Genomic DNA, 72,089 nt, shown 5'->3' with positions numbered 1-72,089 from the left:
ATGTTGGAAAGTGGCTGCTTGACAGCATGGCACAGAACCAGGCTGGAAAACGGCTGGATGTGAAACCACTGCCCACAAAACATCCTCCCCAAGGTCTAAAACTCCACCTAGTTCCCACAGCTTTACACTACATAAACACATCATTCACACGTACACTAAATTTTCCATTTTGGACTGAGCTGCAACATGTTTTAACTATGTCAGTAATCTGTGAACTGCACAGTTACCATGACTGCATATCATAAGAACCAAATTTATCACTGTTACCTGTTCTTTTATTTCACTTTCGTTCAGAAAGCGTTATGGCATTGTTTTAGATGAAACGTTTTACTGGATTTGACTATCGGGTGTTATTGTTTTGAAAGTAAAAACCTCCTGAATAATGCAAACACTGATGAAACGATGACATATTGATAATATGACATAGGGTCGTATGCAATGAAAATAGCAACTCCTATGAATGTACAAGGCTACAAACGTCACATAAAAGGTTTCAAAATGTTAATGGAATGCTTGTGCTGCCATATTTGTCTCATAACATTCATCTAGCACTAGAAGTCAAAAGAATACAGCCTAAAACTAGACTCCAGGTTTGGGTTACTGTGTGACCTTTATTTTCAATCCACGCAGAGGAGTCCATCTCTCTGCTGTCAGGAGGTCACCATCAATTTTTCTCCAGTGCATGTGTGGAATGTGTGCAAGTTCATGTTCCCTCTGATCTTAGTCAGCAGACTGATGTAAATGTGCCATTCTTGTGTCTTTTAACTAAAACACATCCACACTTAAAATCTCAATTTTTCTTGTCTTAATTCATTTGCTGCACGGACTGCAGCTTGGAGCAATTTTTAAATGCATCGCCTTCAGTGCAAGATTTTATCTAAAACAAGCATCACACCAGTATTAGCACCTTGACACTGGCTGTTGACTAATAGAATTACAGAACTGCAAAATTGAATCTTAACGTTAATTATTTACAAATGAAAAGAGAAACTTGCCCCACTTGACACATATCAGGTAATCTGCAGCCACTTCTACCACATTTTCTCCTTGTTTGTTTACTTACAGAAAGTGCTGCTAACAAGACAATGGTGAAAATCTAAAACTCTAAAGAGATTTTTGTGACTGATTAGGAAACTAAAACAGCAACAGGCAACAGCATTTTAAAATGTTGCTGTTTTAGTGGCGCTAAAATGCCAGGGTATTGTAGACGCCAGGCTTATCTAGTGCATTTTAAAATGAAAATGGATTTCTGTGGATGTACTTTCATTATCATTTTCTGGTTTTTGCACATTATGTAAATTTTAAATGCTGTACTTTTCTTTTTGTGTGTTTGCGTGTGTGCGCTAACGGCTTTCAGCCTGCCTCGTCTACGTGTTCTCAGTTTGGAAAATCTTTCAGCAGGAGGAAGCAAACAAGTCTGGACCTGTTTTGTTCATCTGGGTTTTCAACAGAGCACGGTAAGACAGTTTAAACTGACAGTGACATGGCGTTAATATACAGAAGAGGATTTTTCAAGAGGCAACTTAACAACTAACCATAGCTTGAACATCCAAAACACAGTGTGATGAAGTCTGACCGCTTCTAAAAGAACTCATTAATCGCTATTGCTATGAACATGAATGAACTGTGATGTACTTGGCATACATTATACTTCTTTTTAAGCTGGTTATACATGTCTTATATGAATATACATACTGTGTGTTTGAGAACTGCAATACATGTCTTTTAGTCCCAGTGTTTGACTGTTTTTATGTATGTGGGATACGTCAGAGAAAATGTTCTGCTACAACAGAGAATTATGATTTCTGATTGTTTGAACTGATGTGATGACATCAGGTTTACAGAAGCTTTGGACCTTGGGATTTTGTAGAACTATTCAAAAAAGACATTGATATTTAAAAGTTCAGCCTTTTTGTTTGATCTGCAAGTGTAGATTATAAAATAATTTAAGGAGCTAAAAACATAAAACCCTTATGTAATTTAATTCCTCATTGCATCGGTGATAGATTGAAATATGCTGACTGTGGAGACGATTAAAGTCCAGGATAGAAATAATTCATGCCTTCAATTCAAGTATCTCATGAGAGCCAAAAACCGTGGAACATGCATGTTTGGGTGCATTCAGCACTTCTTCCGCCCTCCTTCCGCCCTCGACGACCCCAGGTGGAGGTCTCATCTTCTCATTAACAAAGCCCTTCTCATTCATGTCACACTATCTCACTGTCCGGGCCTCTTTCTCTGAGGGCCCTCTACAAACGGCTGTTTGGCTCCACGGAAAGATGGCAAGTGATACAGCAGTGTGGGCATGCATGAATGCAGGTGCAGGGGAAACACTAAGAAAGAAGAGCAGCAGACAGTGTTGAATTAAAAGCGATAAATTGTGGAGGAGGGGAAGGAGGAAATTGCTTCAGAAAAACAGCATGTCTGCAGAAAGAGAGAAAGAAAAACAGATCTGATCATGACTAATCGCGAGGAGCTTCTGGTTCTTTACCCCCCACCCCATCTGCAAATTACCATTTCAAAGGTTTCCCTAAAGAGTAAAAGATTCTGACTTAATTATCACAACTTTTTCAGACTGGAATAAAGGATGGCTCTATATACGAGAATAAACACGAGTCTTAAGGACCTTAGAGACACAACAACACATTCATGGTCAAGGCCACAAGTTTAGCACTGCACATGGAAGCTGATGAGGTTGACACAGATTCATAAATATGATGATAAAATGGCATGTATCATTTCTGGTGATTTTTTGTAATTTTGCCTCCGTTTGGTCTTTGTGAACAAAAATAGCATAGCATTATTTTTCGTGCTGCGATTATTTTGGTGCTGACATCTCAAGTCAGCAGTGTCAAGATGGGGATTCACTAATTAGGGGGAATATATTTAGGATATTTTCCAATGATGTTGCTCTACTTCTGTGGGAATTTCCATGACTTAAAATGTGCTGATATCAACCATGTTAGGTTAGGCCTGATATATAATTATATCTAATGCTGAGCATGTTCCGCCTACAACTTTTTTATGCAGAAATTACAAATGCACTTAACTTTGTAGAACCTAGATTCACCTTTCCTGTTTCAGGGATTTAAACACTTTCCTACTATTTAGTAATACAAAATGTGGTGATTGTCACAAAGTAACTGTGGGATCTTTCAGAGACATTAATAAGAAGAGACAGACCACACACAATTTAAATCTGTGAAGCCAATTTTGCCGCAGTATGACACATATTCCGCCCCTTCCTCCCAAATGCCAATCATTTGGTTTATAACAGCAGGGAATACAGTATATGTGTAAAATGTGTTGTTGCAGGTACGCACATTTCCTGATGGATCTAACAGCCAGATTTCATACATACACAAAGAGGGGGATTATCAAGATAACAAACAGGATTACATAAATCTATTTGTTCAAGTGCTGTGGTGGGAGGAGCAAAAGCCAATCAATAGAGGAGATGGCAGAGTTGAAGGTGGCATGTCTCTGGATAGAGCCATAAATAAGGGTGGTGTTGAGAATCCTTGTGCATATGTAGTAGAGCAGTGACTCTCAAAGTGGGGTACACAAAGTGATGTAGGGGGCGGAAACTGGCAGTTAAATAGAAATACAGTCAAATTCAGCCAAACATTGCAGTAGATTTCTTTAAAAAAAAAAGGGAATTGGTGTTGCTCACTGAACATGCTGGTAATTTTTAGATATATTTGGTGAGAAACAATTGACTTTGAGATATTTTATTTGATGTGTGCTGTGTGTGTGTTACAGACAGACTTGTGCAGAGTAGGGGGTACATGGCTGGAGGTCAAATGTCTGCAGGGGTACGGGACTGTGAGAGGTTTGGGAACCACTATAGTAGAAGAATACTCTATGAAAATAAGTGGTTTTCAACCTTTTGTGGAAAAGTCACTCATTTTTGTAAGTGTTTAAATTATCATTCAGATTTGAATTACAATTCTATATATGCGGAGGGCTTTTCTACCCAGAAACAATTAAAAGTAACTTTGCTGTGGCTTTTTCCCGCATTCATTTTACTAAGTGCTAGGTTTTGCTATTCTGAAATAGCTAATAGGATACATTACCATGATGGCTGCAGAGTGGCAAGACTTTCCAAGAGGGACTTTGGACATTTGGTTGCAAAACATATATAGGCATGTTTTTGCACAATTTCATTACCAGTGACACATAGGGCACATACAACAGCAATCCATTCCGATTAACATTCAGTGTTAAATGTTCACACACTCACCCATGTGTATTATGGTATGTCAACAATGTGTAGGTGTTTCTCGGTGAGTGCAGTTCAGATTGAGGAGGCAGAATGTGCTTGGTAGATCATCACCGTCACATGTGCTTTCACTATAACACTGACCTTAGGCAAACACACCAGCTTCATTCATGAGGGAACAATAAAATAGCGCGCACACACACACACACACACACACAACGAGTGGCATGTCATGGAAGCATGCAGCCAGTGCACCATGATGAGTTAATAATTCACACTCTTAACAAATACTTCACCATAGCTTAAAGGAGGTTTCGACACAATCTATTTAACATTCTGCAGCGCTACATGTATCTTGGTCCTCATTTACATATCTGAATACTGAATAGGCTCCACAGTCTAATGAAATCCTCGGGGTATCCTGAAGTAGTTTTATAGCTGTTCTTGTTAGCCAGGAAAATGTTGTATGTAAAAATGTTTAAAATAACTGCACGGTCACAGAATATGTGATACCACGGAGCACAGATAAGAAAAATACCCACTGCACTGCAGTGTGGTGTCCAGGCACTTCAAGATTCACTGTAGTACCCAGAGATGAGGCTATATTTAATGTCTGCTATCTAGAGGTGTCCCAAAGTGTAGTGGTGGCAGTTTGTAGCAGGAGGGGTATCAGATTCCACAGATTCCATGCTCATCTATTATCCCCCTGCTTGGGGTTTGCACCAGCAGTACATCGTCACTTATCTTAGTGCATCTGCTGGCTCACAAAACCCCACATTAAACAGCTAAAGCACTTTGATGAGGTTACCGGCTTAATGCTTAGCGACTTAATTAAATTGAGTATTTAATCTAACCATGGAAGTGGAGTAGACCAAGGTCCCTACTGCGCAGGCTGAGCATTCACATGTCCAGCTTTGGCTGCCGTTACAAATAACGTTTAGGGGCAATCGCCTTCTTCAACAGAAAAGGTAAAGACAATGTCTACCACAGGGGCCCTTAAACTCAAAATGACCAGGGGGCTATAATGAATTTATAGTCTGGTCAGGAGGTGTCAGGTCAAGTGAAAAAAGTCCAACAATTCTGGGAAACATTAACGTTTTAGTGATTAGAAATTAAAATTATATATTGATAATCAATCATGATGTTGCAATTACAAATATTTATTTAATATGTTTTTGATATATACAGTAGTTCATTTATGACGCAAAATTAATCTGTAACAAAAACAGAATTTTCACCCGTTTCTGCTCCATTATAAAATACAAAAACATACTAGTAGTGCAGCATAATGAGCTAAGGGGAGGAGCTAATGTGATACATTCAACACATTCACGTAACGGCAGGACCTTCTTAGCACTGCTCCACTCTCAACTTACTATTGTGCAAGCTCCAGGTTCCAAACGACAGAAGATGACAGCTCCTGAGTCATTGGTCTTTGCCGACTCAGCAATGTTCAGATCATTTACCAACACCCTGGCTAATGATATAATACCACTACCAGCCAGTTGCAGTTTATCAAATGTGCAATCTGTCCTTGACATCTTCCCACCTGTTCATTTCCAGACTGACAGCATAAATCTACCAGCCAATGCTCAACAAGACAGATGACTGTACTGTTGCTTTATTTCACATCCTCTCTTTGGTGGATGACACCAGTTGAATTAGTTGGCATTAAAGACATTTGTTTGTCGCAGAGGTGGTGGATGATCACACGTTCTCTGAAGACCCTCCAGCTGCTCTGCACACAAAACAAGAGCAGCCTACAGACAAGCCTTCACCTTATGACCTTTGGCACCTTGACTACGACAGGGTTTGTGAGGTGAATCTTGTTTATTGGAGAAGAACTTAAGCACCTCGACAGACACAAATCCTCTTCATTTAATACTGCCTGCAAAGCTCTGGATACGCCCGTCATCCACATTACCCCAGTTTTTTAGAGCCCAAAATAACAGAGAATTTCAGAGACACTGTCGGCTCTGTTTTTCTGGCTCTTTGGTTGCAGAGAAATTAGCTGGTCCTAATAACCATCTTAATTTTACTTTTTTACTCATGCTAATCCATTCAAAGTTTTTTCAACTAAAATGACTTCAATTACTAAACGTCACTGACTGTGGAGTTTGTTTTCTTTTCCATTCCTGTCACGTCACAGCAGGTCAAGCCTTTAAAGGTCAAATGTGCACACCATAATGATGGCATTTATTTGCAGGGTTAAAGGTGAATTTAAAAGCCCAGACAACTCTGGGTTCTGGTGTCTGACTTTATCCAGGCACAAGTACAAGAACTTGCTGGCCGATTGTTGAGCTCATAAACAGTCATTCAATTCAGAGGCAATGACAACAGGCACTCCACATGACTGAGAATCAGTTGTGTTTACATGACATTCGAAAAAAATATAATTAAACGATTGTTTTATAATATTAAAATTAAAAATATGTACATACAACTCAAAATTCAAACTAATTTCTCAAAGTCGGATTGAGATGATGCTACGTTCAAGCAGGCCCAACTGGCTTAGGTGTACCACAGTTCACAGTGTGGAAGAAGAAAAAGAAGAAAGAATAATGTGGCAAATTCTGAGCAGTTTAATTTTTTCTGACTTATGTGGAGACTGAGTTTATGCACAACCAACTTAAAGAATTTAATATTTATAAGTTCAAGGAGCCATGAGCAAAAGCTGTTAAACCGGAAAACGCTTCACACTAACAAACTGAAACGGGGGCAAATTGCCATCTAACATAGCAGAGGCGGACACGCTACTAAAAAAAAAAAATAGATTTCCCGCTAATGCTTGGGACAGAAGCACAGACGAGCAATGACATGAATGAATAAATGACTAATTGAGCTGGAAAACAAACACTTAACTGTTGTTGTTGTTGTTCCAAAAGGACTTTTTACTTATGTTATGCTCAACTGGCTTTATTTACATACGTGTTGGTCATTCTTTACAAATGTGGGGATTAAAAGAAAAAATATGTGGGGAAAAAAGTGGAAATTAGTTTTCATTTAGATGGTGCAGACAATCAAGTGAGTGAATCCAAAATAAATTAGCAATCATCATCATCATCATCATGAGGAAGGAATATTCCATCTCATTTCCTGGCTTATACGAAGCCATCAATTATGTTTTGAGGCAATGGGAGCAGATGGCCATGGCTGGAGAAGGCACTACACTGTGAGAGGGGGCCATCACCTCTGGTCCACACCCTCTCAGCCATATGAAATATTTAACGAGCTGCTGTGTTAATAAAATAACAGGAGGACCCGTCGTTCACCTCTGACCTCAGACAGCATCATTGTCAGTCACAGTGTAAATATCTTTTCCAAAGATGCATCAATTTTGAAGCTCTTTGTAACTTTGTTTTGAATAGTGCGATGCAAACAAACATTGTTATAGTCGCTTTTAGTGCTGCAACTAACAATTATTTTCTTGATTAATCAAGTACTTTTTTTAAAATTAGTCCGTAAAATGTCGAACCGTGTTTCTCCAATCTGGAAATTATGATGTTTTGTCCACAAACCAAAATGATTACATTTTAATGATAATTTCTTTGTTACATGGAGCCAAGAAACGAGAAAATATTCACATTTAAGAAGATGGAAAATCAGAAAACCGGCTTTAATTATTCAAAAAAAAACACTCAAACTGTCAATTATCAAAATAGTTGACAATTAATTTAGTAATTGATTAACAATCGGTTAATTGGTTCATAAAATGTTGATCTGTGCTTCTCAAACCTGGACATACTGGTCAAATAAGCAAAATGATTAAATTTTTTGTGATTTCTTGTTACGTCGAGCAAAGACACCAGACAATATTCACACTTAAGAAGCTGTAAAATCACAAGACATGTTTTAACTACTCAAAAACACAAACGATTCATTTAGTAATCGATTGACAATCGGTTAATCACTGCAGCCCTAGTCGATTATAGTGTCCGTTTCTGTTTTGTTGTCATGGGCTCTGTTCCTGACCTTGATTTCATTTATGGACACTATAATTATATCTGGGCTAAAAGAGAAACACTTGACTATTTTTGAGGACTGGCATGATTTGTATTTTTCCTCATATTCATATGTTGATAAACAAAATACTGATTATTTAAAAACACACACACAAATACTGGTGGGTGATGGAGCTGTGTTCATGGAGATAGTTAGCCAACTCCAGTAAAGTAAACCCATGTCAGCGAGCTAACTTGGCGTTAGCTGCAGCGGCTAATTTTAACCTGCGCTTCAACTGTTGTTCAACAGCTTCTAATAAACCTAGCAGAGGTTTGAATGAAAGAAAAACAGGAGTGAAAGACACCAGTGTGTGAGAGGGCGAGGGTTAAAATAACACACACAGGCACACGGGAGCCTGCAGAGAAAAAGTTGAGACTTGTGCTGCTGAATTTAGAGGGAAACAAGTGGGCAGACGTGAACGCAGTCCACGTTTAAAGTGGGATAAAACAGACAGAAGCGGATTCAGTGGCACTCACCTTGCCTCGGTGTACAACTCTGCAGCCAGCCGCTCCTCTCAAACGCGTTCTCGCCTCCACGTTACAAACAAGTTCGCACTGGTCTCATTCAGCGCGTAACCATTTTAGTCCCCGTGTGTCCGAGGTAAGGATAAACGTTATTCCCGAGGTTAGAAGATCACACACTCCACTGTCCGAACTTGTGTATTCCCACTCAGGCAACACAATAATGTCACGAGTCCGCTCAACTAACGGCGTGAAAGTAAATGGATAAAAGTGTGAGAGGTTATTCCATGCAGTGAAATTAAAAAAAGGTACTGATTAAACGGTGCTTAACTCTACGGGAGTGTCTCCCTCACATGCAGCCGGTAAGTGAGAAGTGAGTACTGTTACTACTACGGCTGGTGCTGCTGCTGCTGGAAGTTGGTGCACTGGTGCGTTCAGCGTCCAGCTCTTCACGGGCGGAATATAATGAGGCGTTCAAGTGCTCCTCGTATTTTCCACCACCACGACTCACCACGGGCTGTTTATTTCTTCTTTTCGGGAGAACCATATTTGTTACAAAGTTGGAGAATTATGTCTTTGAAATGACTTAGCACAAACGTGTTATTAACAGCTTCATAGTTCATAAATGGTCTAAAATGACTGGTCTAAAATTCGGCATAAGATCAGTATTGGTAGATACACAAGTTTTTGATATCGGTATCAAAATGTCCCATCCCTAATTATAATAAGTTAATTCTAACTATAAAGCAAGGCATTTATATGGAGATAACTTGCTTTACTTTGGTTTCAATTAACTTAATTTTCATTAAGGTGTTAACAACTGAAATCATTTCTTAAGGTTGTCTACCATTTTCTTTTTTTCCCACCTTGCTTTATTGTGTTCCACCAAAATACAACATTTACATTTAGTTAACCTGAAAAAATTAGGATTTTTCAAAAGTGTCTTGGCCAAAACAGATAAATATATGAATCTAAAAAATTATAAAATAAATAATTAAAGAATATCAAATATGCATCTTACGTATACAGTCACCAGTATCAATTATTCTTTTTTTATTTTTTTTATTTTAAAGTGTTCAGTGAGACAAGCACTCTATGATTGGGCTGCTATTGCAATTGTTTTCAAGCAAATTCAGGACAGAATTTTTGAACTTTGAACACTAAAAGAAAAAACTTAAAGAAAGACCATAATTCTGACCATTTTAATGAAGACCGTGGAGTCCCTGTGTAAGGTGATAGCCAACCCAAGATGACCTTGTAGATAAAAATATACCAGTGGTTGCTGGTTGGCTCTACGGGAGGATATAAGAGACCATTAAAGCCTGGCATAAAGGCGGTGATGTTTATGATCAATGATCACGAATGATCAATAAATTGTGTAATCCCAACATTTGTCCTTTGGTTGTTGACTGCACATCACTGAGGTCTACAAGTAATTATCTCAAAACTTTGGATGCAATAATATGGTCAATATGAGCAAAGAGCACCATACAAACTTCACGCCAAACTGCAGCATGTGAATTATACATGTAGCTACAGCTATACTCACAGTTTTGCTTTGACGGTCTAGAAAAAGCACCTGTTAATACTGACTGTTACTACTGCTTCACAAAAGCAGCTACTGAAATCATATCACAGCAAGTCCAAAATTTCCCACAGTATTTAAAGCCAGCACCACTCCTGAGGAGAAGACTGGTGAATGGTGGACCCCTGGTGGCCAAGTAGGAACATAGACATGTGCTGAATTCACAGTTACAAGAGAAACAGGAAATATTTCAATGCCAAATAGTGTTTTGATGCATAACAAACAATGTAACAAGAAGGTAAAAATGGATTAAATTAAGTGAAAAAAGATTAACAGTTATGTCAAAAAGTAGATTGTTTCATTTACTTCATTTAACAAATCTAAACTCACTGGCCACTTTATGAGGTACACCTGTTCAAGTGCATGATAATGCAAATATTTCATAATTGAATTAAATGGCAGCATTTCAAAGCATTGAGGCACATAGACGTTGGCAGGGTGTCCTGTTTTAAGTTCAAACTGAGCATTGGAACAGGGGAAGAAAAGTGAATGAACGGATGAGTGAACAGATGACAATGTTCAGACTGTTTCAACGTGATAGAAAGGCAACAACAGTAAGTCAAATAACCACTTGGTACAAACAAGCTTTGCAGAAACAGAACACCAGCCCAGGTGCCACTCCTGCTAGTGTGCCCTGTGTACCTAATAAAGTGGCGGGAGAGACAACTACTTTGTAGTTCCAAAGCTCTACAGATTATACTATGTACAGCAGCACCCTCAACTCTAATGAATTGTGAAAGAAACATCCACTCATGAGATGAAGTACTTCATGTGCTCTTGGATTTCATGGACTCAGATGTCATGCTTTGAGACACTGGCTGCATTTCAACAGAGGCCACACACAGACAACAAAAAAGCCGCTGCCCACAATGAGGTAGCCTCTTCCATGGAAGTGTACAAGCATTCAATTGTGACACGAATGTTACTGGTTTGTTTTTCTGAATGAATGAGTTTATCATCAAATTAATCCAACAAACTAGCGCTCTCAAAAGAAAAAATGTGTCGGAATTCTGAGATAATGAACCTATTAATTCAGGGGGAAAAAAACTATTTTTTCCCGCAAGTGAATGCATCACGCTTTCTGTGCTCTTCCTCAACTTTGGCCCCCTACTGTTAGAAGAGGACAAAAGATACAGGAGGGGATAAGGCCTTTTAATTCTCCCCCTCTTTGCTCTTTCCTGTAGGACTGAAGCTAGATAAGATACTCACTTCAAAGTTGAGGTGTCTCCGACCTTTGACACCTCAACCCCCACCCAGTTCAAAGACACAGGGTTAGCACAATGATGCCTGTAATGATCAAAGTTCAAATGCGTTAATAAGATATCATTTCAGGAAACCTTGTGTATAATGATGTCATGCCCTCTGCCCATTTGTGAAATGTGAGGAAAGTGTGTACTGAAGATGCAAACTATTGTTTTCTTCTTCAGTACACATGTTCCCCAAATTTCCCAAGTGCCCCAATTGCAGTAATGTTTTCAAGAAGGCAGGATTTTTCTGGCATTCCATTCTCATAACTAAATCAATAGGTTCATAAAAGACTCAGATCATAGGGCAGGGATTGTTTTTGGCTGTTCCACAACACCAACTACTCTGCTTATAGGTCAAAAAAAGACGATTAACAAGTTGCTCTAAAATCCCTCATAGATGTTCACCTGATACCAAATCAATGAAGGCCATACGATTCATGCTTATACAAATATTCAGTGACATACTGTATGGAGCTATGTATCTACACTTGTTACATTTCTACTCACTCTGGCTGCTCTGTCCCCAGGCTTATTCTTTGAACGTTGAGATCAGAGATGGAGCCAATACCAGCTGACATTGGGTGAAAGGCAGCATATATATATATGTATATATATATATATATATATATATATATATATATATATATATACACACACTATAATATCACAGAGGGCACGTTTGCATCAGATAGTTCCAGGAAAATTAAAGTACCAGGAACATTCCTCCAGGAAGTAAAAGTTCGTGCAGACCCTGATTGTGTGCACTTGTACCGTTGTGAAAGACCATGGAAGATTGCTACAGCCAAATCAAGCTGCTCCACCCTGCCCCACCAGGTGGCAGTAATGTAAAAGGGGTGGAAAGAGTATTGAAATATTCTTCTCAAGAAAAAGTTCTACAGCTTTTAGGAAATTTTACATAAAGGATCCAGTCAGTGTGTAACATTTCCGAAGGTTTGTGAATATACTACCCACAAGTATGTTTGTAAAAGTGTAGAATCACTTTAAAAGTTATTCATTTTGGTAGCCTTAAGAAAAGCCTCATACACTGTCTGTGCTTTTAAGCACGGACCTTATTTTACACAGAAAAGGAACAAAATGCATTCGACAGCTCCAATTCAAATGATTTTTATTGCCAGTGACTATGCCATTAAATATGTAAAACAGTAAAACCAATCAAGGTGGCATACATAGTGGATTCTGTATAGCAGAACAGGTCCTCCGATTATCCAATCTTGGGATCCACATTGAGTTCATTTCAAAAATATGACAGTACAATACGACACATTGCCTTCATGCTGGGGCTGGAGAAAATGTGAAAGATGATATATGATACACGAGATATATTAAAGACACAAATCAAAATACTTTCAAATCACAACTGTGTTACTAAATAAACAACAGGTCTCTCCTGTCTGAAAACACACAGTGGCACATTACATCAACATGTAGTACATGAACATGTCTAGTTTCAGTTCCAGTGACGTTACACTGACATCTTAGCTGCAGTTACAGAAGTTGAATCCACAGAGTTCCGCTTCAAGAAGACCAGTACAACTTCAGAGGACAGTACCTAGAAATAAAACAGGAAGCAAATTTACAAATGCCAAAATATGCATGAAAAAGGTTGACAAGACAACATTTGCAATGTCTGCAAATATGAATGTGACCATGTTCAATCATAGAAAGAAAATAAGAAAAATGTTGGACCACATGGCAGCGCAGTGGCTGGCACTGTTGCCTCACAGCAAGAAAGTCACTTGTTTGAATCTCGGTTGAATCTTACTATTTGATACAGGTGCCCCCAGTTTTCTCCCACAGTATGTGCAGAGGTTGATTGAACACTCTAAACTGACTGTAAACGTGAGATTGAATAATGGGCTCGTTTCTGTATGTGGTCAATTCTGAACGTTCCTTTTTCGTGTTCTCACCTTCAGAATCGTCCTTCACAGTTATCTCCTCATTTGTGCCCATGACTACACAGTGTTTTCAGGATCTTCCTTTGCTCCTGACTTCATCCAGAAATTAGAAAATGTGATTAGCATTATTTTTTGAGAGACTGCTAGAGAAAAATAGTGGATACTCTAAAAATAACATGAAAACACACTATTATTACTCACCTCCAACTGGATCCATGACTTCAGTACAACGTTCATGCAATCATCCTGGTCAGAGAACAGAAGAGATATAATTAATGTATTATTACATGTAAATCTTCCTATCGCTGTACTACAAAATCTTAGTCACCTCTGCACTGTGCTGGCCTCGCCTCTTTCCAATCATCCACTTCCACTTACAGGGAAGAAGTTGAAATTTTTCAATTCTGAATTTCATGCTGCAGTAGCCGAAAATCATAACTGTGGTAATCGTGATAACGGTGATGATGACGACGATGAGGATGACGATGATGTTGATAGTAACTGCTGATGAGGATGCGGGGAGGAGAACGAGGTCACAGTATTCTTCACTCACACAGTTTGCAGCTGTGCAGCGGTAGGTTCCTGAGTCAGTTGCTTGGAGGTCGTTTATATACAGGTCACCTTGGATGCTGTCAAAATGGGTCCGGTTCTCAGGAAACAACCGATCTCCGGTGATTTTTTTCCAGTGGAACTGTATGGGGCGGTCACCTTGCAAGACGCTGCAATTCACCCTCAGTTTGTTGCCCAGCTTAACATCTCCACGGATCCCACATTCTGGCTTAGATATCTTCTCCATCACCATCACCTGCATTATCTTGCTTTTGTTTCCAGGAGCCTTTTTCACCTTACATTGATATGTTCCTGTGTCCGTTAACTTAACATCTTTTAAGGTTAATGATGCATCACCATCTTGGGGATCCAGAGAGGAAAAATGGCAGCCATAATAACGGTTATGTATTCTGTCATTAACATACCAGATGAGGGGCTTATCTTCTTCTCGGATGTCTGCAGACTTGAGGAACCATTCAATCTCCAAATGACACAGATCCTCAGGTGCAAGGTTGAACTCACATTTAAGGCTAACACTGTCTCCTCGAGCTACATAATAGCGAGACAATGAGCTGGTTATATTGAGTCCACAGGTGGATGTCAATATTGTTGACACGATGAAAATAGGCCAAAACCATGGGATCCTTCTATGGCTCTTTGGAGAAGCTTCCCTGAACATTCTGCACTCTGCAATAGCGGCTAATGGTAAAACTCTGTGAAAACTGAATATGTTTGGTTTTGTTATCTAGTTGGCTGCTTTTTCTTCTTTATATATGATTTTCTAAAGGCAGACCTCGTCTTTGATCTACCTTGGTAGATTAAAGGCAGGTGACACTTTGATCTGTTGGGTGGAGAACTTTGGACAGTGGAGGGCAGCATTACACCTCTGAGTGAGTGTACAGCCTGCTGGAAATTATTAATGGAGCTTCTTTCAAAGATATGGCAGGAAATAATGCAATTTGGGCATTGAGGGGCTGTGACAAAGAACTTCGACCTGTAATAGTTTTCAAATTGTAATTAAGAACTTAGTTTGAACTGTGAAGGGCAGCATAACATACATTACATCAGCTGTACATACTCTCAGTGTACAGTCTCCTGGAGGAGTGTGGACCTCCAGAGACAATGGGATGGGTGGAAGACAAGGGGTGAGACTGCGGAGGCAAGAGAGTGGTCAGATGGAGAACTTTGAACTGTGGACGGCAGTATTATATCTTTCAGTGTACAGACTGCTGTTAAATAAAACTGTATTCTCTATGAAGATTTCTTTATTTTCCTTGAAATCTAGTCATGCCATTTGACAATAAAAGAGAATTTTTACCTATTCTAAACCATGGATCTCTGGGAGTTAATATTACCATCACACTTTGGAAGCGGGCACCCTGTCTGTGGTCTGTGTTGCTGTTTGTGTCGATTTATGTGTGTCCCTGAGCATAGGCCTGTATTCATTTGCAGGGAGACATATAGATGTGAGTTGGGAAAGTGGAAAAGCCAAGTGTGAATGAGCATGCCTGTCTTTCAGCAGCAACATGCTGAATTCATGTCTCTGTGAGAAACACTGAGCCATTCATCCCCAGAGTTCGCACACACACACAAACACACACTGTTCTTGGTCACTCTGAGAACCAACTTGTCTTTAGAGAGGAGCTGGGCAGGCTGGCTGAGTGGGGGATGGAGGGGGGAAGGCAGTTGATAGGTGGGGGAGGTGCAGGTCTCAGTCTCTACTATTTACTATTATTTTAAGTAGATCAGTCAGAAATATTGGTAGAAAGCTGCCATGCTGGATTAACAGACACACACCAGTTAGCAGGTGACATCTGTCTATGTATCTATAATGAGAAGAAGAGAACCTTTGTAATAGCTCCCCCTAGTGGTCAAAACAATTTTTTTCAGATTTTTTTAGCTTCATAAATGTGCATATTTCCTGGTTTCTTTGCTCCAGGTAACAAAGAAATCAGTCAAACTGAACCATTTGTTTGTGGACAAAACATTACATTTAAGAACATCATCATTATAGGTTTGGGAAACCAATATTTTCCATCTATATTTTCATGGACATTTTATGGACGAAAAAATTACTGGATTAATCGAGAAAATAATCGATAGCTGCAGGCCTAGTTTAAAGTCATTTAATTGCACACTGTGGGAATGCGTGGGAATTTAGTTAATAAAGTATAATAACATATGACAATCAATATTTTTACACTCTTTGTCGCAATATTAGTTATTTTTTTTAAATGCAAACTGTGAGAAGGCGTGTGAAATGAGTTGTGTTTTGGTTTTAGTCAAAGTAGCCTTAGGCTACTGCTCACATTTGTCAGAAACTGAATTATCACTTTCATTTGTTCATGATTAATTGCAATGTTGAGGGAAATATATTATGATGTAATGAAGTTATATAACGCGTTACAAAAAAGGTTTTATAATATTATTACTTTTACGGTGTTATACCTTAGTTCATATCTCTTACTCAGTTCAGAGGAACAGCCTTTGTAAGTAAATCCGGTGAGGGGCCACCACATGACACAGAGATCTGCGCCATTCGTTCCAAATCCAACAGTGCCACCTTGCGGCTTTTTGTAAAATATATAATATATATTGAACTATTCAAGACGATATACAGACTTGTCTTTATTTTTTTATATTTTGGTCAATGCATTGCTATCAATTGAAGTTCACCAAATCACAATTCGTAATTCATACGAGTGTATATTGTCATAGTACATTTACATTTAATTGATGTTGATGGTGATTTATGGTGTCTACAGCGCACAATCAAATGTAGAAACATTACATAATACGAATGAAAATGGGGCAAAACACACTTTGATAAGTTGCGGGAAGTTCACAAGTTCAAAGTATTAAGGATGAATCATGGTTATATAATCATCTGATCATGTCTGACATTGTTTATTTATTTAAACAATATTAAATTATACAAACAATATAAGCCTTAGGTTGAACAAAAAGGAGCAGTTGCTAGAAAATAAAATAAAACAAATTAAAGGGTTAGTGGATTCAGTATTTTGCATATTTTTCGCTTTCATGTCGAACATTTAAACGGGTACAATTATGACGAACACTGTTACAGTAGGGGGCAGTAGCACACGTCATGTTGTTTTTTTAGACCGCCATTATTAAAACGAGGAAGGGAAAAATAAAAGAGGACGAAGAAGAGGCGCGCTTCCGTAAAGTAGTGACAAAGATGGCGGCCGCCGCCGGCTCAGGTAAGAAGAATTTACCGACACTTGTGCTAATATCTTCTGCTTTGTGTTTACGAGGAGTACGTTTTTACCAAAAAAGGTCTAGTTAGTGAAACGTTAGCTCAACTGCGAGTGGTCGTCCCGCTGCTCACTAGCTGTTACATGACGCAGCGAGAAAGGCAACGCTGCTGTTGTTAGTTTGCGGGTACTAGTTGTCAGTTTTCTCGTCAGGGAAAATACTGTATAGAGATTTTGCACGATTGTTCGATGTGGTTCGTGTGCTCCTCGGGTGGTAGTCGGGCGCGACGAGCTAAACGAGCGGTTAGGTTCCGCTGTTTGCGGAGGCCAGCGAAGTCGAGGCAAAATCGGGTTCCAAGTCGCTCGGCAGTCAGCTAAGCCCAGAGTTTGACACAATAGTGTTGTCGGTCTCCTCATTTTAATTTCTAAATTTGCCTTCGTGTATTAGCAAGACTTTTTTTAACATTTAATCGCCGAGTTTGACTATCTGTTATTCCTGTGACGTCATTTTGACTAGTCGTAATTTGTATCTAGTGTGTAGTTATAGCTAGCTGTGACGTCATTCTTACTAGCCCAATATACAGTTTCAGATATCTGCACTTCAATTTTACTCGTCAATTATGCACAACTGGACTGTAGATATCTCTAATATGTACAACTTCATTCTGAACTCATGTGAAACTTAATTCAAGATATCTAAAAAAAAAAACAATACAGATAAATTCCACTGAGTATAATTAAAGATATGTTGAACTGGAATTGTGACTAGTCTGAATGACATAATGTAACTGAATTGTCTATAATGACAAATGGCAAATATGACGTCATTCTAACTAGTGAAACTGGAATTACAGATAATCTGTGACATCATTTTGACTAGTGAAAATTTAATTACAGATATCTGTAACTGTAGTTTTGACTAGTAAGTATGACATTGCAGATATTGGTATTGTCCACTAACATAGTTTTTCACACTCTGTCAGTCAAAAGCCAAACATATCACCAGGTACAAAGCTAGTTTGGCTGTACATTCTGCACAATAAAGTTTTAATAATGTTTTACCCATTACGTTGTACAAGTCACAGTGTATTGTTCATGGTGTATCTTAATAACAATCATGTGACAAAGTCTGTAATTGTGTTACTATAGTTGTCACAAAAAGTATTGTAATTTTCAACCATGTCATTTTATCTTAGTTACAGGGTTGGTAGATTTGCATTATTCACTGGAAATAACTGGTCAGTGTTGAGCATTTAATTTTTTTTAAATAAGTGGTAACCTAAATTTAGTGAAGGGAGGACCCACAAAGGAAATGAGCATTAGGGCTCTATTATGTTATCTTCTTTATTTTTCAATCTCAACATGTGTTTTTAGAATGAATTGTGTCATAATAAAGTCTAGGTAAGCTTGACCAGGATCATAGAGACCAGTACGACTGATTGTGGAAGTTATTCAGTTGTGTGTGTGTGTGTGTTCATGAAGGCATTGCAGTTCCTCGCAACTTTCGGCTTCTGGAGGAACTGGAGGAAGGTCAGAAAGGAGTTGGAGATGGAAATGTGAGCTGGGGCCTAGCAAGAGATGATGACATCTTGTTAACTCACTGGAATGGCACGATCATTGGCCCCTCCAAGGTGAGACACCACAGGGTGTACTATTATGAGATTAAGTTTTGTTGTGGTTATTGTTGTCCTAATACATATTGTTGTGAACAGTAGGCATCTGTTTTTTTGTAATGGATTAAAAAATTCTATTAATAGGATTTGTATTTTTATCAATGTAACATGGACCAAAAATTGGGTTTAGGACTAGACATTTAAGTGTTCACTCATCACAGCAAATATTATTTTTTTAATTTTACCAGTATCAGTGTAACTTCAAAGTATTATTTCTATTGTCTAAAATTTGCAATAACAAGTCTATGTTGAGTCTTTCAGACTAAATTGGCCAGAAATGTGTTTGGTTAATCAAGTTTAAACCCTATCAACCATGCATGTGTGAATTTCTATATGCTATTGATCTAACCCCAGCACATAAGAGCAAATGTTGCTGCCTGTAGAGGGTGAGCCACACGAAACTACACATGGATAAATATCTGGTTGGGCAACATTTTTGAAGGGTGTTTGCCGTACATGTGTAGAGTAGGTCCAAGGGTTTCTTGAACTTACTGAACAGATCTTTAGTGACTCAGAACCTTCAAAAATGCACGTTTCCTGCCACAGTTAAGTTGCTGGGTGAAGAGGAGCAGTAGAAATATGCTATTAGCACCTTGTGTTTTGTTGTCATTATGATGCAGTACTTTGTGCATGTGACAGATTATAATCTACTGCACTCTCATAATATCATTTTGTGGACTGTCTATGGTAATTTTGCTCCTTTATCACTGGACCCCTGTGAAAACGGGATTATTCATCTGAAGAGGTTTACTTTAATACATACATTTGTATGTTAGAACATATTAGATGTTCAAGGAAGTTAGCTCTTGTAATAACAACGTGGAAGGGAGGAGTCAAAAGTGGGTGCAGCAACATGTCTGCTGAGTTTCAAATACGACTCACCAAGACAAGTTATGGACAACCACAGAAAAAAATTAACATGTCATCAAGTACACTCCCTGCACTTAACAGAGGTTATGACATAAGTGCTCATATCTCTGGTAGGCTTCCAACATTTCTGTCTAAGCTGATAAAGTATAATAACCTATGACAATGAATATTTACATTCTTTCTCGCAGTATTAGTCAGTTTAATGTCATTTGTTTAATTGCAAATTGGGAAGGGGTATGAAATGAGTTGTTTTGTTGTAGTTAAAATAGCTTTAAGCTATAAAGTAAAGTCAAATTTGTCAGAAACTGACCTATCACTTTAACTTGATGATAATTTGCAATGTCGGGGATAATGTATTACTTTTTAAAGTAACTAAGTAATATGATGTGTTACAAATAAAGGTTTTTGTAATAATGCTTATGGATTCGATCACAGGTGGAGGCAGAATGTGTCTATGTGAAATGATGCCGGTGACTATTTTCTAACATCTAACCAAGTAGTTATTTTTGCCTAAACTCAACCAAAGTACCTCTTCAGTTTTACAAAAGAGACTTTTGTAAAACATCACCATAGTAATTTAGGCTCTGAACATAACCTTGTTCTGACCAGATTATGTTAAGAGTTTGGGATTAAAATGCCCCAAAAGAGCACTGTCACATTACTGTTTCTCTTCTAGGCAATATTCTTTGTGAGAGATTTATAATCTCAGCTAAAAAAATATTGTCTATGTTATTTAATCAATAATGATGACACTAAACAATCAATGCCATATGCTATATATATTATATCACCTAACAATGAAAGAATAATGAATGATAGGAAGTATAAAACACTGCAACTGTCGGTTTCATAACTTAGTCTATTCTCTGTCGTACAGATGGTCAAATGTTTATTTAAATTCTTTTAACCTTGACATGTCTCCCAATTTTGAATTTCCCGGTTTTCCTTCAGCGATGATTGTCATGTAATATCTGTTTAAAAATGTCTACAGTTGTCACATTACTAATCACATAATTTAGTGATAAAAAGAAATCAATTTCACATGCACATGATTTACACCATCAACGTTTTCTTCCAGCAAGTTTTCTTTAGCCACATTACTGACAAGCCTGGCTGTGCTGCACTGGATTCATAGTTCAACCTCTGATTTAGACGAGGGTGGCGTTAAAAAGTAACCACGTTACTTTGCAGAGAAAGTAATTTTGCGACTTATTACTTAAACACAAGTAATGAGTAATATGCAATAAATTACATTTTTAAAATAACTTACCCAACACTGATAAGTAGTGAAGAGGTAAGGAGCAGCACACACTGTCAAACTTGACTGAACTTCCACTAACCTGGCCACATTCATGTTTTAACTCATATTTGCAGACTGCCTATGACGGCAGGATATACAGTCTGAGAATTGAATGTGGACCCAAGTACCCAGAGCACCCTCCTCATGTTCGATTTGTGACCAAGATCAACATGAATGGTGTACACAGTTCTAGCGGTAAGGTGAGTATCAGAATTCTATCAAACAGTCACTTTTCCCTTTTGTGTCAACTGAAACATATTAGTCCGACCTCGTTTGTACAAAATAAAATATCCCAAAGTTGGAATAACACACTTGGATCATGTGATTGGGAGGTGGACTACTACTGCTCGCATATGTTCGGTCAGACCAGAGTCGGACCTGAGTTGGGCTGGCCACTCTGTGCATGTGCCACATTTTCCTCCCTCGGCTTAAAGCAAGAAGAACAAGACAACTGTGACAAAACCATCTTCAGCTTTAAAAATCTTGATATTTTAAGTTAATGGATGGTAGGAAGACTGAATGGTGCAAGCTGAAAGATGTTGTTTTGCCCCCTTGTGGAGTCGGTGTATAATGAGCCATGGGAATGACATAGTCAAACCTATCCTAGACTGTACAGAAAGCCATAGCTTGATCTTTGTGTGTATGTTTGTTGTAGTTGCCACAATACAGAGCACCTCTTTTTTTTTTTTCCTTCCTTCCTTCCTTCCCTCCCCTCATTTCTTCCCTTCAGGTGGACTTAAGATCGGCAGCGTCGCTGTCCAGGTGGAAGAGCTCCTACACTATTCAGATGGTGCTGCAGGGGCTCAGACAGAACATGATGTTGAAAGAGAACAGCAAGCTCACCCAGCCACCAGAAGGCCAGGTGTACAGTAACTGACAAACACACACACACACACAGACACGCACTCACACACACACTCTCACATACTCCTAAACACTGACCTTCATGTTGCCCAAGACTCTCAACTCCCACTTTCTCTGTGGGAGCATCTCATTGGTCACTGGACATGTGCATACGATGCAGATGGCCTCACCCAGTCATCCATTTAATTCCACGATGCAGACCAAAACATAAGAAACAAAATACTGTACGTCTTACTACTGTTGTTTTTTTTTTAAAATTCTCTCTGTGTTCTTCCTACAGATTGTTAAAGTAAAATAATCTGATTGTGTATGTGTGCATGTGTGGGTGTGCGCTGGATTCTTCCATGTCATGAAGTGACAGTTAGTTCTGGTTTCATGATATGGGTTTTGTGGTCAGGGGTTTTGAATCACAGACGGTATTCTTTAATCCCCAGGGTTACAGATGTGAAATGTCGGGAATAATGTGGAATGTTTTTTTTCACACAGCTAACACCAACACATTGTGCAATGTGCACTTTGCTAAAATAAGATTTCCCTCACAGTGGAAAAAAAAGTGCTTGGTAATTCAAGCGGCACAATTGTCAAAGCAAATACCCCAGCTTCTGCACTTCTGACAATGTGTATTTCACAGGCTTTTCCTTTCATGTGTGCACGTCTGGTACATTGGAATAAACAGCTACAAGACATTTAACAGCGTATTTATCAACAGGCCACTGCCAGCTCATCACTCATGCTCTGGGACTTGTCTTCAGTGTGCCATATGGTTCATAGCTCTTTGTGATGGTGATTGATTATTAGCAGCCACTGTGGGGGAGGGACGTGTTTCTGGTGCTGGTTTTGTTCTATCTTTTTTTTCTCTGTTTAAATCATGTCTTCTCATACAGTGAACACAATGTTTAGCTTTGGATGTTTATTTTATAACAGGTTCAACCTAATCTGGGTGTTTGTGACCTGTGGCATGGTTTTATTTGAATTAAACTTTATTACTTTTTGCACGTGTTTGAGTCACAATTATTCTCATTTCGGGTTCACTGTGCTCCATGTTGAGGTGGCTGACATTGTTAATTATTCTTGATTATTCTGATTGCAACATCATTATGGGTTATCAAGATATGATTTTAATTTCTAATCATTAAGCAGTTCATTTTACCTGTACTTGACTGGCCCCCTCCTGACCAGACCAGAAGTTCACTGGCCCCCAGGTCATTTTGAGTTTGAGGCCCCTGCCTTAAGGAAATATAAAAAGCCTTATGTTAAGGCAACAAACCCCCATATTTAACCATAAAACCATATTTAAATGTAGTATATATTCAATGTCTGCCCCTCTAAATGTTACACACTGGATCTTTAAAACCATGAGCTGTGAAAACAGTGCTCTCTGGTGGCTGAGCAGGGAAACTACAGAGGTAACAGTAACTCACTTAATTAAAACCTGTGTTGGAACGTCCTTGTTTCAGGTTGGCAAACAAACAGGACAAAATGAACGCGTTGCTGGGAAGTGAGCTGATTGAGACTCTGTCTCTTGAAAAGCTGGTCAATCAGAGCCGCTCTCTGTGCCATATTGTAAGTACTGCTCTCAAAAAACACACAGATTGCAGTACATTTGGCGGGTAGACTTCCTTCACAGCAAACCCCCAGACATCTATACCTTCAGACAAACTGACCGCACCCCTGTCCCTCTCAGGAGCCTTGTTCAGCCTTAATGGACTTGCGGCGCTGGTCGGACAGAAAGACCCTGCGAGGACTTCGCTGGCTGCTGCGTGCTGTGTATCTGGATTATGCTGAGCTGTGTATCCGCGTAGCCCACGACAGCAAGAGGCCTCTGGAGACGAGAGAGAGGGAGAAGAATGGAAAAACAAAGAAAACACGCAGGAAAACCAGGGCAGAGCAGTAAGAAAAGCCTTTGAATTCAAACCAAAAGGTCAACGGAGACTTTTACACATAAAAATACTGGTGAACGCTGACCTTAATGTTGAATATCTTTTCACCTCAGAATGCAGTCCAGCAAGTCAGATCTTCGTCAGGTTCATCGGCCAAAAGACAAGGAGAAAACGAGCAAGGGCGAAGGAAAGCTGCAACCCATTCGGAACATGCTGCAAAAGGTCAGGAAAGCATGACCATAACGGTGACATCCTTTGTAGCCTAATGATATATTATAAGATGGATATCACTATAAATATATATATTTTTTCTTCCAGGAGTCGACAATTAAAAAGAAGCTGAAGTCAAAGAGGAAGAACAAGCCAGTTAAGGACAAAGGAGGTGAAAAAGATCAAGATGAAGCAAATGAACAGAGGGAGGAAGAGGAGGGTGACAGTAATGAAGGAGACCAGGACAACTCTGGTCAGCAAGCCAGCAGTGCCCTGATCCCCCCCAAAAAGGGCAAAATGAACCGCAAACCAAAAGTGAAAAAAGAGACCGTGGACACGCCAGAGTCTCTGGACAACGACGAGAAGCCACTCAAAGGTTGTATATGAGTTATCAACTTCCTCTAATCTCTGTTTGTTAACTTCTCAAGACTGGAAATCTAACCTTTCTGCTGTCATGTGTCTAGCCAAAGGGGAAAAGAGGAAGAAGAGGAAAGTTGTGAAAGTGAAAAGGAAGAATAAGATCAACACAGAGGAGATGCCGAGAGCTTACTCTCAACCCGTGGACCTCTCTGCAACCTTTGGTGAGCCTCATCCACTTCTTCTGTCCATCAGTCCCGCACAATAACACTTAAAGTGATGAGATCCATTCTGCTGTTTTCAAAAACATGACCCTGTCTCCTGATAGATCTTTACCGGAAAGCCATACTTGCCCTGAAGGAACGTCAGGAACAGAGGCAGTGAGACCTGGTTGTGTGTCCTGGCACCTGAGAGTGAGGATGTGGTCCACAGTCTCCACCAGACACCATCACATCAGACCTGATCCCTGAACCTTTGTGAATCTTCAGGTTCCAGTGTGTAGTAAAGGACAGGCCTGTAATGATAATTTTTTTTTTATATATTATTACTACAAAATGTCTAAAATCATAAAAATGTATGTGAGTGCTTGGCCAAAATGTTAAAGGAGGTCTTGTTTATATAAATGTATGACAGTTTAATTGTAAGGGAAACATGATTTTTAAACAGAATCCTTTTTTTAATGAGTAATGAAGTAATGAACAATAGCAAGAGAGGATGTTGTCAAAATGATGAACAAATATTTAAAAATTGTATTAATAAAAAATGTTTCCACTATCCTTTCATGGCACATCTTTCACATTTACACTATACCCAAAGCAACAACCCGAAAGAAGTTGATCTGAATTTAAAGTGTCATTGGCTGATTTCTTTCTTTCATTCTTTTACTCCATATTACACAGTACTACCACAACTATGGGGTTTAGATTAAGGTAGGGTAAGAGTTAGGCACTTAGTTGTGATGGTTAGGGTGAGGTTAAGGGGATGGTGAATTTAATTTAATTATTATTATATATACTATTAATAGCAAAAACTAAAATAAAGTAAATAACAAAATGGACAATAAAGTAAATAACAAAATGGACAACTATGATCAAAACACAAAACAAGCTTGTATACATAACATGAGATATTGTATATGTATATTGCACTTATGTAAAGTTAATTATACTGTATATTATTGCAACGGGCTGATATTAAGTGGTGGGCCGCATGCAATCGATTGGCGGGCCACATGTGGTCCTCGGGCTGCCAGTTTGACACCTCTGCATTATGTCTATAAGGTGTCCTCACTGTGTTTTCTTGTATTTGCTGCTTTATGAGGACTAAAATCCACTCCATAAGAATGAACGGAGCCAAAGGGGGCGGTGCTCTATCCAGTTTTTATAATACGTCCATGGTTCAGCTCCAGTAAATCGCCGCCATCTTTGCGGTTCCTCCAGAAGCCCATCCCCCTGGCGCTGCGCGTCTTCATCGGGGGAAACTCCTCATTCATATTCAGTCACTTCTGTGGGAACCGTCCGACTGAGAGCAGAGCACGCTCCACAAACACAAACATGGCCTCGCCAAGGACAATAACTATTGTAGCTCTGTCTTTTGCACTCGGCTTGTTCTTCGTGTTCATGGGAACCATCAAGCTCACGCCGAGACTTAGCAAAGACGCGTACAGTGAGATGGTGAGTGAATCTGAGCCATAAAGGCCATTGTTCTCGTTGGCTGCAGACGATAAACGGTGGAATAACGTGGTGATGCTGACCCAAATAAACGGTCCTCGTGTTGATTTGCTCTTCTAATCTGCCCGTGAGAAGCTGTGTTTTCATGATGATGTGAACGAGCTGGTGTGTTTCATGTGTGAAACAACATAGTGGACGCAGCCCGGGCCTTTATTATATGAAATTACACAGAACACACGTATAAATCGGTATTGTTTCAACCGGAGTAACTCGTTGATGACGGAACAGGGGTGAATAATAATGAATGAATGAATTTATCAAATGTTCTCGTCGCATTTTGTCATGCAACCCAAATTGCCAGGATGTTAACTGGTAAATTACGCATATGTGAGCATAAAAAGCCCCGTTAAACATGTTGTAAATGTTAAGCTTCTCGTTTAAATATCGCAGACAACGGAACAGTTCCACAGCAATGGCGGCGCATTCGAGCAAATTCTGAGGGATGCACTTGCTGATGGTGAAAAATGCCCCAAGTGGTGGATAAGACACAACTGCTGTGACATTAAGTCCGTGCTGACAGGCTTTACATGACATAAAGTGCATAGTTAGATTACAGGTTAAAGGTTAATTTTGCAGAATTTGTGATTCAATTGGAGCGTTTTAATGTTTAAAGGTCTAGTGTGTAAGATTTAGTGGGTAGAAACTGTATATATGTAGTACCTAAAATAGAAATCGTCTGGTTTACGGAGCGTCTACTTAATGCAAAGGCCTTGCTTCGTGGAAGCTGACATCTTGTGTTGCCATGAAGAAGACGTGACATCCTTCCTGGTCTGTGAGACCACAATAGTTCCCTGGTGCACTTGGGAATGGGACTGTCACGATCTGCAGTCTCACCAATTCCTACACATGATGTAATGGTGACCTTACATTATTGTTCAGATTGCCAGGTTTAGATTTTGGCAAATTTGGTTCAAAACACATGTGCACTACGTTCAGATTACCAGGCTGAAGTGACTAATATCTGTTTTCTTTCCCTATCCACGTGTCTCTGATCAGATCAGCTGTGTCGACAGCGAAATCCTCTAGTCAATTCTGATTTCCAAATCAGTGGTGCAGCCCTACACCAGTATGTGGGTATATCTGTGGTGCTGTCACTGGCACAATGAAAGTGCTGCTTAAAAGGACATTGACATGTGAACCATCAAATCTGATGAATCTAATTGAATCTGGGTTGTAACAGTGTGGCTCAGCTGTGTCAGTTTGAGCACTCAAATCAGAAGTATTGCAACACGCAACAGTGATATCAAAACTGTTGCGGGACGTAGTCACTCATGTTGCAGAGTGTTGCGAAGCCCATCATGAGGTGGCATGTTACATTGCACCACAAATGTTGGTGGTACGCTCCCGTCTTTCCAAAGCAACACATGTAGATGTTGGTTGGTTAAATCCGGATATACAAATCCCACTTGATCACTTGCAATTAACAGTTTGGACAGTCTGAACACAGCCTAAAATAGCAATCCATGGGTGTTGGTGTGAACTCATTTTGCAAATGTATAAAAATAAATCTGTTATTTTTCTTGCAGAAAAGAGCATATAAGAGCTATGCCAAGGCATTGCCAGGCCTGAAAAAGATTGGGATCAGCTCAGTCCTACTGCGTAAGATCATTGGCTCTCTGGAGGTGGGCTGCGGCGTGGTGCTCACCCTTGTCCCGGGCAGACCAAAGGATGTGGCCAACTTTCTGCTGCTGCTGGTCATGCTGGCTGTCCTGTTCTTCCACCAGCTAGTAGGAGACCCCCTGAAGCGGTATGCCCACGCTCTAGTCTTTGGTATTCTGCTCACCTGCCGATTGCTTATTGCCCGTCAGGGTGATGAGCGGCCAGAGCGAGAGGACAGCAGAGAGGAACAGCACATTAATGATCAGGAAAAGAACAAGGTCAAGCAGTCTTAAGATCTTCTTCCACTTTGGTCTAAGACACAGCAACGGGAACCTGGTGCACCTCTATGGATTGTAGAAATTCAAATTTTGAAGGAAGCAGTCACTCCCAGTAATAAGAGCCCTCACACGTCCCTCTCCTCATCCAGCTGGTGGACTGAAAACTCTCACCTTCTCCTCTACACTCTTCATGTGAAACTGAGAACTCCTGATCCATAAATCCTCTACATAACTGTGGACAATCGTACCTGTGGAAACTCCAATGAGCTCAGCTCATTTTAATAATAGTCCTTCCATTTTCCCCTGTTCATTCCAGTCTTACACTGTTTAAAATGTTTTGTTTATATTGGTTGAATTTGTTTTATGTTGCATGTTGAGAATGCTGTTTTTCATGAAAGCGTCTCCGTCGCTTGTTTTTCTAATTTGTTTTTATACTGTGAGTAAGACAGACTGATGAGTTATGAATTTCAATATTTCAAGCATGCTTCATTTGGTCGAGACAATAACACATAAACCAAAAAGAGCATTGTTTAAATGTTTTGTACTAATCTTAATCTTACAATGACATGTATTACATATCCACAGTGTTAACAGAAGTCTATTGCTAAATATGTACTTTTCATCTCAGTAAAGTTTTTGAGTACACATGAAATAAGTTGAACCCCCCCCCCGGTTCTGTTTCCTCACTGAAGTTGTTTATCTGTCAAGGACACAAGTTGTTGCCTCATGTCTGCTGCTAGCTTGTGCAGCAGAAGCTATCCAAATAATAATTTTGCCTGTTAAAATGTGAAATTTGTCTTTTTTTTATTTGCATTTTACTATATGTATATTAATATACTGTCTCCCAACGGTCTGCTCATCTGTTTTGTTTTCTGGAGAAAAAAAGAAAATGAAAGTCATTCCTTTAAAAAAGTCTTGCTTTGGGAATAAAATGCTTTCATTTGAGATTCATAATATTTCTGTAAGTGATACACTTGAAATAAAGAATTGGAGGTAAGACTGGCTAAATCTTTTTATTTGTATCACTGCATTTCATTTGCTCATAGTTAAATGCTTTATTGCTGCTGTTGTGGGATGTTTGTGTTCAAACTTTGCTGTCATTGTCATCATTTCTCAGTATTAACTCTGAGTTATCGGATTAATTATAAAGTACAGCAATTAAACATAAGTGTAAAAGGGTGGTGGCAGCTGCAATGATATAATCACCTTATGTTCTCCGTAAAGTGAGTTGCTATGGGTGAGTCTACATCTTCATGGACAGAAAAGAAGCAGGCTTTATCACAGAGTTAGTGAAATTTGGGGCTGGCAGCACCTCATGTCTTTGAATTATCCTGAGTGCGGAAGAGTTATTAAATAAGTAAATAAGATATCAAAAGGCTGGATTATACAATTTGCAATGTAGCATTTGAGTGATGTCATTTTATGCACTAAACACTAAACAAGACTATGCCGTTGAATTCAACATATCTATGGCTTCAAAAATTATCGATTGATCGATTACTAAATTAATCAACTATTTTAATCTTTTTTATAATTAAAACAAGCTCTCTCGTTTTTTGGCTTCTTAGATTTGTATATTTTCTGGTTTCTGTGCTCCATATAACAAAGAAATAATTAAAACCGAATAATTTTGGTTTGTGGGCATTTGAGAACATTTTCATTTCCAGATTTGGTAAGAAGTTTTTCAGATTTTCTTACATTTTATGGACCAAACAAGTACTCGATTAAATCAACAGATGATAGAATTATAAAAATAATTGTTAGTTGCAGCCCTAAAAGTATCATATTTTAGAATCTGTCATTTATTTGATAATCAATATAATTAATTAACTATCTGGGTTAAGTGGTAGTGGAGTCACACCTCAGAGAAGTAAAGATACAGAAAAACAATAAACATGCCTTTGTCCTATTAAAAAAAAAAAAAATGTTCTTTTTTGCATATCCCAAACTCAGACAAACATTTAGCCTTGGTGGATTTTGATTAGGTTTGTAGTCTTCCTGGCTTCACGTCATTTGAATCGTTTTGACGGTTGATGACAGATGGACTACATCTCCCGGGAAGCCTTGAAGCGGAAAGACCGTACTGCGCAGGCGCAGAGCAAACGGTCGCGCAGAATTTGAGTTTTGTTTGAATGGCCACGGGCGGAGTGGACAGGGAGTCGCATTGTTTTTAAGTTTTAGCGATGTAGAAATGGCAGCTAACCAAAGCGCGTCGGGGTCGTCGGATTCCGAATCACCGTCCCTGTTCGACTCATCGTCTCAACCAGCGCCCAACAGTCGCAGCTTTAACAGGAGTGTGAGAGTAGCGGAGAAAGAAAGAAGGAAGAACGAGGCGGAGGACCCGTTCGTTCTGGCCCTCAAGTTCTTCTCTGACGGTAGGTGGTGGCCCGACTGGCCCACACAAACACACGGAGCTGCCACAGTAGATGGACGGTTTAAAAAAAACATTCAGGAAGAACCGCACAAATTTTATTTAAGTTTACTTCACTGCGGTACTTAGATTTACTGGTTGTCAACGTTCGCTCACTAATGTTAGCTCTCGGCTTGATGATGTCAGTCCCAAACAGAGCAAGGCTTAAGCTAGTAGCATGATTTTTTAAACTATGCCAAGCCGTTTTTTTTTACTTTTAATGATTTGTAAAACACATTTGATTCTACGTCGTCACAATGCAACTTTTAGATACCACAACTTAATTCCTCCTACGAAAAATGACGTCACTTTCTTCAGTCATGTGTAAAGGGGGGTTGTCATAACAAATAATTCAGAATTGTGGATAGTGTGCAACTAAGATAAACCAAGGCTTAATTCTAGCTCGCGATATCTTCAACCCCGTGGGAATTAAGTTTAAGAATAGTTATAATAGCAATTAATAAGTAAGTAATAGATATTTCAAGCATATTGGAAACATGGATGCTGTCATATTTTAGTTGCAGAAAATTACAACTGAATTAAAGATATCCATGAAGACAAACCCCGTACATATGAATGGATTTTTTTTCAATGTGGAGGAATATTATTGTGAATATCTCAAACGTTCATTTTGACTAGGAATAATTAAGTTATCAATACCTGTAATTCATACCCAGACTAGCTATTACATGTTAAAACAGCTTGTCATAGCAAATGGTGGATTTAAAGAAACATACATCACTATATTGAAAAAGGATTCTTTTCATTTCTAATTTGACATGTAACATACTGATGTTTACAGCTTCTTAAATAGGATGATTTTGTGCTAAAGAATTGCATATCTGTATACAGGACTTTCCTTTCTCAAGTTATAATATGCATTTTCTGACAGTTAAATGACAAATCAATTAATCAAATCAAAATCAAGAATTAGAGTTGCACTAGTGAAAGCGTTCAGAGCACTAACCCCCACAAAGATGCTCAGTTACCACTGTGTCAATACAATCCTGAATCTGTATCCAGATCATCACCAAAACCTAATAAACTGCATCCCCAGTAAACGCAACAGAATCACAGACACATGCAGTCAAAAACATAAGACTCCTTTGTGGAGGTGATAATGTTATATAATTGAAGGAGCAATCGGAAGGCTATGGCATAAACAAGAAGGGGCATGTCCATATCTCCCACTTTTCGTGCTATGTCTGCTGGGATTGGCTCTGGCTCCCCTGTGACCCTCGTGTTGATGATTAATCAGTTGAAAATTGATGAACACCTGTGCTTTTGCTGCTAAAACATGCCAAAATGTGTGGTGTGAAAGTGGTGCTTTTGATCTTGTAGATAACTTATGGTCTAAAAATTTTATTTAGTCTCTTTGTAGTGAAGATGGGAAAGCAGAAAAGTTGTATTTTTTTCTCTGACATGATGCTTTGTCTCCTTCCTATAGTGGAAGCAGGAACTCCAGCTTTTGGGAATGATAACTTGGAGAGGAACCTGGTGCTGGTGGAGAGGGTGGCCTACAGTAAAGGACTTTCCCCAGAAGCCATCTCTGTTATGCTGGAGTTTGCCATGAGCCTCCGTATGGGTAAGATGGTTCCTTCACGGTGGACTTGGTATTAAAGGTCCTGAGTTAACCATTTAGTAGAGCTTGTTGCCAGAAATAGGATACAATATGATACAGTATGTTTGTAAATATAATAATGCTTTAAAATTAAGGGCATTTGTTTTTCGATGCCTAAGAAAAGCCTTTAGTAAGGCTACAGCATGGACAGACTGGTCAGAGCGTGCTTTTCACACTGAATTAAATGGTCTGTATTTATATAGTGCTTTTTTCTCGTCATGGTGACCACACAAAGCTGCTTTACACTACAGTTCTGCCATTCAACCATTCACACCCATTCACTCATACAGCGCATATATGCAGCACATTTTCTATCTTTCATCCTTCATACTCAATCACACCAGCTGCCAGGAGTGTCTTGCCCAAGGACACATCGGCAGATAGAACCCAAGGCGAAAGGGAGGGCAGTGCCAAGGATTTCTCCTCACCCCATTTTCCACAAGATTTCACCAATTCTTATCCACTGGAACCTTAATCAGGGAATTCCCTGCAGAGTGATTGAACTGGTTCAGGGGGCCAAACATCATTGCGCAGTGGTTAACAGCAGACGACCCTGCAGCTGACCTAAAGACACAGAGTGATGTGCGGCAAGCAAGAATGCCAAAGTGGAAAAACAACTCCTCACCTGTGCAATTTTCTAGCCTAACCTCTACATGCCAGTTTATGATGAGGCTACATATGACAACAATTCACATAACCTGCCAGTCTTGTGGGCACCACCGTAACCATAGGAGCCTGCAGACGGGGAAAAAACTGCACCCATATTAACCCCAGAGGCAGAGTTCAGTTTGCAAACCAATACTGTCGTGTATGTGTGTTTTTGTTTGAAAAGAATGCTGAATCCAAACATTGCTTATGTTAGGTGGGTATGATGTTATATCTTATCATGAGCTTGTATGTTCCATGCCATAGTGCCACAACATGAAACATTAAAATTGTCTTGTTAATGTGTGGTAGACTTGATTTTGTTTGTGTGAATTTCTCTGTGTAGGGACTAGTCCATGTGTGCGGGTGCTGAAGTGTCTGGTTCCTGCCTCTGTGGTGCCACAGGAGGCTGTTGTCAGAGCGATGGTTTGGCTGGGTGTCTGCAAAATACCCGCCAGCACTCAAGTATGTGTATATACTAGTACTTTCACTAATGAGTATGGGAACTTGGACCACTTCAAGTTTAACTTCACGTACATCTAATAAAACATTACAATAAGTAGCCTTTTAGATTTTCAGTTGGTTGTTGTTATGCAAAGTTGTTTGTTTAACTAATGTTGTGCCAGTTCATTCATTTTTGTGTTTACTTGCATGTACAGGTTCTTTTTATAAAGTGGGTGTTGACCATATTTGACATGATTGATGCAAAGGACCAGCTGCGGGCCATCTATGGGTTCATCTTCAGCTTTGTCACGGAGGAATATCTGGTACGTCAGCCGATGTTCTTTGTATTGCTGCAACAAGCTGTGTTCTATGTAAATGGTTCACTTAGGTTGTTGTCATATTAATTACATTATCTACATTATATGACAGAGCATGTGCCTTGTACAAAGAGAGTGGTGTGATAAATAAAAGGTAATTTCTTCCTGACTGGAAAACATAAATGAGTTCATGTGATTTATATCTAATGCATATCAGGAGCCATGAGGCTGAGTATCATTTGGTAGTTTTAGGGCTTTAATCATCCAAATATGTATGTCTTTCACTGTCGGTTATAAATGTGTATAATTAGCTCTTTACCCATGTAATGAAAGTGACCCACCCACTGTGAATCAACGTGAGATCCACTGCACTGTTATGAAGTCAGTATATGTTGTGACTTTTTCCAGTGTCCTTTCGTCTGCCACCTGCTGTACCTTTTGACCAGAAAGGAAAGTGGTATGTCAAACACTGTAACACCTGAAGCATGATCCACAACTGTACCATTGTACTTACTTTTTTAAAGTGTGGTCTATTACAGAGCTGCAACTAAGGATTATTTTCATTAATCGATTAATCTGTCGATTATTTTCTCGATTAATCGTTTGGTCCATAAAATATCAAACCCGGGAATGATGATGTTCTCAAATGTCTTGTTTTGTCCACAAACCCAAATCATTGACTTTTTACGATTTCTATGTTATCAAAGAAATTAAGAAAATACTCACATTTAAGAAGCTTATATCGGAAATCTTGTTTTAATCATGAAAAAAGCTTTAAACCAATTAATCGATTGTTGTCGATTAATTTAGTAATTGATTAATTGTTTCAGCTGTACTCTTTTCAATATTCTCCAACCTTCTGTAAATTATTTCTGTATTTATTTTGTCTTTGTAGTACGACACTTCAGAGTACAGAAGCTGCTGGAGCTGCAGTCTAAGCTGGTAACTACTCCATTGATTTGATATCCTCTAGTGTTATGTGTTTAATCATATTTCATCATAAACATTGTTTATGTGGACAGCCGCCATTTTCTGTTTTTCTTTGTTATTGTATTTATTGAAGGGATCACCATTTGAAGTTTAAATGTTCAATATAAGTTGCACTGAGTGTGTCGTCGTTTGCTCTCGTTTCCTCAGGGAAGGCAGCCGTTCCTCTTGCACCTTCTGTCACTTTACAAAGTGTTTTGTCCTGAATATGTGACTCTCTCCATTCCATCACGAATGAAGGTTAGTCCATGAACTCTGCTGTTTACTGCTCATCTTGCTGTTGTAATAGAATCATCACTACAGCTTTCGTTAAATTACATATTTTTTTGTTTCATGCAGAGTGGATTTAGGAACCACAATTCTCCCTGGAAGTCGGCGTTGATTGCTGTCCAGAGGAGGAATGGCTCCCAGATTGCCTCCAGCGCCAGTCTGCCTTCCACAATTAAAGATAAGACCAGCTCGCGGAAAAGGGTATGGGCATCTATTTAAGCTGTCAGATGCACTGGTTATAGTGTATGCAATCACTCCTGCTACACAACAGTTACTGCTGCGGCTCGCTAATGTCTGTTCTGAGATTCATTCCGTCCACCATTACCACACCGTACACCCACACGTAGAGGCTCAATATTTTTGTCGCGCCACTTTGCTTATTCATCGTGTGTATTAATGTGTGGTTGTATGGATTGCCTGCAGATAATGGCAATCATTACAGGGCTACAACTAGTTTTCCAGGATCAATATTCAGTTCATAATCAGTTTTGAAACTGAGAATTTGGTATTTGTTATTGGGAGATTACTGAAACTATTCACTTTTAATGAATAAATTAGATAATTAGTTGTTAGAGCAGTCACTCAATCAGTCAGCCAGCATCTCAGGCCAAGTACCGGTTTAAACATTTGAGCTAAAACAAGTGGTGTTTGCATTTCTCTGTTAAACAGAAAAAGTGAATAATCATTTGGCTTATGAATGAATTTAAACTGAAATGACAATTATGTTTTCAGCGCTTCTTCTATTTCCCATGCTTTCATTTGTTTCTCTTGTGAGTGTTAATAATCTAACATCATTCAACTGTCTTATTTTTCAGAAACACTATCACCTGGAGTTGCCAGTTTTGTGCTCGCAAGTGAATAAACAGGCTCAGACGGAGCCGTCGTTAGGCAGAAAGTTGGTCCCTCTGGTGCAGCTCAGCTCCTTTACACAACTCCTTGACCACATGCACCGTATAGAGGTAACACCGCCCAGGAAAAACCTCTGTGTCTTCTGTTGCATTTACTCTATTTCATCATCAGCTTCCACAGTTTAAGTATCATTTATGAATTAAAATGAAATCGGATTCCTCCCTGTCATTTTAGAATGTTTTACCACAGTCTGCGATTTATCCGCTCATCCACTGGGTGGTGCTGTGTAGCTATTATAATTTTAAAACATTGTCCTTGGGTAAATTCAGCAAAGGCTGTGATTCCATTTCTAAAAATTAGATTTGAGTTTAATGAGCATCATCCATGTCATTTGTTTTCATAAAAAGACTCTCTTATACAGATACCAGTCATTTATCTATCCTGTATGAATAATGGAACTGGAGATGGAGCTAAATAATGCATTGATCAAAGTTACAAAGCAAATGGTCATTTAAAGAGCGCTCTATATAAATGTCTATTTGCCCTCTAGATTCAGTGACCCGTGAAACTAATATAAGTCATTTTAAATTACGTTCAGACTGTTATGCGTCATGCTATATAAATTCGCCTCTTTCACTGCTCTCAAAAACCAGCATAGGCTGTGAGGTTTTTGAACAACGTCGTCTGGTTTTTTCTGTGTGAATAAAGACAGCTGAGGACAGTCAATCACTATTCAACAGAGGCATTGACAGAGTGTGATGACTTCCCTCGTCTCCTGTTGTCAAAAGGAAAAAGATGCTTGCTCAGTTTAATGATACCGTCGCTCTATAATTATTGATTAACTCAGCTGTGTCCACTCACCGTGCCTGTCCTCTCAGTTTATTTATCATGCAGTCCTAATCTCCATATGTGCGGCCGGCTGGTTACACATTAGGGGACAGCATAAAATACAACCTGCGATGAAGGAGTTGTCCCAGTCTTTGAATTATGGGGGTTATTTGCATGACTGAAGAATTAGCTCTGTATAACTTCTTTCGGTTTATGGATATTCAACCATTTCAAACTCTCAATTAAACTTTTCTTGCATCTGTTCCCTGTTTCTTCATTTTGCCTCCACCAGCTGCCTGCTCAGATGGGCTCACTGCTGGGTTCCAGTCTGGCACTACAGTACCTGGACTGCGTACAGGATGAGTTTGCTCTCCTACGCCTTAACTTCTGGCTAGGCTACGCCCTCCACGAAGGTAAGTGTGTGTTGCCTGCTTGGCATATCAAAGAGCTTCTTTCAGAGAAGGGTTTAAAAGGAACTTGTGTGTGTGGAGATGCAGCACGTGTGAATCCCTCTGCTTCATTCTTTTTTATTCCCTTGCCCTTTTACACTCACAAAATTATCCTTTTTGCTATTCCTGCAAAGAATTCCTGTTCTGTGGCGATGGAAGAGCTTCGAATTCCGAAGAAGCGCTCCAGTTTTTGGACAAGTTGCTGTCCACACAGCACTTTCTCCAGGTGAGCCTCACCTCTGATTACTATTACTCATGATCTCGGATTTTACACCTTTTTTTTTTTAATTCATCACGTTTCCACACTAGGAATCATTTTCCAGCACAGAAGTGTTCCTGTACAAGTTCCTCAGCGTTTGGGATGGCTCCCTCCTCCGCCCACAGATCCTCAGCCTGCTGAGCAACATTCCTGTTGTCCCCAGCTCCCGTAAGTTGTCACCATCACTGACCAAGTATCCCTTTTCATTTCTAACCCTAACCCCTTTAATTGCTTCAAAATAAATGAATCGACTGTAAAAAAAAACAAAACAAAACCCCGGCACTGCTGTGGCTGTCTGCCTCACAGGATCTTGTGTGGGCCTGTGAGTGCACTACATAACAACCAGGGGTCTCACCGTGTTACTTTCACTGATTGAAAATGAAATGTAAGCTGTCAAGCTGAACGAGTGAATAATTCATCAACAACCGTGTGGTTGTGGTGGCAGAGAATTTACAGCACAACTTGTCTGCAGATGGAGCGATTTGCACGGTCAGCAATTTAGAATCCCCACCTTTGGAAGTACCCCAGTTTTTGGTGGATGTTTTGTAAGTTTGTAGAAGAGAAAATGTTGTGTGCATCGTCTGATCTAGAAACAGCCACATCAACGCCATATGGAAGACATGTTTGTGTTGAACTCATGCCCTCTTATCGCTGTGCTCACAATGGCTTTCCTCCCCGTCTTCAATTAGAATTGCTTGCTCATGTTCCACAATAACAAAAGCCCGTGTCCTACACTGAGAATTGTGATTGTGATGCAGTTTTATACACCCTGCAGCATGAACCGCATTTTTTTAACTGTCTTCTTTCTGTTCTTTAGAAATCGGGCGGCTCCTGTTTGAGCCCCTCATGCAGCTCTTCTTCACATCCTCGCTGTTTTTCAAGGTAGGCTTAGCTCCCCGAGGCACTGGTAGAATGAGAACTCTACTGTGCTCGCATAACAAAACCTTCTCTTAGTGGTATTTATAAAGAGCCGAAGTCGAGTCCCTTGTTTAGTCCGGAGCTTTAACTATTCTCCAAACTAACTTCTCTGTGCTTCTCCTCTATGTCGCGTGTGTGTGTGTGTGTGTGTGTGTGTGTGTGTGTGTGTGTGTTCCTGCAGTGTGGACTGATCGAGTGCCTCAACAGTATGCTCCTGAAGTGGCTGGTCTGGCATTCAGTGTACGCTCTGGAGGATGACCTCGACATCAGCCTCAACAGCCACACCTCTGTGTGAGTTTATGCCTTGAGCGTAAACAAATGGCTGACCTTAAACACATGTGAATTTAATCGAGACAGGGGTTGCAGTTTTAGAAGGATTGATAAGTGCCCTTTAATCTTCAGTCTCAGTGCAAAATGTCTTCACACATAAAAGTCCTAAGGTTGTTACCTCAGTTTTACTCACTGTGACTTGGTGTAATTACAGATTGCTCCATTATAGAAGTCCCAGTGTACAGAATATAAATTATTATGTTGTTTTTTTTATTTAGCCAGCTATTATGCATTGATAATCAATGCAGTGAAGGCAACTTAAGGGTGTATTGGCCCCCCCTTTACTTAGATCTTTATTAATTGAATTTTGAGACAAAGTAGACTCAAAAACTAGCTTCCGTTTATTGTGGAATTTATCGACAGTTATGTTTTAATACCCGGCCATAATCAGTATTAAGTTCTCACCTGGGTAAACCCATGATAAATAATCCAATAAATGGAGAGATCCATTTTATTCACTGCCCTTCCGAAACTCGCCTGATGTAGAAATAATTGATTGCGTGTCTGTGCACATTCTCACATCAGTGGTGATTCAGTGTTTGTCCTTCTGTAATGTAGTAAGCTGTCAATTTGACTGATTTCACTGTGCTACCACATGGTTTAGTGTCTAAGTGCCCGAGTTCTCCGGTCGGAGCATGTTTCTAACTCTGCTCTGCCCTCTGTCCCAGAAACATGACCCTGTCTGGGTTCAAGGATTCGGTGATGGAGCTGGTTCACTTCGTGGGTCGCCTCGCCTCTGTGGGCCTTCAGCTGGAAGGCGGCCACTCCCTTCTCCTCAGCTTCATCCTGGACTTCTATGAGACGGTAAATCAGCCAATTCCCTTCACCTTTGCTTTATATTTCTTTTTGACTGTTATTCTTCAACTGATGCTGGAATTTTGACCTCCTCTCAGCTGTGTCTTTGCTAGGACAAATAACTTCTCTCGCCTTTTCTTCTGGTTGCTTGGCAACTTCTCATAAAGATTTACGTCAGACTGTCACATTTTACAATCAAATGGAGCGGTTTATATAGTGTTTTTTTTCTTTTCTTTATTGCTACACACACCTAAAAAACATTTACTGCACAGCATGAACAGTAGTTCCTGGTTTTATTTGGCACAAAAAGATGAGAAAGAAGATGGCATCTCAAGATTAGTTACACAGTTCAGTGTGTTCAATGTTTTAACTGAGCCACAATTACAGCTAGACAGAAGTGAGATTTACATTTCAGTCTGTGGTTCTTAGTGTACATTTCTCTGCTCCCCCAGGTGTGTGATACATTTTTGAAGTACGGGCTCCCCCTCATCGTGATGTTCCCACCTGGCGTTTTTTTCCCAGCCCTGCTCTCCCCTGACCCTGTTAGCGTGGATCGACTGGCCTACATCATGTACAGGTGCGGCCCCCACAAGCTTTTCTAGATGCACGATGTTGGCTTCAACCGTAACGCAGTATGGCACGCGCTTATGCATATTTGACGCTGGAACAGAACTGAAATCAAATGGCTGCGTTGCACTCATGTACATGTTAATGTATGATTTATGATAATGAGAGCTAAGAGGCAATACACTTACAACCTCTTCTCCTTGTTATGTCGAACCCAAGCGTCGTTTATAACTCCAGGCCTTAATAAGACAAATCCTTACAGAGCTGGTTCATTTGACTACACCCCAGGGTTACGAAATTTTACCAACACATAAAAAGCCGTGGCAAAAGAAAAGTGGAGCATGGTAGCATGTATTTCTTTTGACACCATAGAGAACAGACACTTTTGTGTAAAGTCACTGGTCTTTTATTGTCCTTTTTTTTTTTTATTATTTGTGCAGGTACAAAGTGAACTTGACGTCAGCTAAGAATCAAGAAAAAGGCACAGAGGTAAAAACAAACTTCTGTGATTTCACAGCCACTGACTTGAAAAGAAGCTGCCACACAGATACAAACAACATTTGTTGGTATTTGTGCACCTTTTGCTGAACTATAGAAGTTTTCATGCATTTTACATTTCTCAGTCGTGCTCTACAGGAATCCACAGGCATCAAACCATTTCCAATTCTGTCTCAGACGAGGACCTAAAAAGTTGTTGATTTGTAATATAGCTGCCGCTGTGAGTTATGAATTGTCTGTCAGGCAGCTAGTGCGCTCTCCTGAAAATGTCAGAGGCACGTTTTATTAAGAAAAATTGACTCGGTAAATGGCATGCAAATGAATCTGTTCTGCAGATGTCAGATGTGAAACTCTGAAGATGTGGAGGGATTCAGTCGGCCTCTGTATGCATTTCCACCCCTTTCTTCCCTCTCATTCTGTCACTCACTTTGAAATCCGTCTCTCAGCAGGCCTTTCACATCAACCGGCAGACGTTTCGCGAGTTCAACCACTACCTGGTCGTCATGGTCAGCTGCCTGTGGAACTCCAGAATGTTTCATTCGGGCATGGGGGTAGAACTGGGAGAGGAGCTGCTCCTCAAGAGCAACGTGCCACAATACTCAAAGAGTTTTGACCTGGTCCACCACCCTGCTTTCCTGAGCTATGCCGTCGACTTTCACCACAAGGTGAGCGTGTCCTTCAGTATGTCTCGTGGAGATATGTGGGATGGAAATGCTTTCGCTGTGTACCTTTTTAAACACTACCTACTGCAAAGCCTGTGCTTATTTTTAAACTGCAGCCAATCTGCGCAGTTTGGTTAATAGACTTACAGGCAAGCTGAGCAGACAAATGTGTTATTAATGCATCCTCACAGAAGATGCATTAATACAGAAAGACATTTTATTATTAATGGTGCGCTGCATGAGACATGGTTTTCATCATGTTTAATAATACAGGCACCCTTTTTTTGGTATGGTCGAACTGCAGCATTCAGCAGTGATCTTGTGGGATTTAACGGGGTTGGCTGACAATGAATATTAATGTTCTCTCTTTATCAGTGTTGGCCTGAGAGAAAGGACTTGGACCTCGATTCCATAAAGGTATGAAGGCTTTCCTTTTCATTTCTGCAATTATAATAGTCTTCAGACTATGTAGTTTGATGTACACCGTGTCACATCTCAAAGATTAAGAGGCATTGCTTTGATCAGATGTCATCTGTGTCTGATTTAGCAATCCAAGCCATGGAGCTGGTACCTGGAGTACCTGCACAACCAAGGATATGACGGCCTTAAACAGATTGTTCCGGCCCCGTAGCCCCGAGGAGACGACGTGGACGACATCCAACTTCTCCAAGGAACCAAACAGGCTTTTTTCTTTTTTAGCCTTCATTGCTCATTAAAACCTACATGAATTAACTTATTTTTAATAGTTCTATTTCAACAACACTGTTGAATGGAATTTTGGGATATCGATATTTTGAGAGGCTGCTTTGTATAAAGCCTGATTTTTTTTTTTTTTTTTGCTTGCTGAACCGGTTCCATCATCCCGTGCACTTGGCTAAAACTACAGCCAACACTGTTGATGCCATTTGCAAGTTAGTAAATCAAAGCTGGGCAGCAGCACATGACGTTATATTGCTGAAAGGACTTCACAGTATAGTAGTAGTGTCTTCAGTCATGCCACACTTTAAGATCCAGTGTGTAACATTTAGTGGGGGTGAATGTAGTATCATAAGTTTCTAATCGTATTTGTAGCCTGAATAAATTCTCCTAACTTTTTGCTATTTCTCTGTTCTATTGGCCTGAATGGTCAAACCATTCTTTTTAAAAAGCTTTACTTATCAAACCAAGTAGAACGCCATCATTTGTGATATGCGAAGGTCACCGTCGTTTCCCCATGACACCCATGGGAGAGGGCTAGGTTAGTGGAAGAGTCCTGCAGTCTGCAGTCTCACCATTAGATGTCACTAATTCTTACACACTGGATCTATTTAAAGTGCTGCCAAGTGCCACAACAGCTCATCATAATATCCTAAAAATCACACATAGGACACACAAGAAAGTCATATTTACACTTACACTGCTAAATTCATTTATTTATTATTTTTGTGGATGAGGGCTGTAATTTGACTGGCATGTTTTTGCAGCAAACCCCCCCCCCCCACTCTGGTTCTCTCAGCTGTGAATGAGTGCTGTGTCTCTATGTGGAAACTGCCGCTCCGCCTCTGGTGCAGCCACATCGATCAACGGTAGACGCTGAAAACTTTCCCCATTACTCAACGAAGACTTCACACGCGGGCGGCCGACGCACTAATTGTTCATCAGTCTGATTATTTTTCTCTTTTTTTAAAAATTGCAAATTAATTCACGGAGGTGGAGGTTGATGTCAGAGGACAGACATTGCACTCTATTACTGCATCGCCTTGGCAGCGGGCCCAGTTTGTTCAGAGGAAACGGAGGACAGGCGATGGGCAGGATGACAGTCTGTACACACAGCAGAGCTAAACGCTCGTCTCGGTGGAGAGGGGGAAAAAAACAACAACCACTTGCATCTTCCGCATTTTTTAAAAGACTTGTACATATTTTATCTCGCCCCTCTCTTCCATGGGAGCTACTGCAAGTGATCTTAGTGTGTTTTTATGTACATAGTTTTATCTGTTTTGTACATTTATAATGCTTTCTTATATGTATTCTGTTTAATTCAGCAGTACTGCCCTAGTCAGTGGTCGGTTCAAAACAGTACGTTTTACAGAGAACATGTGTCTAATGCAAAAAAAAAATATTTTTTTGCAATAGATTCATGTTTTTTTGTTAAATATGAACACACTGACCATGAACCTGTTACTCTCCTCGTAATTTTTTTTTTTTTTTAGCTTACAGTTTGTTTTGTTAGATTCTTGCCATCTGCAAAACCTCACCCGCGCTCATCGCTGAAAATAAACCAGTGTAAGGCTTTTACTGTAGGAGCAATTAAACTCAATCTGTTGTCTCTTATTGATTGCGCTGCAGTATGTCGCCGTTTATTGTGTATCATGTATCCTAATGCCTACCTGAATATTTTGTATAATTTGCTGGAGGATTATTTGGATAGGTGATGAGCATTTGGTTTTAATGGAGGGAACCATCTGGATGAGTGATAGGCCTCTGGCTTCTCATGCTGAGTGAAATCGCGGCGCACCAGTTCATTCAGTCGTCTGTTTTCTCCATGACGTGCTATCATGAACAGAACTTCTCTTGTGCATTTGCTAGATTTCCAGGTTGATTGTTAGCCTCTTAAATACAAATATACTCTGGTTTCTTTGCTCCTGTGCAACAGTAAACTGAAAATATTGTTCTTTTTTAAGGTTTGGGAAACAGGTCAACATTTTCTGACATTTTGTAGACTACAAAACTGATCAGTTGCAAAAAAATAATCTGCAGGTTAATCAATAGCTGTATTTGAGTGATTCCCACATGCTCACAGAACCAACACTACGCGATCCTATAGATTTGCAAATGGTCATTGTTTCAAGTGAATCGATTAAGTTTGAAGTTTTGAAATGTCAAAAATTGCGGAAATGGCTCCCACACTTTCTGTTGCTGGGGGGGAGAAATCTGGCTTTAAAGAGAAAAAAGGAGTTTTAAAGCTGATGTTTAAAAAAATAAGGGGAACTAAACTATAAATGCTGAGCAGTGAGTGCTCACAGTGCTGGTGCTGAAAATGTCAAGACTTTCCAAAAATACAATCCGTCCATCTGAAAACATTTTTTAAAGAGGTGGTCTACAAATCTGAAAATGGAAGTCAATATATAATCATTTTCCGCAGTTCAACATGCTCTCTTCTTTTTTCTCTTCAGTCACAAATGGATGAACGCTGTGGTTCTCAAGCTTGTTATACCAAGAACCACCTGAGATAAAAAATTGAGCTCTCAAAGTAACGCCATTATCGCCAGCGTTAAAATACAGTGGTGTAAATAAATGGGCGAGCAAAGTCAGCTACAGACTATTCACAGGAGGAAGATGTATTTGCTCTCTCATCTTCCTCCTCTTCCTCACATATACTTCACACACTGGTATAGTGACATTAGATGAAGATGGAGCGAGAGATACTGTGACTCTAATTGTGATTTAATGTATTGTTATGTTTTTTGTTACTTGTTTCATTCACACTCAAAATTCCCTCAGCTCCACTCTGATCACTTTGACACATACCCTGCTTTATGCAGTATTTCCATTTTTCCTCCCGAGTACCACTGGCGGTACACGCACCACAGTTTGAGAACCATGTGCATTGATGGATTCAACTGTAGACTGAATGTGTCAATGAGGATGAGTTAAGAGCAATAACTGAATCACACGTGACCCTCATGTTAAACTGTTGTTGTTATTATTCTTGTGGGATGTCTGTTGTGGACAGACGCTGTAAGTTCACTCTGTCACATGTGATGAAGAGTTGCAGAGAATGTGTGCTCTCTGTCTCTCTCTCTCCCTCTCTCTCCGTCTCTCTCTCTCAGGCTTGAGCCAGATTCCATCCTCAGCTTCTCGGGCTCCTCTCTCTCTCTGTGAGCTGCCGCCTCCTCCTCCACCTCCTCCTCCTCCTGCAGCTCCTCTGAGCCGCGGAAGTTTCCGTGTACTGTGTGATTTGATCGTGTCCCAACTCTTGCCGAAGAGGATGATGTCCACGTTTGAAACGGTTGAATCCAGCAGATGATTCGTGAGAATGAGCGCATCCTCTGATCTCAGAGACACAGACGCCGCCGCCGCTGTCGATCCCCCGTTTCAAATCTCCTCCTCTCCCTCTCCTCCTCACTTTCTCCAGCTCGTGTGTCGTCTGCATTCACGGGAGTAGCTCATTCCTGCCTCTTCGCCAACACTGTCAGCTGTTCCACTTCCACACCTGAATCAAATCCTCTTCTTGGGAAAGAGATAAAGAAAGGTAAGAAGACTAAATGCTGCTCCTCTGTGTCTCTTTGGGTTTTTTTTGTGTGGTAAAAGCCGGAGCAAACAGTGTGTGTGTGTGTGAGGATGTGAGGTGGGTTTGTGTGCGTGTTGATGCTCAGAGCTGGTGCAGTTAGGAGACGGACTGTGCGTCGTCCTGATCACACTTTTTTACAGCTTCTCAAAACACGCGACATCCGTGTGATTCGTGTGTTCGCCTGATTGCGCTTTCGGGGTAACTTGCGTGAGCGCAGCCGGTGGAGACGTGGTGCGCAACTGGACGTTTTGGGTAGAAACCGCGAACAGCGTCTCCTCGTGTTTATCGTCCACTCCTCTCGCCGTTCCTCGGTGCGCACAGCTCACACTGTGAATGAAGCACGGACCGCACTTTATCCATTCATCCATTTCACAATCAGAGGAATTCACCCTCACTGCTGAAGTGTGCGCTCCACTGTGCGCTTGTTTTCTCTTTGGCGCTATGTTTCTCTGCGAGTTTCCGCGCAAGTAAAGGCGAAATTGTACATTTGAGAAGGTTTTTGTTTTCTTACTCCCTCATAAGTTTGCGTGTTTTGGGGACTGTCGCGTGATGACGCACAGCCGGGTCTGGAGCCGTTACAGGCTGTGCGTCTCTGGGCCGTGAGGATGCAGCACAGCGGGATAATCCAGGGGAATATTGGGAGGTTGAAGTAATCCTGTCTGCAGCTCTGGGTGTATCCTCCAAATGTTAACAAAAACAGCAGGCTATAGGCTAGACAACCGGATTCTACAATTGCTGGATTAGAAAGAGGTCCATGGACTATGTCAGATTACAAAATGACATCCTATGACCCTAACCCTCATTTTTTGAAATCATTTATGCTAACTGGTTCACATGCTCGTCCAGGGCAGTGTTTAGATTTGCCATTGCTTTAATGAGTGTCTATAATTTTAATTTGTAAACTGTATTATTTTTATTCTGGGTGTGGTTTTCAGATTATAGCCCCTATAAGATTCTACCACACCTTCAGTTTTCTTTTCTTGTTTTTATGTGTGAAATAAATATGATTACAAAAGGAGTTCTAATCATTACCTGTAGTGCCATTTAAAGCTTATTTTGAACTTTCTGTTATTCTCAAATCCTAACGGCTAAACCTAAATAAAGAAATCTGACTGATAAGACACTACATTAAACCAATTTTACAATCCTTTTTACGACAATCAATTTTAAAACTAGTAAAACACACAGTAATAAAAGTAAATTAGCACAAAAGTAGCTACATGTTCAGCATTTTTGGTAGTGGCAATAAAACAAATGCGTACAAGGTTTTTCTTTCTGTTTTATTGCTGTGGCTGATCGGCTGATTTTGATAAATGCACCTGGAAACGTTTCACAGAAGCCAGTTTGACAACTGCTTGACCACAATATAGAAGATCAGAGTCAAAACCTCAGATAACAAAAGTTTTATTTTCACTAGGAAAACATTTGTTGCAAATGTTTCATCACTCATACTTTTTTTCCTTTCAGCATAAACAAATAATCTTGATATCACAAAGCGATTTGTGTAATAAAAGCTCACGTAGACGTATCAGTTCGACATAGTTGTATATTTGAAAATGTTGTCGTGTCCAAAAGTTGACAAGATATTTATGTTTCTAAGAAATAAGCAATACTTGGAGATATCAGCTGGATAATATCGTCCAAAGTACTCTCCTTCCTCCTTTCGTCTTCTTTTTTGCAGCTTTCTTTTTATTTTTCATGATCAATAAAGCATAGTAAGTGGCCATGTTTATGGCTCAGTCCAGGATTAAAACCAAAGGTCTACGTCAGACTTAAATGGTTTATTTTAAACCTTTATTTTTTTCTCAAAACAGGAAAAGGTGAATAGTGTTTTTCTCACAGGGGGCATAAAGTAACGTCCTGTTCCACAGAAATTCGTCGTCTTTTTATCACCTCTCTGACCTTTCCAGCTTTGTCAGCCTGTGTTCATCTGCAATAGCTAGGAGTCATTTTCATGGACGATAATCTTCCTGTACATACACTGTCCTTGGAGCCTGAAAGCTGAATGAAAGCGCGTCTTCAGGCAGTCCACTTAAACGTGATGATGGAATTAAATGTCTTTTTGGATCTTGGGGACTGCATGACGCAAAACATCTGGAAACATGAAAACAAATCAGACGAGCAATTTGCGGCATGTGGTTAATAATGAATCAAGCGCAGCCCGGTGAACGTGATTGCATATTCTATTGCTCCTTGTAAGCGGATTTGTCATGTGACCGGCCCTCTTTAGGGCACCGTGATTGTGAGAGACGTTAAAAGGATTATGAGGACATTCTTTTGTCTCCATGTCTCCGTCCATGTGCGTCCTGGACATGTTTTATGTTATGCATTTTCAACGGTGGTTTTGAGAGAAAAAGCTACTGTAGCATCATCATCATCATCACCATTTGAATGTCTCTTATCTTGGTTTAACGTCGTCAGTGTGCCTGCACAGGAAGAGACACAAGAAACAAGCCGAACAATTCCGAACTGTAGATCAGTTAAAAAGACTTAACAATCCTAAAAATGTGGGTTAATCTCCAACGATTACCAGGGAAATGTCTAAAATCTCAATATTTAACAGAGGAGTCTGTATTTAGCGACAGCACTGCTGATTTTCGTCCAGTGACAGTGTCAGACGGAGTCTGTGCTCCGGTCAGGCAGGAAATACTGAACAAATAGTTTTAATTAACTGATTCTAATGTTTTACTCTCGTTTGTGTCGCGTGTAACAAAGTCACGGCAGTTTCGTGCAGTGATGACTCCGCCCCCGTTGAGTAGTATTTTTTGTAGTGGAAAACCAACCTAAACCGTGCCGTGTCGTGGCGAGACACTCAGTGGTCTGTAGACTAATATCGGTATCGGTAGATACTCGATTTTGAGATATCGGTATCAAACCTCTGAAGCTATCCACCACTAAATCTGTACACTGACTTATTATTTTAGCCTGTGTCGCGTCCATTCAAGGGTCAACTGAAGCTGTTATGTCACTGTCATAAAGACACAGCAGTAGCATTAGGACCCAGGTATTTGTCCTGATTTAGATTTAGTGTTGTGTCATGAACAACATCCAGTGAACACATCTCTCTGCAGTGTTATGGTTATGGAATAACGAATAAGGAACAATGTGTGTCTTTCAAATATGGAACAAATGAGCGGTATTGTCTAATAGGAGCCTGATTGTAGGTTAAGTCTGTGAAATCATGAATCTCAACGCTTCCAAGTGGAAGTTTAAGTTCTTATGGGTGTATCAGGACCTGGTTGGCACTTGGCCATAATCAGACGTTGTCCTAATCGTTGTCTTTAAGCACATTTTGGGCGGTAAGGTTAATCCTAAATAGACCGCTCTTCAGGCTGGGAGCTTTTGTCATTCATGGCAAGTTTGCCTCTTCCTCTGAATGCTCCGCATGTATTTTGGGATTGCATTATTAATGCTGTAACGGTGGTGGTGTTAAAGAGTTCCTTGGTCATATCCCCTCCTTTTTAAAATCCAGGAGAGTGATTTTAAAATGTCATATTCTGTTAAATTCTGCCCAAGGTCTTGAGTCGTGTAGCTGAGCGTTAAGAATTAGCAGCCTGCGAGTGACATAACATATTCTAACTGACAAGATTGTTCTATTATTTACCGTGAAAAGGTGAATGCAGGTCAGACGCTGTGATTTCAACTAAGCACTGTTTCTGTGACTTTCGTCTTTCTTTTAGATAATAGCACGGATGACATGAGTCATGACCTCAGTGAGACCTGAGTCATAAAAGTGTTCCTGTGATTTAATCACAGTTGACCCCATCTTTGACCTTATTGATCCTTGCCTGTTTTTTTTTTTTTCTGCACTTACTGATATTGCAAAAACTCAACAGAGCTCATCGTCTTTTTCTATATAACGATGATAATTTGTTTGTTTGGTTTTTTAAGACGTTTGTCCGCAGTGCCATTTTTCATTACATCATTTTAATTTGCTGTAATGTACTAAGTTTCTAGAGGAGGCTTCACACAGCCGGCATAGCTGGAGATATCAAGACCAATTTTCCTCACTTTATAAGAAACCATTTGTTGTTGTTCACTCACATACACACACACAGAATAACAAACATCTTCCACTAAACTATAAGAAGCCCAGGATTTGGATCCTGTGAAGCATTAATTAAGTTTGTTTTTAAGTTTTAGTGCCGTGTCATTTAATCTCATTTTACTTTGATGTTTTAATTTGAAGCTTTACGTGCAGAGAGTAGTCAAGCTACTCTGCACCTGACAACATAGCATTTTCATCCGAGCTGGTGTCACTTGCAGTCGGCTGAGACTAGTTGGTATGGCGAGCAACTAAACGAGATGAAAGTAAAGTGTAAACATTGTGTCGCGTCCTGGTTATGGATGTTATTTGGGCTACAGCCAGCCTATTTAAACGGCGGCCCGTGGGCCACACGCGGCCCATAGCCTAATTCGTCGTGGCCCGGCCTGTGGTTCCATCAGAAACACTGAGAAAAAACTAGAGCAAGACTTTTCACTGTCCCTCAGAGATTCCTACATACATTCCTACAGTAGTCTGACAGGTTTGATAGTTTTCTGTTTCCCAGTGTTTGTATTCTGTTCAAGCAACTTTGAGATGGTTGTGGATCATATATGACATAATGTTTACCGTTTATTCCGAAGAGAATCAAGTGCTAATGTTGTGCACCTTTTTGATTTCATGCACTTTGCGTTTGTTTCACATCACACATTGTTGAATTTGGTCCTGTTATGGGCTTTAGTTATTTTAAAGTATTCATGTTCTGATGTTACCGCTTCTCTCACCCGGCCCTTTCTGTGATGAGCTTGCATGTTCTCTTCAGGTTCTGTGGATGTAGGGGTTGGTTTCTCCCATGACACGTTCATCCTGGTTATTGCTACCCAGAGCAAAAAACTACCTGCTCTGTGGCTGCCCACTGCTCCTATAGTTCTAGGACAGTTCCTACTCGAGGATGGGTAAAAATAAAATGCAGAGGACAAATGTACCCATGGGGATTCATAGAGTTACCTTAACCATAACAGGAGCACCTGTTCTCCCTCTGTTAACTGCTCTGTGATTGGCTGAATGTCATTAACAGCCCCACAAAAAGGTAATCTAAACATAGATTATGGTCATTTTAATTACAAATCCTATTAATTCAGTTTGAAGGAGCCAGTTGGAACTGCCATGTGATCCGATTTGTCAAAGTCATGTTTATGATTAGGATGAGAGGCTGTAAACGGAGGCCCGAGGAGATGCACGAGTGTCATTTACTTCTCATTACACTGAAAGGATATTAGAGAGTCATTGATCAAAAAACGGGCAATATTTATTTATAATTTGTACTATTTTCCTCACAAAAGATTTTCATTGACCACAGACCACAATTTCTGTCTGACGAAGGTTCCACAGGTGTGAGCCGAACACCTCGGGCCCCGCTGGAATAAGAAATATTGCAGTGCCCTGTCAAGTGGCTGTTTCTACAAAGAGCCAGATGTACAGGTAGTTGTTGTACACCTCAGAGTACCATCATCGTGAGCTCTCTGGCTGCAGGACAGGTGTGCTCAGTCAGGCAAGCTGCGTTGGTCCCATCATTTCACTGCACCTCTCCATCATCCCCCCACCGCGTGCTGAGAGATGGCAAAACCGACAAATGGGGGAAGAATGGGGATAGAAAAGCAATTTGCTAACTCCATAAATTCCTTCGCCTGCGGTACCTATCCTCGGCCATGGTGACTGCAAGCTATTATTTAGAATCTGGTAAACGATGCCTTCCTATTAACATTAAATGGGTTGGTGTCTGCGGGTTGTCTCCCATGACACGTTTATGCTGGTTATTTACTGCCGGGATAGGCAGGCCTTGCTGTGGGAGCGACACCGAGGGCCAGCGCACAGTGTGGCCCCATGTGGCAACTCATCCTTTAATATAGCGGGATGGAAGGTGGGGGTTGGGGAGGGGCAAGTAGCAACCAGTTGCTTGATATACGATTTGTTTCTCAGGGCAAGTGAGAAAATGCACTCAGTATGTTAGAAAAGAAGGTGAGTTTTTGACACAGACATAAAGAAGCCTGTGAGTATATGGAGGATGTTAAAGTGTGGGTTCAGCCACACTCTGGCTGTAGCTCTGGGGCAGAAAATGCCCGTTCACTCCACTACTTTGGCCCAAACTGACAAATCTGTTGGACAGAAATCAATGACATTTTGTGCATCTTTCTTTAAAAGATTGGATTTTTTTGCTGACTTCCCCCATGAAGTCAGTTTTCAATTATCCCGTGAAAGATGGATTGGTAGTAAATTTGATGCAGATATTTGAGGCTTCTATGAATCCCAATGACTTTGGTGGTCAATGGGGGCATGTTAGCATAATGACACACTCAGAGTCGGAGTCTTTTCTTGTATTGTGTTCCTGAAAGAGGGAAGGCGGAGAGAGATCTTCCATTTTTGCACCGTATCAGGCTGTGAGCTACAGATAGTATACAGTATGAAGCTGATGTTATTTCTTAATCCTGTTATGCTCTGCACCGTCGACGCCGCCTTTTGTCGTTCTGCCTTTCATCTGTGTTTATCAGCATGTGGGGGACAGGGTTTTTTTTTTTTTCCTATTTTGTTTTGATGAAATCTCCACCTCAACATTTCAGCTTTACTGCTGAGCAACACTGAGTTTCCCCCTCTGACAGCAGCACGTCACAACAGATCAATGTCTGGGGATGATTTGACAGCTAGTCAGTGACAAATGTTTTCAACTTTATTAGAGTTCTTTGCAGATTTCTGTGGAGTTATTACATTTAAATACTAAATTACATGTGTTAAAATTGAGCTGTGTGCATCTGCAACTTTCCAGGGCAGATCTTCAGCCTGTAGTTGGAGGTATAAGAGCACCTGCACTGAGTTGAACTTTGTTCTTGTTGCTGCTGCTGCTGCTGAGTTGGTTTCCCTGGTTGCAGCTTCTGTAAGTGCTGCCATACCGTTTCCTTCTTTCAGTGGTGTGTGTGTTTGTCAGGTCTGGATTCACTAATGCACTCCAACTTCTGCACTTGTGCTGACAGGGTCCAATTAAAGGTGACATGTTCCGATCAGCACTGTGACCTCGGGTGGGGGCAGCCGACCTCCAACTTTGTTTTTTTTAATCGAGAGATTGTCGTAGCTCATTGCTGAACTTTTTGCTTCTTTAATTCCCTTTTTTAAAAATGTCTTATTTTCAGCTTTGGGAAATGACATGGGCTTATTTGGATGGCTGCTGTCAGTGTTCTGGAGTCACATCATTTTTAGAAATGTAATGAAGCATTTATGGCAATTTGAAATCCACACTTGTAATATGCAAGGTGCTGAACTCATTAGAAATAACTGCCAGTCTTTTCCCTCCATAGTCGAACCTTCAGGCCATGAAAGGAAACGGTTAGAGAGCATTTTCAGTCGGGCCTATATTATTATATCCGTCTATGAAATAAACATTGTCTGTGCTTTCTTTACCGCTAGGTGACATATTATGTTGTATATTATGCATGATCGGAAAGAGCAAAGTGCAAAAATAAAATAATTGTCCACACAGGTGGAACATTATGATCATTAGTTTTCATAACAGTTTATTCACCTGCACCATTTCACACATTTGGGGGACGGCGGCCCCATTAGCTACAGCTGCAGCGCATTTGGCATTAAGTGCGACACAAGTTTTAACATTTACGATTAGTCTGGTTTTCCGTTCACTGTGATCCACAGCAAGTCTCCACCAGTGTAGCATCTTTATGACGTATCTCTCCTGTTGATTTAGACACGTTGTCTGCTGTTCAAGCTCAGATATTGGAAACTAACAAAGTGAAATGAAGCGCGACAAACCTCATAATGACATTATGTTAATAATGAGCCACTGCGGCAGGGCTTTCAAGGATTTTTGACTCCACAAAACAAAGAAGAGTCGCACAATAAAATGCTACCATGAGGCTAAAAGCTGATATTGACCTGCAGTGGAATGAAAACTGAAATTGCTGTGATTTGTTTACTTTTTTACTCCCATTATAATCCCATTCCATCATCTGTGTGAGCAGGTTATTTTGACCTGCTGGTAGGATTTTTTTTTTGTGAGGTGGCCTCCAGGCAGCCAAAGTGATTATGACACGGGCAAATGAATAAGTCATTAGGCGTCTGATATGGAGCAGAAGGGTGGGCAACATTTTTTTTCTCCAGAGGGTCATTCTGACAAATGAAGGAAAAGCAAAAGGCCGCACTTTGAGTAATGACGGAACTTTTTCCAGATTATAATTTTACCCTTTCCATTGCTACATGCATCACTTCATTTACATTTCTAACAGTAAAAATGCTGTAAATGAAGTGAATAATGTAAAAAAGTAGTCATGTGTGCTTAAAATTTACAGGGGTGATAGTAAGGGCCAGGTTATAGTTACTGTGTTATGTGTTCACGGAGAACTGATTCACATTTCTGCTTTTGTGTAAATGCAGATACTTCCGTTAAAGGAACACTTCACCGCTTTGCATCTAGCTTTGTATTATTAGAATAGGAGGAGTACTTTTGAAAAATTGTGCTTCCCAACCTCAGTTTCCCCTGAGTCGAGAAATATCTTCATTCTTTTTTTTGTTTCGTGCGCACCAGCTACGTTTAAGAGATGCTCCATCCACGGTAATACACAGACTTTATGCACTTTGTTCTCTATGTTGTGAATAAGAGAGAGATCCTGCACTTTTGACTTTTCGCTATATCGCTATATGATTGTCTTGCAATGTATTGATTATCACAGAATTGTCGTATCGTGATGTTTTTGGTATCGTGGACCATCGAATCGCTGTGAAACTACATCTTTGGCTGCAGGTGACTATTTTTAGTTCATGACTTCGTACTATTTAATAGATAATAACATGATGACAATAGTTCAAGAAATCACACTCAGCCCATCTTGAAAACAAGTGCTCTTCTCTAAATCTGTGATTACTTGATTAGTTTGAAGTGTTGTCTCACTCCACGGATTGCTCTCCGTTTGAATTATTTTTATTCAAAAAGCTGCAGATGGAGAATTGAGCGTGATCAAACCTTCCGAGTTCAAAAGCCTCTGCTCTGACGCTGTGGTTTCATTGTAAAATGATCCAGAAAAGCTAAAAACTGTCTCTTGTTATTCGCAGCCCAAGGACCAGTGTGGCTGCCAATGCTGAAGCTTAATTAAGCACCAGGGGAATGCTGCTCTTACTGAATGATAATAGCACATTGACTTGTCTTTGGACAATAAAGCACCAGTGTCCCCCATTTTCAGTGGAGAGGGTGGAGAATAATACAAAGTTGAATGTATCTGTGTGTGTGCATGTGTTTGTGTGTGTGTGTGTGTCACAAATACAAACTGGTCAGGTCGATACAGCTCCAGATCCTGAGATCGTTTCTCAAAGCTGCATATTTCCCATTTACAAGACTAATGGCAGTTTCTTAGGCTTTATGATTTATTATACTGCAAAGGTCATTGTGGCAGCCTGCAATTAATCCTGTCTGCTTTTATTTGGTGCTGCTCAGCAGCGCTCGCTCCATTAGTGACATATGTCACTACAGGGGTTGTCGTCATGATGGGAGCAAAGAAAGTGATTTCTTAAATTGAGATAGCTCTATATCAGGGGCTAAATGTTCATGAACATTTTGCAGTTTGATGAGTTAATGATGCTTTCAAGTGGTGTCTTGACACAGATTGACACAACTTCATTTCAAGTAGACATGAAACCATATAGAAAGATGGGGAAAATAATGGAAAGAGGACAAAGGGAAAGGATCAAAAAAAGGAGAAACATTCACTTTCTAATTAGGAATAAACTGTTTACAGCAGGAGTGGGGAAGCTTTTATCAAGAGGCGTTTTAATTTACCACTCACAGCAGGTTTGCTTGAAGAGATACAGTAGACGGTTAAGCCTAGTTTTGCTACTCACAGCCAGTCACCGTGATTACACACGATAGGCATTCACTTAGGGTGAAATATTTATAGGCGCTTTTTACGAAGGCCTGCCGACATCTCCCCAACACAGTGCAACGAAAACTCCAGCGAACCCATCCAATAAGAGACACTGAAGGCTGAAACCCGAACAGCGGTTCTTCAGAACAACTTCTGTGAAAATATGACAGAGAAGAGAAACAAAAGCCAAGCTAAATTATGTCTGGTTTCACACGTTCATTAACAATGTCGCAGCTGTAGAACCAGTGCTATATTAAAGTGAAGTTGCTGACATAAATAATTGTATAATAACATTATACAGTTTAACCCTTAAAAGTTCCTAGGGACATTTCCTCCCATTTCGTTTATCATTGTTAAGCCATTTTGGCTAAGCTATGCAAGAACTTACTAATTTGTTCCTAGCGGCAGAAAACGCCACCTTCCCAAAAACGGCTGTAAAAACATTATATATTAATATTTTTTCCCACTTTAAACTAGTCAATCTTTTAAAGCTACTTCAGCTTGAAATATACATAATATTCATTTTAATAATATAATTTTATATTATAATACTATTTTTGAAATTGTAACCCTTTAAAGGCTAGTATGTTTTCACAACTCCACTGTTTTTCTATCTAAAGAAAAAAAAGAAATGTGTGCAGAAAACAGTGAAAATTTGCTGCATGCTTTGAATGGGAAAAAGTAGCGCCACCTGGTGGACAAATATAAAAAATATAAGAGTAATGATAGTAGTCCAACGTGAAATCTTAACATAAAGAAATGCATTAGTTCATGCTAAGATAAATGTGGGATCAAAAATAGTGTTTTCAATTGGAGGTATTTAGTCCCTAGGAACAAATGATGATGATGATGATGATTATTATTATTATTATTATTATTATTATTATTATTAATAATAATAATAATAATAATAATAACATTATACTTATTATTCCACTGCACTGTACTTCCACTGCAGAAAAACTAACAATGCATCAAAATCAATGTTTCTGCCAATCATTGACCCACACCAGGGCCTAATAATAATAGTAATTAATAAATTCTTCTTGAAATGTATTTTATGGAAATTATTATGGAAATAGTTTTTTTTGTTGTTTTGTTTTTTCAATAAAAAAACAGTGGAGTTGTGTAAACATCATGACCTTTAAAGGGTTCAAATATTATTAATATTTGATATGTATGTTTCTGGCTGAAGTACTTCTAAAAGACTGACTAATTTAAAGTTGAAAAAAACATTAATATATAATGTTTTTACCGCAGTTTTTGGGAAGGTGGCATTTTCTGCTGCTAGGAACAAATTAGTAAGTTTTTTAAAGGAAGTCTATGCGGGTTAAGATAACATATTTTTTGACAATTTTTACAATGACTTAGTGGAACTGTAAATTATGCCTGGTTTCACACATTCATTCCCCATCTTGAAAGGTTTCTGTGAACACATGCGTTGTCATGATGAGCGGGGATGAGGCTTCTCCTGATGTGTGATCTTTTAATAGGGATGAACAATTTTGTACATATATATATATATACACTCTTAATAAAGGGATAAGAACTTAAAGATGTAAATTATTAATATGTATATATGTTAACACTTTTTTTGATTAGACACACAACAATAAAAACAATAAATACATGCAATTTGCTAATTGTAATTTTGATGTAAAAAGGATGAGCTGTAGTGAGCTTGGTTTAAGTCTCCTTCATATCAACCTGTGTTTGTTTTGGCTAATTGCTTCATTTGAAACTGCTGATGGGAGTGAATGTGAGCGTGAACGGTTGCTTGTCTCGTGTGCGTTGGCCCCGCGACAGGAAGGTGACCTACAATGTACCCAGCCTCCACCGTGTCATCTGGGTGTTGCTCCGGCTCCCCGTGCGACCCTTAAAGGATAAGCAATATAAATGATGGATGGATGAATGTCTGTTGTTTCATCTCAAGCCAGAGAGGTAAAAGAAAAAAAAGAGATCTAGTGGTGTTTTATCTTGTGCCCTATCAGTGACCTGCTCTGCAATGAGTCTTGAAGACAAAATACCACTAAAAAAACAATCATTTTACTTACTGTCAACAGTGGCAACAAGACAGTGCTCCACAAATGAGCCTTTGTGAATCAAGGCCCGGCCTCTTCATTTCTTAACAGCTGCCATTTGTACTTGCATGTTTTGAAGCGAATGACCTTTTCATTCAAGTGCACTCACCGGCCACTTCTAGTATGTATCATGCGTACATACCTGAGTGTCTGCTGTAGCACGTCTGCTTCTAGATTTGACACGTGTTTAGAGATGATCTTCTGCCACATACTGTCATTGTCCTGTGATCTCTACAATCTAAACTCGCACAGATATTCGCTGCTCACTCTGTGTCCTTTTCACACCGTTGGTTGGTAGATCAGCAGTTTTCGATCAGCCCATCTAGCACCAACCGACAACCATGACACAGTGAAAGTCACTGTAATCACATTTCCTCCCCAGTCCTGATGCTCAGTTTGAACTGCAGCAGGTCACCTTTGCCATTTCTATATGCCTAAATGCTCTCAATTGCTGCCACATTATTATCAAACAAGTGTACCTAATAAAGTGGTTGGTGAGAGGACATCGACTTGCCAAAAAATAATTGTGTCAATTCCTCTTGGAAAAGATAACATCTGGCATCTACTTCTTCCTCTTCTGGACAGTTGCCATGATGCTTGTCAGCATTGACATTTAACAGTTTGTGTGTGTTTAGTTGACCCGGCCTGTAACACAGTGTAACAAAGTACAAATACTTCGTTACTGTGCTTAAGTACAAAATTCACATAATCTGTACTTGACTTTGTTATTTATATTTCTAGCAATTTTTTAATTTTACTCCACTGCATTTCCTCTAACTGTATTTGTTACTCGCTACTACCAAGTAAAATCAGAAGACGAAGAGATGAATCTGTCGAGTATTTTCTCCATTAACTGAGTAATCATTTGGTCCATAAAATGTCAGAAAATGTAGAAAAATAGTGTTTGTCAAACTTGGAGATGATGATAATGATGATCCACAAACGAAAATGATTCCGTTTTAGTTAGTTCTTTGTTATATGGAGCAAAGAAACCAGAACATATTCACATTTAAGAAGCTGAAGTGATCAGAAAATGACACATATGGAGAGCCAGGAATTGAATCCAAAACCTTGTAGTCGAAAGACAACACGCCCTTCCACTGATCCACCATGGCTCAATCCTTACTCCTCACTTTTTTTTAATACTTTTACTTCTAAAACTTAAGTACATTTTATTTTAGAAAATTACTTTTGATACTTAAGTACAGTAAATGTCATATACTTTAAGACTTTTACTTGAGTAATGTCATAAAAAAAAGTGACTTCAACTTCTACCAAAGTCATATTCTGGTGAGATACTTGTACTTTTACTTTTAGCCTGACAGGTGTGCAGCTGTCTACTAGTCTATTATTTCATGTTATATGGGTGTCATGAGAATGTTTTGTGCATATTTATGTGCAGAAACATACTGTGTATATATAAGTATGTATATCTGGCTTGAGAATTGGACATTCAGGATGTTAAAAGTTGTTGTGTGAAATGCTGCAGTGCATAACTTTTAAATATACAGTAAAACCATTGTCACATGAAATTACACAGTGCTGATGAAGCGTCTCAGTGCCACACGTCTCTCTCTCTGACAGAGAGAGAGAAAGACAGCATTTTGAGTCGCAACTGAGGAGACGAGGTGAAAGATGCACACAGCTGCTGTGAATACACCAGGAAACGCCCATGGAAAGTTTCACAAGTGGATTGCACTGCTAAAAATAGCCCTGGATGTTTGGTGGGACTTCAAAATCGTATTTTGATTAACAGTCAGGAAAAATGTGCACTCCACTAACGGAGCACAAAGCGTGTGCCAAACCATCACAGTCTCTGCTGTTCTCTGCAGCATGCAGCTCCTACAGTTTCCAGGAGGGAGTTCAGATAAGTAATGCAATGTTAAAAGAACAGACAGACAAGACATGATTTGTTATCAAAGCCTCATAGAAAGAGAAATCTCTTGTGCTGGCCGTGTTTTTCCAAGGCTGCAGTGTTTGTGTCGTAGACGTTTACATCCTGAAGTTTGAAAGAATCACATGACTTTCCCCCTCTCAGCAAATGCAACAGCCGTAATCTCCTGCGTCTCATTTTACAGCTCTGCTTTTCTTTCTGATGCAAAGACGTTCCATCTTAGATTAGGCGCCTCGCCTGTGGCAGCGTTTGTTTTTGTGAGGTTTGAGCTGCAGAGTGACGAAAAATTCATTCGGAAGTCATTTCAACGTTTCATAAATCCAGGTTATTATCCCTCATAATTAACGGCCCAAACGCATTTGTATGCCCATTGGCTGTGTTTTGAACACAAATAGCCTTGCTCCTGCACTTAAATCTCATCATCAGTCTGTCCTGATAGCCCTCTCTTCTTTAGTTCCTATGGAAACTGGCATGTTAAGAGTTCAAACTTATTGCTATGCAGACTCATGCAACAGCGACTTACTCTGCAAGACAGTGTTTCTTTTTATTGAATCCTGCCTCCTGACATGGGGGCAGCATGTCACTGAACTAGAGCAATAACTTTTAGCTGGCTGTTTAACTTTAGCCTTGTGTGTTTTTTTTTAAGATCCTCGAGCTGTGAAATAAACCTCGACTGAAACCACGGTTCAGATGTTCGATTATTTTTGCTGTAGCCTTGACCTTTCAGATTCTGCTGCAATCATGTTGACCTTCACGTACGCCGGTAGATGCTGCTCTCAGCCTTTCGCTCTGAACATATTGAATCCTGACATACGCTCCGCGTGATCCTCTTTTGCGTTTTGCCCAAATTTGCGACCCGAAACCTTTTGGTGAGTGAGATCAGTCGGCTTCTCCTCAGGCTGCGTCACTACCAGATGTATAGTATGTGAGGAAATGCTGATTTTTATTTTTAGAGTCTCCTGTTGATGCGGAAGCAGTGAGTCATGTAAACACTTATGAATGTGAACTGAACAAGTCAAGATGGGTACTGCGTGCTCGTATTAAAATCCTCTCTTTTGCCCCAGACAAGACACAATGTTTCCCTGATCGGTAAACATTATGTGCCTGGATTTGCCGTCGCGTGTGACTCTTGGTGAGGATTTAAATCCTTTGGCTTCATGCAGCACAAAAAGATCTGGAGCAGGATGTGTGCTCAACACTCTTTTTTTTTTAACTCCCACCCCGTTCATTAAACGGTGTCTGGATGTGCTTTCCCACATCCAAGTATCTAAAAAGCATGCGTTGTCGAATGTGAATGTGGTGGAAATCATACGAATTTAGTCAACCTGTGTCTATTTTTCATCGTTAGAGCTCCAACACATTCAAATCCATATAAATCCACATTATAGCCTCTTCTATTATTATTCTCCAGCTCACTTACATTAGACATGTATTGCATGTTTGTCCTTCTTGGAAGACGAGTTTGTCCTCTATTACTCTTTATGACGCCGCTTTCATATTTGTCCTTGTAAAAAATTGTCTTGAAAGTTTTCCCCTCGTCTTATCGGCACAGAGTTTCTGAGGATAGAGGATATTGTAGCGCAGTGCAGATTGTAAATTCTCCCGAGGCACATTTGCGACTCCTGATATTGGGTTATATAAATAAAATTGACAATTTTTATTTGAGGGGGGATAATCACGCTCAGAGTCAGTCAATTAAAATTCAGAGAGGTCTAGTAGAGAAAATGTCCTCAAGCAAAGGTCTGGAACATCAAGATGTCGAAACAGTGCTATATTTTTGTGAAATATGTCAAAAAAAAAAAGAGCTGATTTGAAGTTGCTGATATAAATATAGTATAATAACTTTATATGGTTTAACGTAACTTCATATTTTTGACAAATTTCACAATGACTTAGTGGAATTGTAAATGAAAATGAATGTAATTGACTCATGTCAAGTAAAAAATGGAAATATTTAAAATTGTAGCATGATCAGAAAATTTATCGCAGTATAAAAACACTAAAAACACAAAGTAAACATTTTGGTTTATTTTTGTGCACACACCAAAAAGGCATCAAGAAAAGCAAAAAAACAAACAAACAAGAATTTGAGTTAATGTATATGCAAAATTTACGAAAAAAGAATCCCTATTTCCTTGTTGGAATCGTTTGTAAGCTGAAACGCTAATAAACTGCAGCTCATGAAGAAATATCTGCTTGAATCCTCACTAAAAATTGAATAAATCACTTCACGTCAGACACTGCTGCACTGGATTCCAGTCTGACAGAGAATCAATTTTAATATGCTTCTCATTTTTGAAACACTAATGGTTTGTGACAAAATCAACTCAGTATGTTTAATGGAAATGGGCTCGTAATTGTTCCCAGAATGATGTACGGACATGATGAGGCTGCTGATTGACCCTACAACCCTTTTGTCATCTGAACTTCGGTAATTTCAGCTTTTATTGCTCTTGATGTAAAACACTTTGAACGACTCACTGATTAAATGTGCTGTAACCGCATGGGCATGTGGTTCACCTTCCATTGTACGAAAACATGTACTTTGGTTCATTGTTGATGTAAGAAAACGTTTTATACTTATTGGAAAAAATCCAACTTTTTTAATGCGTAATAATGTGGTTATTACGGTAATTTAACTCCATTAACTTCAATTTTTTGGCCTGTTTTTGCACATTGAGAGACAAAGTATCCAATTTTTTTTAATGTAATGTAAATATGTTTCATACTGTATTTAAATTACAAATTTAACATCATGTACTACTGCAGTGCTTTTCTAAAGAAACCTTTTTGTTTTTCTTAATTTTAAATCGTTATAACAGTATTTTAACATGCAGTAAATTGTAAATCGCTGCCAGATATTGGAAGTTATCCTGGAAAAATGGACAAAAGCACTTAGCTAGAGGACATTCTCTGGTCCTTTTATGTTAGATAAGCAAAAAAGAAAAAAAATACAGACATTTTGAGGGTTAGGTGTTAAAGGGTTAAGAGTTTTCCTGTTGGGTTGAGCCCAGTTACCTGTTAACACACCTTTAAGGTTTTAGCTCTGTACGAAAACCCTCAAATATCCTCTTATACATGACCCACTTGTGATAAAAATCCATTTAATCCAGGCATTAAAAATGTGTCAACTATTTTTGGTAATCGATTAATCGTTTTTTGATTTTTTCAGCTTCCTAAATGTGAACATTTTCTGGTTTTCTTTGCTCTAGATAACGAAGAAATCATTAAAATTGAATAATTCTGGTTTTTGGACTAAATATGACATTTGAGAACATCATCATTCCCAGGTTTTGAGATTTACTGATATTTTACAGACCAAACAAGTACTAAAATAATCGACACATTAATTCCAATTTTAAAATAATCATTAGCTGCAGCCCAATACACAGCTTTGGAACTTCTAATGCTACAACTTGTAGGATGATATACTTTTATTTCATCAATCACATCATCTCTGAACAATTGGTTTAAAGAGAGACAGATGTGAAAGATCAAAAATATTAACATTAGCTATGGTGATGTTGATACTGTATGTTCTTCCCCTGGTTCATTTCATTTCAATTGCCTTTTTTTTAGTGGCTTCCCCGGGGTTTAAAAATCCTGTACCTGCTAATTTGAGTGTGAAAGAGACAGCTCTTGTGCAAATGAGCCTGAACAGAGAAAGATGCAAACTTAAGATCACTTCACAGCTCAATCACTGACGTTTAATCAGCCGACTTGTGAAGCGGAAAAGCTAGAAAGTCAGTGACCCCAATGGTACCTGACTGTTTGTCATTATTCTCAACAGCAGCCGGGTCTTTGATGCGTTCTCCAAAGTCTGATTGTTTCTTTCATAGACGCAGCCCTAACTTCAAAAATGGATCTGCAGAATCCAGGCTGGCAGCCCCTGTACCGGTTTCCCTTTCATGCAGTTTTTCAAAACACAAGAGATTTAGCGGGGCCTGTTTCACTCTTTAATGTGGTCCTGAGAGGGAATTCAAAGAAACAGACTCACGCCTTTGTTTCATCATGTTGTATAAGGGGTTATTTTGTGCCCAAGTGTGCCGCGTATGTAGAAAGAGGAGAAGTGGGGAAAATGTGACAAAGAAAGGCGACGGGTACAATCCTGTGTTTGTGCTCGGGAGATGAGTCGCTTCTGCAGGCTTCGTGTTTGGTTAGACTCAGATGCACCTGCGAGAGACCGGGTGTTTTCACTCTGGTGCGAGGCACATCAGCCGCGTGAAGGAGGAGCCTCAGGCGGGCCAGGTAAGAGAAAGTTCCCAAATGAGGTCGTCCGGGGAAGGTGAAGATATAATAAGCTGCAAGGTTGGAGGTAGGACTTATTAGCATGCCCGCCACGTGCAGTCACACCTTTACACACTTCTAATTACGTTTGGCTTCTGCCGTTCAGAGAATGCTGCTGAAAAATGCACTTTTTTGCAGGTTTGTGATGATATTTTGGCTCCGTATTTCACAGACTGACGCATAGATGGTGTTATGGATTGCAGCGAGCGGTGATGAGTGAGAGCACAAGTTATTTGCATACATTCACCGACCGTTGGTTTGGGTCTGGATTTGAGTTTCACCTGCACTATCAGCAGCCTGGAGGTTGACTGCGAGGCATTCATTCGTTTTGGATAAAATGAAGGATACAAAGAGGAGGTATAATATATTCCATGGCTAAGTGAGCTGATATCGTTTGCTCTGCTTCTTTATTTGATTTTCCCACTGCAATTTCGTCCCATGGAACTGTCCAACTAGAAATGTCGTTAACATCCCACAAATACATAACAGAAGCACAGATTATGGCAGATGTAATTACAACTATTATTAAATAAAGCTGCAGTAGGCAGAATGGCTGAAAACAAAATAGTCGATTAGTGGTTTTCAGCCACAGTTGAATGAAAATACTCCTTTACTGTGGAATAATGGCTCTCTGTCCTGAGCTTCTGTCATTAGATAAGCACACACTGATGCTGTGACATGACATGGGGGAAAAAAATCTCTAATTTATGGCCACAAAATAGCACAAAAAATACTAATATATTAATATAAAATATAATATACCAATATTAATACCCACTAATTACCTTGAGAGCTGCATAAGCAAAAAGGGGGGAGCAACAGGGCTGTGATTGAGTTATATATTAGTTTGGGAATGAGTAACAAAGATATTCTCAAAACCCTGGCATTGTAAGAACTCATTACATTTAAACACGCACATATTTTGAACCATAGTGACATAGAAAACAAGATTTATTCATCAAATATGATATATAAATATGACCACATATAATACACGCTCCCCGCACTTCGGTCCCATTGACGCCGCAGCTTCTTGTCAACGTCACTGTGATCCAAAAATGTTGCGCACGTGTTTCGGCGACGTTTTGTTTAAATGTTATTTATCGCAGAAGTTGAAATCTTTCTAACTTTATTTTCACAGCGAGGGTGCGCTCTATTTGCTCACCCAGCTGTCCAAGTTGTTGATGGGAAATAAATGAATGATGAGTTTCTTCCCCCCCCAGGTCATGTCTGGGTCTCCATACTTTCCTTTCTTTTTTTTTCGTTTCTGTGCAGGGCTTTTTGTTCTTTTTTGTGCTCCGGCATCAGAAAGGATGTGAACGCAGGTGTGGTTTGAAGAGCCAACTGGAACGTTGGCTTGCGATTGTTTGAAGTCTCTGAACTGCCATGTGAGCTTCTTGGTCAAAATCTGCCTGAGAAGGTATGGATTTAGTCTGTGGCTGTGAACAGAGCGCACAGGAATTAAATTACAGGGATAAATTACACACATAACCACTAGTTTTCTATTCTCCTCTGTGTTTCATAGCCATCCATGGTCAGAGTGGTACTACCGCTAACATGAAGACACATACTGTAATGCGTCAGGCTTTTCCAGTATCAAATTTGTTTTTAATCGAGAGGTTTCGCTCTCACATCACTCGCATCATCATAACCTGTGCGGCTCCACTTGATCACATACCAACCCATCGAGCCGTTAACTGTGTCACAGAGGCGTCTCTTGTGATCTTGTGAAGACAGAATGTTTGCTGTCAGTCGCTGGCAAAAACTATGCATCACGCTTTTCTTTCCGCTCGGTACCTTGGAGGTGGAGCAGGGTTGAGAACGGATGATTAAATCATCCGCTGGACCCAAAGGGCAAACGCGTGCGTGTAGCAGATTGAAGGGAAACTGTCAGGGAGAGGAGGGGGGGCTGGGCGGGCGGAGGAGGATGGTGTTATTTTAGGTGTTTTGTATTCCAGGTGAATAATATGACGGCAGACACATTTGATCTCAGAGGTGGAGTAGAGAAAGACGGAGCGCCGGGCCGCAGCACTTGAGATTTTAACCTATACGACAGAGACGCGTGCAACCCCATGTTTAACCTTGACTTCTTCTTCTTCTTTAAATAGAAGAAGGTCCATGTCTTCTGCTCGTACACTTTGACTGTTTTCACTCGTTCGAGAACAGGTGGTCAACTCATTCCCACGAAAGCCTTCACCGCTGCCTTTCATGAAAGAAAGTTTCCAACTGTGCACCACCATATTTTCTCACCTAATGCATTTTTGTTGAAAAGCACATCGTCTATACGGTGAGGTTCTTTCAGTCAACCCTTAACATAGACACATGTGTGTTTCCACGGTAACGGCAGAGGATTTTTACCCTTCAGATTACAGAAATATATTTTCAGTGGACACGTTTTCCCCTGTTGCTCAGTAAGGTCTTGAGTGGGGTGCATGTGCCTTTATCGAAGTCTTGAAGCGTTTCTAAGGAAGAAAAAAAAGAAAAAAGAGCACTGGAGAGGGAGCTCAAACTGTGGTGAGTGCTCCCTATGTGTCCTTTTCATCCCTCTCTCCTTCCTCCTCTCCTTATTTCTTCCTTCCAGTGCTCTGTGAGTAATGAGCCTCAGGCAAGGCTGCCTAATTAAACCTGACATCATACCACACTCGCTCACTGTGGGCACTGTGAACACTTTTTTTTTTTTTTTTACCCATTTGGATCATTCATGGAGACACACACATACATATAAAGCCAACACAAGCCCACACTCACAGTCGTGTTCTGTGTCCGTGAGTGCGTCAGACCCCGCCTGATTCGTCTGATTTCTGTTAATAACTATCGCCAGTCTTAACAGCCTTGTAAGAACACCCAGAGAGAGCAAGGAGAGAAGGTGCTTGTGCTTGCTCCACGCAGGAAAATACTGAAAAAACAAATAGTTGCTGTTTGTTCTGAACATTGATGATCAAAGGCAGGGAGAGAAACCAGCCATTACGGAGAGGGACAGACACTCGCTGGCCACTTTACTCGGTACACAGGACGCCTAATAAAGTGGCACCTGGTGCGGTGCTTCTGCTGCTGTAGTTATTTTCAAACCATTCTGGCTTTTCTCCTCCAACCTCTGGCATCAGCAAGGCATTTCACTCACTCACTCACTCACTCATTCACAAAATATGGTCCCCTTTTTTCCCCCAGTCCATTCTTTGAAATTTAATTCTTCACACCTAATTGTCCGCAAGACTAGCTCAACTGGGGGTTGCAACGCTCAGCTACATTTTCGCACTTTTAGTGAAACGAACCGGACCTTTAGAATGACGCATTCCCCCTCCTCGCCTGAGGCGGCGCTGCATGAAGAGTGACTGAAGGAGAAGACGAGACGAGTCTGTCTGTCGGTGAGTGCAGGGCAACTTCTGTTCCCACCATGCAGGGGCAAAACGTGGAGCTGCATCAAATCCTATCGGTCCATACGACACATTATGCGCCGCAGCCATTTCTCCCGGGCTATCGTTGCACACGCGTACGTTTTGGTTGTGCTGTACCCACAGTGCACTCGTAGTTCGCTTCCTGCGTTTGGTTAACTTGAAGCGAACTGAGACCTATGACCCAATGACCAGAGTTCATCAGAGTTCGGTTGTGTGAATGCACCCTAAGATAGTGTGAATGTCATCATTTTCATGCATATTGTGGATAAAGAAAATGAAACAGGACTTTCCTGTTTACGAAGTAAAACACCAGCTCATGATTGCAGGAAGTTGGCAGACTGCACCAGTTCTTCCCCGTGAAGTGATGGCTTCCAATTCAGTATTTCCATGTTGTTTATTCGCTCCGCTGTTGATGAGCAGATGTCTTCAGTCTCTGAATTTTCAGTAGTATGATACAGAAAGGTAATCTGGGGACAGATGTAGTCAGAAACAATGACTTATGTGTTTCCTGCATGCTGGTTTAAAGTGGTTAAAAGCTATGCAGAGAGAGAGAGAGAGAGAGAGAGAGACCATCTGGGTTAGAAGCGTAGAGGAAACACTCTTAGCTGGTTCATCTGTGGGTGAGAGGTAACTAAAACGTTCAGCCTGCAGCAAAAACGGCACAGTTGTTGTGACAGGTTGTGTGGATCGAGGCTCGAATCCTATTTGAATCAGTCACTGCGGCTGGTTTAGACACATGTGTGACAGTGTTGAGGCTGTTCCAAGTGCGGCATGTACATCATCATCATCATGGGGGAGACTTATTCTGCAATACTGCAAATGATCTAAAGACTCGCTGTTTGTGCGCACGCTGTGATATTTACGTTCCGACGTCAAACCTGATGTTTAAAATAGAGGGGAGAAAAAAATGGGATTACTGAGGATTACCGGAGGAAAATGGTTTCTGTTTCGAAGCTGTTTTCTGTTCATTATTATGACAGCCACTTACGAGCAACACAGCAGGGATGCAATGATGTGCCAATAAACTTGTGACAACACCAGTTTTACCAGTTGTGTGTTTCACGGGATCCCTTTTTAGCGTCCAGGTCAAATCTGACGTGTTACCAAACAGACACCTTTTTGCTTATTTGCGTCTTTCCTGTTTTGTCAGGCAGCTGGGGTGTTACTGTGCTGCTGCTGCTGCACCGAGCTCACACTTTCTGTTCATATTTTCAGGCTCGAGTGTTAAATGAGGGCATTTTACAACAGCGACTGCTGATACGTGAGCATGAATCGTATGGATTTCATGTAGCAAGAAGGTTTATGGTTCAAACCTGTGTGTATTTACAGGGCATCTTCTCCAGATTTCCTCCCACAGCCCAAAGACTGATGAAGAAAATAACTAGTTAGTGGGCAAATTATGTAACGATGACAAATGAAGGCAACCCTACAATCACAATACTGTATACAGTGAGGATTTCATTCAGCCAGCACCAATAACTGATTCATTTGAAAAGGAAGACCTTCATATGACCCTTAGTTAATGCTCAACTGTGGGTAAGAAAGACAGACATTGCAAAGCACTCAGCCATCAGTTCTGTGTGTTTAAAACACAAGCACATCTTATTATATGAAACCATGACACAGCTGAAAGTCGCGCTGCGGCTTTGTCGCCAGACACAAACAAACAAACACACTGACAAAACCTTTTTTTTATGTTTTACGTAAGGATTCTTTCCTTTTATTCTCCACAGCGCTGCTTCAAAAGCTGCACATATCACCGCGGTAACACCTTTTCCGTCCAGCCTCTGAGCCCCTGAGCCTCTGAGCCGTTACATTAAGCATACTCACCGACTCTAGTCCGCACGGCTGTAGTAAAACCTGTGCCACTCATGTTGTTCCTTCAACACGTGCAGTCTTTTGACGTTTGAGTCTGAATCACAGAGAATAACAACCGGACTGGCGAAGAGATCTCGTCAGCTTCCCGCTATGGGCTGAGCGCTACAGAGACTCAGCAATTCTGACGCGATAATTCAGTAATTTAGACTCACGGCACTTTTGTGTTATACAGTTCGGGCGCGACTCGGCGTGACTCTACTCGGTTTGGTGTCAGTCATGTCGTTTTCCGTCGCTATAGTAAAGGAAAAGCTTCATTAGAATCAGTGAATGAACTGAAATACGGCTGAACCACATGCTTCAGATAAATACTGGGATTTGAGAAATGTCCATGCTAAATGTTGGAGATTAATGCATGTTTTCAGTATTTTTAAGTCTTTTTTTAACTCATCTGCAGTTCGGCGTTGTTCGCTTTGACTCCTGCGTCGGACGTGGCGCTCTTGACTCTCAGACCAATCGGTGGGCGACGGTGTTGTCGTGTCACATTTTTAGTATCGGCTCAGCTCGCTCGGAACCTCGCCAGAGCAGACACTAAAAACAAAAGCACCAGGTACGGGTAGAGTCGAGCCGGGCGGGGCTAGAACTGCGTAGTGACATCACACTCGGTCGTCCATCGTCAAGGTCCATAAACTTAAGTTGTTTTAGCCTATTTTTTCTCTCTGATAAACTTGCAGTTTTCCAAATGGCTGGTTCATGAATGAATTAATCCGTCCATTTCTTGTTTTATTTTTTAGCCACAGCTAGAGCTGCAACTAACGATTATTTTCATAATCGATTAATCTGTCGATTATTTTCTCGATTAATCGTTTGGTCCATACAATGTCAGAAAACCTTAAATAATGTTGATCGGTGTTCGTCAAACCTGGATGTTCTCAAATGTCTTGCTTCGTCCACAAACCAAAACGATTCACTTTTAATGATTTCTTTGTTATCCAGAGCAAAGAAATGAAGGAGATACTCACATTTAAGAAGCTTAAACAATCAGAAATCTTGTTTTAATCATGAAAAAAGCTTCAAACCGATTAAGCGATGTTCTAAATAGTTGACGATTCATTTAGTAATCGATTAACTGTTTCAGCTCTAGCCGCAGCATTAACTGCAGCAGCAGCAGCAGCAGCTATGACTTCTTCATATTCCTCTCTGCTGACTCTTTGTGTTAAAACTTTCCTTTTTGAATCAACGAGAAAAACAACTAGACGGTGTTAGTCCTGGTTAGCCGTGGTGTGCGGATCTATACTGAGATATGGATACTCCATATCTCAGTATAGATCGATCCTCGAACACGAATGTCCAGGATCGATTCTTATATTAAAATATTGACAATTTAATAGTTTTGGGTAAATGTGTGGTTTATATTAACAGGGTTAAGTTTTTGTGACGTGTGTGGGGAAACGGTGAAGCTCAGTGGCAACACCGCGGAGGAAAAACTGTAAATATGCTGTTGTTCAAAACAAAGCGAAAACCAGTGAATGACAGAAGATTTGAGGAAAGGGTGAAACATTATCAGGGGAGCCTAATTAACATGTGAATGTGGAATTGTATTAGAATGTAGGTAAGGTAAGCATTTCTGTTCAGACGCTGTCAATTAACAGCGTTTCAGTTTTGTTGTTTTTATTGGATGAGAATTCTATTTTTTAATTAAATAACAAGGACTAGTCTGATGTAACATTAAGTTTTTGTACATGGTATGGGATTGGTATCGTAAATTATAAAAAATTGAGGTATTTTACTTGGTTTTGGACCAGCAATTTGACATTGCGAGTGAGACTAGAAATTGCCCGGTGTATTAATAGTATATTGGGTTTCTTTATTGGATTAAATTGCATTTTTGGAAAAATATGCTTTCATTTCTCTGCACGGAGTTTGCATGTTCTCCCTGTGTGTGCGTGGGTTTGCTCCAGGTTCCCCGGTTTCCTCTCAAAGTCCAAAAACTTTCAGGCAAATTGACTTGAACTGAGGTGGTGAGAGTGGACGGTTGTGTGGCTTTCGCCATAAGTCGTCTGGGATCGGCACCAGCCGCCTCTCACGACCCTCACGTGGAGGATGAGAGCGGTAGAAGATGAATGGATGCTTGAATTTATCAGCTCATGATATTATTGTGCATCCTTAGTACACAGTTTAAAGTGCAAGCACACAAACTGCACATAAAGCCATTTTTCCCCACTAAGAAAATTGGCTCTTTTGGACCAAAAAACCTTCACCTTGAGTGAAAGGTGCGCGGTTAAGGTGTGAAGTTGCTTTCAAGGCTCAGGCTATGATCAGACGGAACGTTTGTATGGCAGGTGTTGTTTGGATCTATTATACAATGAAAGGCAGAGTAAAAAGCCAGCTGTCATACAGAGGGAGAGAGACAGTTTCCTGGAAGCTATTCAAAGTGTTGCTTTCATTTGTTCACAAGAGCCCTGGCAGAAATAGTGTCATTAAGAATAAAATGAAATGAAATGCAGCAGAGAGAAAACTCTTCTGTCATCTACGCTCGGCCGCGTTGAAGTGAACGGGAAGAGCGTACCTCGCTGAGCAGTTGTGGCTGCGTAAAGAAAAACGTTCTTATCTTTTTTTTTGTGTGGTATGATGGTATTTTTGTGCCCACATGTTCTTACCATCATGTAATAATTAAAGAAAAAGCCTGATTTTGGACCTTTTCCCACTGGGATCGTCCATCAGATATCATAACTTAAAGAAAACCCAGCATGATTATGTAAAAGATGTTTGGTGGCTTTGATAAATAAAGAGGACAGATCTTTTCAAATGAGAGCCCTGAGACTCTGGAACGCCCCGTGTGAAATTCTGCAGCCTAACGCTTCCTTTAAATCGATGTTTAAGAGGCACTTTTTATAGCATCGCCCTCCTTTAGTTTTGTGCTTTTATTGTCTATTACATGTGTAGTAGCCTTGCTTTTATTATTGCAAAGCACTTTTAGAAAAGTGTTATATAAATAAAGACGTTCGTATGAAAAGATATTAACGGCATCGTACTGGGAGATTCTTTAAGAAGAGTAATATTCGGGGGTTTTGAGCGTCACAGAAAAAACATCACAGGCACCAGCTTTATGAGCGTCGTACATACTTATCGTAATCATCACTTTTAAAACTTCCCTGTTCATACATTTAGTTTTGAGCAAAGTTCCACTCTCTTTACAAGCTTCATCAAACACAACTTTTTTTTTTCAGTCAGTACGTGTGAATTTGAAATTGTGGCTCATACACTTACTTTGCTTATTTATTTCTTTTTAAAAAAGAAAAGAAAACAATCAAGGCATCGAGTATGAAGCTCCCTGTGACTAAGGAATGAGACGTTTGAGTTCTTTGTGTTTTGTGCTTTAGAGCTTTTCTAAAAGTGGCTATTTAGTGAGTGTACTTTACCTGAGACAACACAAAGACTCCACTCTGGAATATCTGTGACCGCTCTCTTCTCCCAGCTGCCAACGACTGGATGTCACGTCTATTGTTTTGTGAGGCAGAGACTCCATCATGGCAGACTCCGCTTTTGTCGAGACGCTTTTCAGCGTTGGATGTCAAACGCGTCGCAAACGAGGGGAAGAAGCAAGGGATGGGCGGAGAGGTCTGAAGGCCGAGTG

The 72,089-nt window shown here is 40.1% G+C and overlaps 4 protein-coding genes across 6 annotated transcripts; all 4 read left to right on the top strand.

The window, feature by feature from the left end:
* Positions 1-17,135: 17,135 nt before the first annotated feature.
* On the top strand, positions 17,136-22,899 carry LOC122778848 (ubiquitin-conjugating enzyme E2 variant 1-like). Of its 2 annotated transcripts, none has more exons than XM_044040953.1 (4): positions 17,136-17,206; positions 18,683-18,831; positions 21,118-21,238; positions 21,774-22,899. In XM_044040953.1, the coding sequence occupies exons 1-4, from the start codon at positions 17,185-17,187 to the stop codon at positions 21,914-21,916; spliced, it is 435 nt and encodes a 144-aa protein (XP_043896888.1). In that variant the 5' UTR covers positions 17,136-17,184; the 3' UTR covers positions 21,917-22,899. The 2 variants fall into 2 exon arrangements, with proteins under 2 accessions (XP_043896888.1, XP_043896887.1); XM_044040952.1 differs by having other exon boundaries at positions 21,118-21,243.
* Positions 22,900-23,335: 436 nt separating this feature from the next.
* Positions 23,336-25,171, top strand: LOC122778754 (ADP-ribosylation factor-like protein 13B; the record flags this gene model as incomplete). Its single annotated transcript, XM_044040850.1, has 6 exons — positions 23,336-23,470; positions 23,592-23,797; positions 23,901-24,009; positions 24,106-24,373; positions 24,462-24,578; positions 24,683-25,171. Coding segments are annotated over 6 exons (891 nt in total), but the record flags the coding sequence as incomplete, so codon positions are not given.
* Positions 25,172-25,787: 616 nt separating this feature from the next.
* Positions 25,788-28,958, top strand: LOC122778114 (novel acetylcholine receptor chaperone). The gene is made up of 2 exons (XM_044039702.1): positions 25,788-26,027; positions 27,611-28,958. Exons 1-2 carry the CDS (start codon positions 25,908-25,910, stop codon positions 27,974-27,976), a joined length of 486 nt encoding a protein of 161 aa, XP_043895637.1. The 5' UTR covers positions 25,788-25,907; the 3' UTR covers positions 27,977-28,958.
* Positions 28,959-30,076: 1,118 nt separating this feature from the next.
* Positions 30,077-43,124, top strand: LOC122777978 (centromere protein I-like). Of its 2 annotated transcripts, none has more exons than XM_044039462.1 (20): positions 30,077-30,336; positions 31,819-31,956; positions 32,984-33,102; positions 33,297-33,404; positions 33,807-33,855; positions 34,294-34,340; positions 34,536-34,625; positions 34,725-34,856; positions 35,471-35,614; positions 36,625-36,745; positions 36,916-37,007; positions 37,091-37,208; positions 37,858-37,922; positions 38,140-38,249; positions 38,957-39,092; positions 39,536-39,660; positions 40,091-40,139; positions 40,598-40,813; positions 41,186-41,227; positions 41,358-43,124. In XM_044039462.1, exons 1-20 carry the CDS (start codon positions 30,153-30,155, stop codon positions 41,439-41,441), a joined length of 2,169 nt encoding a protein of 722 aa, XP_043895397.1. In that variant the 5' UTR covers positions 30,077-30,152; the 3' UTR covers positions 41,442-43,124. The 2 variants fall into 2 exon arrangements, with proteins under 2 accessions (XP_043895397.1, XP_043895396.1); XM_044039461.1 differs by having other exon boundaries at positions 40,595-40,813.
* Positions 43,125-72,089: the final 28,965 nt, after the last annotated feature.

The sequence above is a fragment of the Solea senegalensis genome, linkage group LG12 (assembly GCF_019176455.1).
Source record: "Solea senegalensis isolate Sse05_10M linkage group LG12, IFAPA_SoseM_1, whole genome shotgun sequence".
NCBI classification, from domain to species: domain Eukaryota; kingdom Metazoa; phylum Chordata; class Actinopteri; order Pleuronectiformes; family Soleidae; genus Solea; species Solea senegalensis.
The sequence above is the reverse complement of the archived record's forward strand: the minus strand, read 5'-3'. Positions and strand labels throughout refer to the sequence as shown.

Excerpts from the sequence above, each read along its gene's own strand:
- LOC122778848 (XM_044040952.1), top strand. The coding sequence starts at position 17,185 with ATGGCGGCCGCCGCCGGCTCAG. Across the intron at positions 17,207-18,682 it reads GGCGGCCGCCGCCGGCTCAG|GCATTGCAGTTCCTCGCAAC; the intron begins GTAAGAAGAATT and ends GTGTTCATGAAG. Across the intron at positions 21,244-21,773 it reads TACACAGTTCTAGCGGTAAG|GTGGACTTAAGATCGGCAGC; the intron begins GTGAGTATCAGA and ends TCTTCCCTTCAG.
- LOC122777978 (XM_044039461.1), top strand. The coding sequence starts at position 30,153 with ATGGCAGCTAACCAAAGCGCGTCGGGGTCGTCGGATTCCGAATCACCG. Across the intron at positions 33,103-33,296 it reads AAATACCCGCCAGCACTCAA|GTTCTTTTTATAAAGTGGGT; the intron begins GTATGTGTATAT and ends TTGCATGTACAG. Across the intron at positions 39,093-39,535 it reads TCCTGGACTTCTATGAGACG|GTGTGTGATACATTTTTGAA; the intron begins GTAAATCAGCCA and ends CTGCTCCCCCAG.
- LOC122778114 (XM_044039702.1), top strand. The coding sequence starts at position 25,908 with ATGGCCTCGCCAAGGACAATAACTATTGTAGCTCTGTCTTTTGCACTC. Across the intron at positions 26,028-27,610 it reads AAGACGCGTACAGTGAGATG|AAAAGAGCATATAAGAGCTA; the intron begins GTGAGTGAATCT and ends TTTTTCTTGCAG.